At 35.2% G+C, this 72,089-nt stretch overlaps 1 protein-coding gene and 1 pseudogene across 1 annotated transcript; one reads left to right on the top strand and one right to left on the bottom strand.

Moving 5' to 3' along the window:
- Positions 1–8,076: 8,076 nt before the first annotated feature.
- LOC149801460 (putative ATP-dependent RNA helicase DDX49) lies at positions 8,077–51,793 on the bottom strand. The gene is made up of 12 exons (XM_089955611.1): positions 51,610–51,793; positions 44,935–45,058; positions 41,521–41,606; positions 40,701–40,822; positions 36,827–37,005; positions 32,403–32,543; positions 29,615–29,767; positions 27,977–28,074; positions 26,616–26,690; positions 16,006–16,094; positions 11,888–11,959; positions 8,077–8,223 (listed from the first exon to the last, which is right to left on the bottom strand). Exons 1-12 carry the CDS (start codon positions 51,761–51,763, stop codon positions 8,140–8,142), a joined length of 1,377 nt encoding a protein of 458 aa, XP_089811737.1. The 5' UTR covers positions 51,764–51,793; the 3' UTR covers positions 8,077–8,139.
- An 18,582-nt stretch (positions 51,794–70,375) lies between these two features.
- The window catches only part of LOC149801461 (uncharacterized), an 11,279-nt pseudogene continuing 9,565 nt past the window's right edge, over positions 70,376–72,089 (top strand).

A 72,089-nucleotide genomic window follows, 5' to 3' on the forward strand; every position in this document is an offset into this window, starting at 1 on the left:
GTCTTGCCTGAATATTGAATAGCGGGGTCAACGTCCGGATTTTGTGTTAAACGTTTGGATTGTAGTTTGTGCAAATCAGATACTGTTAGAAGGCCAAAATACTTTGTTTTTTTCAGAACTATTTTTCGTATTTATTCTTTGAATCAGGAATTGTTGCAGATTACTTTTTGAGAGAATATTTCATAAAAATAAATAATTGTGTTTGCTGTTTGCTGTTTGCGAAATTCTGTCAAAATCTCTGCGACATGTAGCTTTAGTTTTATACTTTCATGATCAACATGCTTGTGTTGACAAATTTGGAATATAGCGTAGACAAGATAGAACTTCTGTCCATTTACCGTAAGCTGAATTTAAAGAAAAACAAATTTTCCCGTAGTATATGAATTGAAAAAGAATTTAAACACGCTTTCGTTTTTTAATTTTTTCGTTTTATTTCATGACTTGCGCTTCATGAGACAATCAGGGAATACAAACATAACTGGATCCTCCTCAAGTTGATCATTCAACATAAAAAATTAATGAAACAAAAATGAAAGAGAGTTCATTTAAAGAATGACGGTTAGTTATTTGATGTTTGCATGGACTATATTAGGTCAACACTGAAGAAATAGATCTCAGTCAACGGTTAGCGTCTCAATACTTTTATTACACGATGCAGTCAAACGTCTTCTAAACAGCCATCCGTAGAAGGAAACCAAAACTCCAATATAGATTTAATTCGGTGATTACTAGGAAACTGTCTTTCAAGAGTCGTATCTAAATGTTGTACCATGTATCGTTCACTTTTTTGGTGCTGGTGGCGGCGTGGTCAAATGTTTGTTAGGTTTCGGTTGACGATGGCAAGCAATGCTTTGATTGAAGACTCAACATGCAGACTCTGTTCTTCTTCCGCTGATATTCAGCTGGAATTATACATACGGGAAAATAACTGACTAAGTACACACATACACGTGTGTGGCTTAAATTAGTTCCTTTTGGACTCGGACATTGTGGTAGTGGTCAAAATGGTTAGTGGTGGGATATGTTTTACAAATATATAACATTTCTGACAGGCAATAGCGGTAACCAGTATCGTTTGAATTTTCTCGAGCACACATTAGTGGAAAGCGAGACAGAGCAATAACTTTTCCAGTGACAATGTTGGCAGCATTGTCGTCAAGATTTATAATTTTTTTATTTCTCATTTCCATATATTTTCTAAGGTCTTTGATATATTAAGCATAATACTTGGCAGGAATAATTATCAAGCTAAGACAATTCATTCTACATCATGTTTTACCTTTCATTTTATCTTCGGGCCAAGATCAGAGTTATAGAATATATGCATTAAGAAGCTGGTGAACGTTGTTCCATTCGCTTTGTTATTTCAGGATGACAATATAGATTTTGTTGGACGGAACTCTCATGCGAAACAGAACACGTTCTATGCTCTAAGTTCTTTCCCATTGTGGTCTACATTTTGTTCAGATTATTTCAGGCAGACAGTATAGAACGAAAAGTGAACGATACATGGTACAACATCTAGATAGACTTTGGTGTCATGCACCGGCAGATCAGGGTATGCTCTATCCATTCTACTTATTATGGTTAAATTGTGTTCTACCTATTAAGGCATGTAGACAGAGTTCACTTCGATGATCAAACCTATCATGCGATACCAGATCTGGATCTCCGTTTTCTTTCTACTTACGATGATCAACATTTCTTATTTCAGGCTGATATTACAGTAATACCTCGTGCATTCGCGTTTCTGGATTCGCAAATTCACGGATTCGCGAAATTTTCATTGGTACATGTTTTCTTTATTTTATTGAATTGTACCTTCGTTATATGACTTCTGTGACATATGAAGTTTACCTAGTTTACTTTCCTGACAATGACAAAGAAAACGTCAGTCATTAAGTTTACAGTCCCATTCGTTACTTGGTTTTACCTTACTGTGAGTGCAAAAGAAAACGGCAGCCAATGAATTAGTATAGGGGTAATATTAGTATACATGTACCGTACTGTAAATGCGCTAGTGTGGCAAATACCCATTAGGCGATACTGTACTCTATTTTTACGTCAACCATTTATTTCTCTTTTTAAGGGTAATGTATTAAGCTAACTTTTAAATGAAATTAAAGTGCTTTGAGAGCATGATTTGGGTCATATTTAGGGTTTAAACCCTAGAAATAAGCATTTATTAGCATTTTTAGTGACTCGTACCAAACATTCACGATTCCTCCTGATCCGCGACTGGTTCTGGAACCTAACCTCGCGAATGTTCGAGGTATTACTGTATAGAGTTTGATGGGCAGGCCTATCACCAGACAGCAGATCTGTGTGTACTCTGTTCGTAGTTGAGTTGGCGATGTACACGTGTTATGTTAACAACAGTTACAATTGAAGAATCATAAATTACTAAAGTAATTTCGGCATTTATTGTTTTTAGATTGGCCATTTGTGAGGAGGATTCTGCATATTTGCGCAGTAATGTAAAGTTTCTCTTTAGTCTGTTCTGATTATGCCTATGGATTAGGTACATAGTACAGTGGTACCTCGGGTTACGAACGCCTCAGGTCACGAACAATTCGGGTTACGAACAACAACTTCGAAAATTTTTTGTCTCGGGTAACGAACAGTGCCTCGGGTTACGAACGAAGGCGAGAGAGAGAGAGAGCAAGGTTTAACGTTGGAGACAAACGATCGCGTACAGTACAAACGAAGGCCACGCAGTACTAACTCCCAACACCACTCCTCTGCTTCAACCCATCGACCAGCAAGTGATCTCCAACTTCAAGAAACTGTACACAAAGGAGCTCTTCTCAAGGTGTTTTCAGGTCACTAATGACACCGAATTGAATCTGAGAGATTACTGGAAAGACCACTTCAACATCCTCCACTGCATCAACCTCATTGACAAGGCCTGGAATGATGTCTCCACCCGTACCTTGAAGTCTGCCTGGAAGAAAGTTTGGCCATCGTGTGTACCAGAGAGAGAAGAGTTTGAAGGATTAGAGGCAGACGCAACAGCTTTAGCGGATGAGATTGTGTCTTTGGGCAAAAAAATGGGCCTGGAAGTCGATGGCAACGACTTGGAGGAGCTGATTGAGGACCACAGTGGAGAGCTCACTACAGATGAGCTTGTGGATCTTCAGAATGAACAGCTAAAGACATTAAAGGAGGAGCAGTCGTCCGATGATGAGGAGCCAGTGACCGTTTCAACTGCCAGGATTAAAGAAATTTGCAGCAAGTGGGCAGACGTCGAAGACTTCATTGTGAACCATCATCCAAACCAGCTTGTTGCTAACAGGGCAGTGAACCTGATGAATGATAACGCGATGGCCCACTTCAGAAAGATTCTCCAGCAAAGGAAGCGACAAATTTCCCTTGATAGTTTCTTGGTGCAGAAAGATTCCCAGTTGGCTGCCAAGAAACAGCGACAAGAAACTTCTGAAACTAATGATTCAGAATAGCAAACAAAGTGACAAATTTCCCATGATCGTTTTCTTGGTAAGAAAGATGGACTAAATCTTTTTTTTTATTTTACATTTAATTTATATGGTTGTTTTCTTTCTCTTTATTTAATACGTGAAGTACACGTACTCTTTGCGTTTTGTCAGGTAAACGACCGGATGTTAATAGAAAAGAACGATTCTTTCATTTTGAAGCGGATTGTCTTTATTTCATTGATTTCAATGTTTCGGGTTACGAACCGAGTACTGGAACGAATTAAGTTCGTAACCCGAGGTACCACTGTACTTGTAATGTCCGTCCTTGTCATGCAGTTGCTAAACATCACGTTACATCCAATGGCATAGCAACTGCTCAAGCCACTATTCCAACTGCAGGGCGGTGGTGGGAGCCCAGGCATAGCTGAGCCAAAAATGTTTTGTAACTATGTAATGGAAATGGGAGTAGTGAAAGAAGATAGTATAGGGAGAATGGACTTCACTATTAAACTAGGAGGGTTGTATCGTTGGGACATTGTGTATTTAACATGGGGAATTTTAACATTGTACCGTAGGGACAATGGAAATTTAACATGGGAAACGTTAAAATAGGTGGGACTAGAGAGAGACAAAAAATTATTGAGAATGTATAGGGACAATAGTAATGGAACAGGTGGTTGACCTCACTGTACTGTTTTTAGACAAGAAAGACAATCTTTTCGAGGCAATGAAGTGGCCCTGATAAGGGCCGTTGGTTTTTATGTTAACATCATTCCGTTAACACAGAGGCATTGCATAGTTTAAGTTTAAGCTAATCTATTGTACAATAGATTAAGTCATGCTTATTGAATGTACATGAAAACAGTATAGGGATGTTTCCTATTTGTATTAATAATCAAACAATTAAAATATATGAAATAATGTGCATTTATTACAGTACAAAGAAAACAAAGTAGCAAACAGAGAAGCAAACAAATCTTGGATTAAAGGGTCTCGGTCAATATATAGTATTATGCAAATGAGATTGGTGGATTTATTCATTGTGTGATCAAGGGAGTTCATCTGGTATAAGTCCATTGTTTAAAATAATAATTGTGCAGCTTTGTAACTCTATCGCAAGCTGTGCATTTTGAACTGGATACTCCCCATAATGTGTCAACTGTCTAGATAAAGGCATTATTCAGCACAAATGAATGACCTCTAAATTTCTGGTTGTTCCCCTTCCATGATGGCTGATTGATTCTTCATATTTATCCAGTGAATGCTTTTTCTCCCACTATACGACATTTTCAAATCTCTTAGACTGTTTTGCCACACACACAATATGAAATTCGATCTTTTCAGCGTGGTCTCTTGTTTGTTTTTCTAGACACTTCAATATGCATAATTGAGATCGACAAAATTCAACATTGTGTATACTTTATTATTCGCTTAAAGGGTTACAGTCGCTTTACGTTCAAATTTAAATGAGATGTTTAGTATTAATTACACACCTGGCGAATGGTCATCATGAGCAGTATTATCTTACATACCACAGTATACAAATAAGATAATCAGAAAACGATGAGATATCAAAGGAACTAAAACGTACGTATGTATGTATGTATGTATGTATTTCGAACAGGTTTGCATATATGAGAAAGAAAGTCTGGTTGTTTTTATACAGCATATATTTCCTTTAGTTTCTTTCGTTCACTTTCCTGACCGCTCCGGAAGCCTAAGTGGTAAGAGCGTCTGCCTCGGACGCGGGAGGTCGCGGGTTCGAACCCCGGCCGAATCATAAACTTATTAAAAAAATGGTGCTACCAGTTGCCAAGCGAGAAAACTGTTAGTACCATTTTTGTAAGTCTTTGGTATGACTCGGCCGGGGATCGAACCCACGACCTCCCGCATCGGAGCGGTCTCAGGTGATCTGAGATAAGACTTTCTCAAATTAAATGATGCAATAAGATTTCAGAGAATAAAGAAAACCTACCATGCTTTATAAAAAGATTAATAAAATATTTTTCAAACAAAAATAAACTGACATTTCGATACATTATAATTTTCTATATTATAATTAATACATAAGTTTCGAAAGAAAACGGCGCTTTTGTCTACTTAAAATTGAAATTTGTGTATGAATGTACATTGCAACAAGTTTTCCATTTGATCTAGAATGAATAGATTTTGGTATTTTTGTCGATTCTACGAAATTTCGTTGAGTATGGACTGGATTCATCTGGGCAAACGTTTATTTCATTTTGAGTGCAGAAGGGAGGATGTAATTGCACCTATAATATAGTCGATATTACAGTACAATTTCGAAATGATTAATCAAGCTTGGGAAATCATGACATGGCTCATGTAATTCGGATTTGCAGAACTAAGAAAGTACATTTTGAGGAAATTCAGAATGTAAAACTGTAAGTATATTTTTTGCCATTATTATTACCAGCTAAAGGAGACAGCTTATGCCTTTATAACTTGCAAATTATTTGTAGGTACCAAGAAATTTTATAAAATCTGGCGTATATCGCCATAATCCGAAACATTGAATCAAAAAAGTTAACATGGAATGTAGCAAAGCAGCTGGTATGTGGCAGCCTACGAAACATCTGCTTTAGTTCATTCAGAAACAAATGTAATCAACCAAAATGTAAAGCGTCTGCTACACGAGAGTACATGATTTGTTTACAAAGTAGTTTCGAATACACTATTGGTCACACGTGTCGTGCGCGTGAGTGCAATATGAAGGTGTGCAATATCGCAAAATACTGCACGATTCTGACAATATAAAGTGAACGAAGAAAGAAATGAGCATAAAACAATTAACTATTACTTGGGCAATGCATACCGTAGTCGCTGATCCAGAAATATCGTGTAGTCTAAACAGGTAGAGGAGTCTCTGTGACAGAATCCCTGGCAGGTGCCAAGAAGGATTTTTAGCAGATCTTTAGCATACTATGGAGCATCTAAACTGTAAAGAAAACGTTATGAAACATTCTGATTGTTTCATGCTCCTTTTCTTTGGGGTGTGGTGTGGTGTTGGAGCTTCTCTTGATGTCCTGACACCTTGCATCCCTGAGATAAACAGTGTCATATTATTTCATTTTGAATTGTATACAGAAAGGTTTTCTGTCCTTAAATAGTTTTAAACTGCTCAAGATACCTGGTAAATAATGAGAAATATAATATTTAAAAAAATCAAAATGTACATTTACATCTACGATGAAACAATAATACTTAGCATGGTTTACACCATCCCATAGTATGGTCCAAATGACTTTTTAATATGTTGCAAATTAGCCTTGTCTGAATTCACTTACACCTGATGTATATATCCTGTGGTATTTTCTCTCATATTTGGACTGGTGGTGAAGAACTAGCTCAGTGTGAAGAGGTACATGTCTCACTCTCTCTGTACATGCATACATACATGCATGTATGCATACATATATCCATGCATGCATACATACATGCATGTATGCATGCATACATACATACACTATACATACATACAATATACATGTACATACATATACACACACACAAACAGCTGTGATTGTGTCATATTTGGTGTAGGTCTTTCACTTCTGAACAGCTAACTCCAGCTGGAGAGCTAGCTGCCTCCTTACTATATATATACCAAAATATACAATATGGATATCTGGCAGGGAAAGTTTGATGAAATCCGTGAATGAAACCCTTTTCCACTAGAGTTCATGAATGATATATTTATACATATTATATAGTTAATATCTGTAATAGCAAAATAAACTCTATACTATACTATAAATAAAATGATAATGGTATTATGTGCATGGTTTTTGTTCAAGAACCAAATGTGAAAGGTGAACTTGCAGTTTGGCTATTTCCTATGCTTAAAACAGGTTCTGAGACATTGACTCTTGACTGAGATCCACTTCCTCAGTATTGCTTGATATAGTCAATTTAAAAGGATAAGTAACTAACCGTCAGTCTTGATCTGAACTCAGTTTCATTTATGTTTGTTTTTTAATTTTAGAAATAAGATTAAATTTAGGATGAATACATTTGCTCTATTATTTCCATATTTCTAAATCTGCAGGAGATAAATGTCTCTTTTTACTTATCAAGAGCCAGTCAGGGGTACCTTGTCAAGAGCCAGTCAGGGATACCTTGTCAAGAGCCAGTCAGGGGTACTTTGTCAAGAGCCAGTCAGGGATACTTTGTCAAGAGCCAGTCAGGGGTACTTTGTCAAGAGCCAGTCAGTAGTACCTTGTCAAGAGCCAGTCAGGGGTACTTTGTCAAGAGCCAGTCAGAGGTACTTTGTCAAGAGCTAGTCATGGGTACTTTGTCAAGAGCCAGTCAGGGGTACTTTGTCAAGAGCCAGTCATGGGTACTTTGTCAAGAGCCAGTCAGGGGTACTTTGTCAAGAGCTAGTCAGGGGTACTTTATCAAGAGCCAGTCAAGGGTACCTTGTCAAGAGGCAGTCAGGGGTACTTTGTCAAGAGCCAGTCAGGGTACTTTGTCAAGAGCTAGTCAGGGGTACTTTATCAAGAGCCAGTCAGGGGTAACAGACCAACAGTTTAAAATAGACAATATCAGCCAACATCACTGTAATGGTTGCTGTCAGAACTTTTAAGTGCTTTACAGCAACATAAATGACAAAAAGGATAGGTTTAAGTTTCCCAACTGGAATTTTATTGCACTTTTTTGTAACAAAATATTTGTAATAAAGATCTCAATTTTTCTTTTTGAAATGTTCTTTCCTCTTAAACTTTTCTTTTATTCTCTTCTTTTTGTTTTGTTCCTCTTGCTCAGGGTCCTGAAGAAACAAAGAAATCATGGCAACAATTAATATAAAAAGTTAAACTATTCATGTAGATCCATTTTAAATTCCAATACTGAGCAAAACTTTCATAAACCTTACAGAAAATGGAAAGACTTTCTTTCTTTCATTATGTCTTCATCCTGAGAGTATGAAATTAAAGCTACATGTCTCCAAAATTTGGAGAATAACATAATAGAGGTGCTGTCTAATGTTGCAAAGTGCCTAGAGCTTCTAAAGATTAGGCACTATACAAAGTCTTCATTATTATTATTATTAATCGGAACACCTCATTCACTTCAAACATGCTGACAGGAATATGCATAGATTGCATGCATGTGCAGATAGCTAACCACCCTCAGAGGTATTATGCACCCCGAGCATATATTACTAAGATCTGCATACGATAGTGAACACCAAAAGGATATTTTACACTGAAAGTCGTGAATTTTAAAGCAGTTAAACAAATATTAACTAATGCAAAGGTACTATAGCTCTGACATTAGAAATAATTACTCTTTTATCCAATGATGTTACGTGAAATATCTGCTGTATCATCTTAGTACAGCAGTTTGTCTGGCTTTTATATATGACCTTTATTCATCATAAACTACGTGAACTAATCTGAGTATACCATAGCAAAGGGCAGCTTTCTTTGTGTCACACCAAGGATATCGACAGGTCATTCTTGCAGATAGAATGGAATTATTACAGCTTTTCTATCATACTGGTTTTATATGGTCATATTAAACAGTTTGGTTTAAGGCAGAGTCAAGAATGAACCCTGTAACCTTTTTGAAGCCATCCAAAAACTACAAACCCATTAACATGGATCCATTTTTAAACCAAACAAAAACAGTAACATGAAAAAGCTAATCCATCTATGTTCATCTGCATGCAGTACATCATGTTTACTTTCCTGAAGACTTTTGTGCCATTCTTCACTTTTTAATGTTTGAACACTGGCAACTGGCACAATATAGGCATATTTTGTAATGCAGTCCCACTGATCACTAATGCATATGAATTGTAAACAATATTTACTCCAAGAAAAGCATGAAAAATAAAATACAAAGAACTAATCAAAATATTGATAAGGACTTAACAACAAGAAGAAAATTTAACATTATATAATGAAAGAAAATGTTTTTGAAGGGATCAAATAAGAGCAAAGGTTACATAAATAAATAACAGACATATTGGGTTGGCCTAGTTGTCCAGACAGTTTGTGTTGAACCAGAAACAAATGATCACATTCTAACTGATATGAAAGGACTGAAAGAATCACCAACCCATGAGACTATCACATTCTAACTATTGTGACAGGTAGTTCAGACTATCACATTCTAACTGATATGACAGGTAGCTCTGACTACCACATTCTAACTGATATGACAGGTAGTTCAGACTATCACATTCTAACTGATATGACAGGTAGTTCAGACTATCACATTCTAACTGTTATGACAGGTACTTCAGACTATCACATTCTAACTGATATGACAGGTAGTTCAGACTATCACATTCTAACTGTTATGACAGGTACTTCAGACTATCACATTCTAACTGATATGACAGGTAGTTCTGACTATCACATTCTAGGTAGTTCAGACTATCACATTCTGATATGACAGGTACTTCAGACTATCACATTCTAACTGATATGACAGGTACTTCAGACTATCACATTCTAGGTAGTTCAGACTATCACATTCTAACTGATATGACAGGTACTTCAGACTATCACATTCTAATTGATATGACAGGTAGTTCAGACTATCACATCCAAGGATGTTATTTCATCTGCACAAAAATCATAGGTGTTCCAAATGGGTATTTCAAGTGTTTTAACTCTCAAGTTCTAATTATGATATTCTGGCCTAACATTCCAAAATGATTTCCTGTTACAAAGATATTCAAGTACCTCAAACACTCATGTGATATATCATGCAAACACATCAAAATCTATGTGAATTTTGGAGACAAGAGTCCCACTAATTGTTTTATCTCTATTTGTTGTTGCTGTTATAGAGATTAATGCCATTTTTCAGCACAAGATAAGCGGTGTATAAACGGTGGAGGAATAATCCAAGAAAACCCTGGAAAAAACCACCAACCCATGAGAAGCTACAGGCAAGCTTTCTCACATACCCACATTGGCTGAGACTGAAACTCGAACCATTGCAGACAGAGATGAGCTAGCAGTGATCTGTAATGGTGAGCGCTTTAGACCACACTGGATGTCTGCTAGTTCATTATTGATATTACCAATTAGGCTGAAGTAATGAACATTTTAACCTCTGCATTCGTACACATCCAGCTAGGCATTTGTTGTTGTATTTGTAGGGTTTAATGCCATTTTTCAGAACATGATAGATTATACATGGCGACCAGTATTAATGGTGGTGGAAGAACCCGGGAAATCTCTGGAAAGAACCACCGACCCTCGAGAAGCTACTGGCAAGCTTTCTCACATACCCACATTGGCCGAATCCGAGACTCGAACCCATGCAGGCAGAGGGGAGATGGCAGTGATCCGTACCGGAGAGCGTTTTAGACCACTCAGCCACTTGAGGCACTCCAGCTAAGCATTTTTATATCACAAGGAAATGTTTTTAAAAAAAACATCCAATTTTTCTTACTGAAGCAATGAAGTAGTGGACAATAGTGTTAGATTAATTAATGGGTAAATCATGTATTTTATGCATATTCAAAAGAAAATGATACAACTGAAATGAGATTTTTGGTTATAACTGTAGCTTGAAAATAGATATGAATGTGGTCATCCTATATGGGGCCATCCATTTAGTACGTAGACAAAAATCTGGCAAAGCTTGACCCTTTCCCTGTACACATACATACTTTTTTACATACAGGTGGTCTCCTATATTGACAGATATGGTACAAACTGAAATGAGGCATGTCAAAATGTTGTTTGCTGTATGTACCAAATTAATTGCAACCTCTCCATTTTTTTTGACGGTATGCCTCACAAAGTAAAACTCCATCAATGAAGAGTTCTGTAATTTACTTCTGCTTGCTTTGGTTCCTAAATCACCTTCTTTTTACACCCCCTCACCAGCGTATGTATGCTTGATGCCCCCCCCCCCATTCTTTAGAATGGCTTATATTTAACCCATACAGAAACAATCAAGGATTAATAATATTAAACGTGTTTAATAAAAGATAGTCCACCGATGTTGAATGTCTGGCTGCATCAAAGAAATAAGCTGTGTAACTTTAAAAAGTTTGTCCAGTGTCCAATAAAATTCAAATGCTTTCAGTCGAACAGGTTACGTATTAGACAAATTATTATCGATTCCCACCCCCCCCCCCCGTTTCCTATGCATAGGTACGTTATCAGTAGACCACCCCCACGCAAGCGTATATATTTGGGTTAAGACCCCCTCCCACCTCGATGCAAATGTACTAAACGGATGGCTCCTATAGTGTCACATAAACATGATACATGTAGTAAATTAAAGAGAGGTCAAATATAGGTGAGTAGACTCTCTAAACAAAACTACAGATAACATGGCCATTGTAAGGCTGCTAGGAAAGGAACTTAAAATAAATATTTACTTGCATATATAAAACATAGTAAAACTGATTATATTGTAGTGTCAAATAACTGAAAGAATAGCATCTGATATGTTATTACCTTCCCTTCAAGAATAATTCTTTTTCTTTTGTTTATTTCTTTTTTCTCTCCAAAGTCTCCTTCATCAAGTCTCTGCAAAAAATATCAATTTTAAAATGTATTTTACTTTTCATGATTGCTTGATTGATGTCCAAATTACTATCATCAAAACAGGAGTCCTCAAAGAGACTGACAGTTTAATGGCCACTATGATATTCCAGGAGTCCAATTTAAAACCATTTATTTCCTTCTTCAAGTAAGTATTGAAAACTATCATTGATATTTATGAGCAATAACAAGATTTTGAAATCTGCCTGCTGTTATGGCCTTTTTGGATTCAAGATCTACACCATTTTAAATCAATTGGTAAAAACTCCATTTGAATACAACCATAAACTAAGTAACATTAACTTTAGTTTAATAATGGCTGCTAACGTGGCCTAGTGGTAAGAGCATCAGCCTCAGATGTGGGTGGTCATGGGTTCAATCCCCGGCAGAGTCATATCAAAGACTTACAAAAATGGTACTAACAGCTGCCTCGCTTGGTGCTCAACATTAAGAGGTTAGTGTTAGGACTGGTCAGCCTGGTGTCAGGATAATCTGACTGGGTGGGACATCATGCTACATGTCTGTGGCATGATGCCCCAGTGCTAGACATCACTATAAACTGCTACATTGCAGAAATTGTATGACTGAAAAATTGTTAAAGCTACATTAAAAATCCAAGTCACATACACACATACACATTGCTAAGGTGGCCATAATGGATGTCTGATAGGAAATGGTTTCATTTTGGACCAAGGAGACATCATTAAAATCTCTCAGTGAAAACCTCATATTTATATCAATTTCCATTCCAGAGCAGCAATAACATGGTTTTTTAATAGCTGCTAGAAATCATACAAAGTCTTCTGGTGAAAACCACATGTCAATATGACTTTTCAATCTAAAGTAGTGATAACAATATTTTCAAGATGACTGCCATGGTTTACAAAACCAATTTTATATTGGACTAATTATACCATGGAATAAATGTGTGAATAAAGTTTCATGGCAATTCTCCAAGTAATTTAGGAGGCATAGCATGAACAAACTTGTACTAATGGATAGACATCTGATGAATGACAGAAGATGGACAATAAGCCATTCCATAAACCTTTCTTGTCTATAACAAGTAGAGCTAACAATTAGAAATTGACAGCAATAACTGTGTATGAAACAGTTAATTCTAATTTAAAAACTTCCTAGATCTACTATCTCATAAATGGCAAGAACTAAATGGAAAGTCTCAGTGCAAAATGCAGGGGAAAAATATTTTCTTTGGTATGACATAACAAAAAGGATGACAACAAAAGTAACTTCAATGACTATTCTTAACCTCACAACAACATCAATGGCACACATTGCCCAATTTAAAAACAGTAGTATTTGACACCACCACCACCACCACATGACAAACATCTCCTACACCACCAGTGTCATATCTCATTATATATATTATTAGCCTTCCTACTATGACTGAATTGATATGGCAATGGACAAGCACATGGATAACTTAGATGATTAAAGAGCAATGGATAGGTATATGGGTGATTTAGAACAGAAAAGTGTCACAGGCAGGTGTATGAGTGATTTATATGACTAAAGAGAAATGGACAGATGTATGGGTAATTTAGGATAGAAAAGAGCAATGGAAAGGTATATGGGTGATTTAGAAGAGAAAAGAGACATGGACAGGTGTATGGGTGATTTATGTGACTAAAGAGTAATGGACTGGTGTATGGGTGATTTAGGACAGAAAAGAGAAATGGACAGATGTATGGGTGATTTAGGATAGAAAAGAATGGAAAGGTATATGGGTGATTTCTAGAGAAAAGAAACATAGGCAGGTGTATGGGTGATTTACATGACAAAAGAGCAATGGACAGGTGTATGGTAGATTTAGGTGAGAAAATAGCAATGGATAGGTGTATCAGGAGAGAAAAGAGCAATGGACAGGTGTATGGGTGATTTAGGGAAGAAAAGAGTAATGGACAGGTGTATTAGTGATTTGGATGACAAAAGAGAAATGGACAGGTGTATGGGTAATTTTTAGAAGAGAAAAGAATAATGGTCAGGTGTATTAGTGATTTAGGAGAAAAAATAGTAATGGACAGATTTATGGGTGAATTAGATGACAAAAGAGCAATGGGCAGGTGTATTGGTGGTTAGAGAGAGGATACAGCAATGGACAAGTGTATGGGTGATTTAGGAGGACATAGTAATAGACAGGTGTATTGATGGTTAGAAGACGATAGAGCAATGGATGATCTGACATAGGTTATCAAAATATCTCTGACATAACAGCAATGGAATAATTATATGTAAAATAAACAAATGATGACGAAAAGGTTCCAAGTTTACCTGATACCATATTAGTAACAAGTGTGAGGTTGATATGAAGTAAAATGCAATATCCCATACTCTGAACAATTTTATCTGTTACAGAAAAATGGACGGCAATTAGATACAAGTCATGCAGTGTTTGGCAGATTATGTTTTGCCAACAAACAGTGGTATGATCTCTTCAGAAAAAACCTTTAACATACTATGCAATTAAATTCATAACAGAAGACATGTGATGGCATTGGATATGACATCACAGTACATGAGATGAATAGAAGGAAAAACATAGGTAATACAATATGATCCATACAAAGATATCATGGAAGCATAATAACAAAAGGAAGAAAAGAATACTGAAAAAGGCATGTGATGCACCTCATAAGGTGTGAACCAGAGAAATATTTCATAAAACTATCTATAGCGGTTAAAACATGACATCTGGGATAAGGAAACAAGCCACTGACTTACAATATTTCATTTGTGACCTTCATCTTGTAGCAGGGGAACTTATTAAATTTCTTTGAGAATATTTATCCAGTAACATGACTATTATGAAATAAACTCTAATACCTTTGAATCCAGCCATATTCCTGATAGCTGAAAAAACGTCTTTCCATGTGTATGTATGTATGTATCTATATATATATATATAGGGGGGGGGGGAGAGAGAGAGAGAGAGAAGGGGGATGGGAAAGGGAAGTAACTCTTACAGGACTACTTCCCTTGCTCGCACAAGGTGACCAAATTTATCCAAGTTAGTTTAATCATGATAAAACTGAACACCAACATTAAATTCACACACTCAGTACAAAACCTAGGTGTTATTCTTGACAGCACTCCCACTGCACCAACATGTCATGAACATACGCAAGGCTGCATATCTTGTGCTGAGATGCAACAGCTACATTTGCAATTATCTTTCAGTTGATGCCACTAAAATACTTGTGTGTTCCTTAGTACTTTCAAAAGTGGACTATTGTAACTCAATTCTGTCTGATTCGTCTCAATATCTACTCCAGAAACTTCAAAAAAGTTCAAAATACAGCTGCTGGATCATAATTAGAGTACCATGATCAGAGCACACCTCCCACTGCTCTGTACCCTATACTGTTTATCCATTCAATCCAGAATCAAACACAAAATTTGTTCCATGTGCTATGTTTCACTGATGGGCTCCAGTCCAACATACCTATCCAACCTCACCAATGTTTACACACCAGCAAGATACTTATGCTCCTCTTCTGACACTCATATTCACATTATTCCCACTATGAAAATGAAGTCATTTGGACAACGTTCTTTTGCATACCAGGGCCCGAATTGCCCACTGAACTTAGACATAAAGACACAGTGATTTCATTCAAGATCACTTAAAACTCAAGCTTGCAATTTCACTTGTAGGAACAGATTTAAAGACCTAATAATGTTTCCTTACCTTAAAATGTTTCCTTACCTTAAATATTTCAGCATGTTTTCTGTTTTCTAATTTCATGGTGTTTGTTTTTGTAATCATGTCCTATTGAGCTGTCTAGTGTTGTAAAGTGGTTAGAGCTTCTAAAGATTAGGCACTATACAAAGTCCTCATTATATTATTATCATTAGATGAGCACCAAACCTCAACTCCAAATGTTAATGAGAGACAGACAATGTCCTAACATAAAACACCAATCTGAACATGGATGTATAAAACCTGACCATGAATGGATAGGAAAAGTGACTTTTGATGGAAAATGACCATTGTAAGTTGTTCTTACTATCTCCGCTTCTCTTCTGGCCACAGCAACCTCTGTCAAGATCTTTAACACCTCCTTCTCCTCTGTCTTGTATTCTGTCATTTTGGCATCTTTAAAAAAAAAATCAAAGTTAACGATGTGTACAATGACTATACTAGACCAGAAAATAAGCATTTGGACTAAATTGGTAGTCCCGATAATCAAGTAATATGCATTGATCTTCAATATGTAGAATCTATTGCAATTTACATTATACACAAAGTACACGCCTCAGACACTATAACAGGATTAATTACACAGGGTTTTATGACAAAAACTAAACTTTATTTTAAAGGTTATGATTTAAATACTAAAAATCTGATGTTGATTGATAGCTTAAATTTGGAAATCAGACTGTTTAAAAATAAAAGTATGAAAAAACTAAATTTTATAAAATAGACTGAATTTGAACTTTTAACATCTATTATTTGTGTTGGTATCAGAAATAATAAAAGACATTGTAAAAGGGGCAACAGATTTAACAGCAATAATATATACATCATTTATATATACATACAACATAGCAGAGATATCTTCCTTTCAGTTTTAACTAATTACATGATTTTTAACCATATGCCTTTTAAAAATTGAATATATATCACTGTCAGTTTACAATGGAAAGCAAATATTTAAGTAAATTGAGTTTCTCTGAGAATATTTACCCAATCATATTAACATTAGGAATACAAGCCTGCTACCTCACAAATCCAGCCCTACTAAAGAATGAAAAACATCTTTCCTTTCTAGCTTGTATAGACCAAGGGCAATAACTCTTATCCATCACTTTCCTTGGCCACCTCAAGGTGTTATTAGCTTTTAAGCTGAGCGATATACTAACAATGATGCTCGCATGGCAGGATGGTTGTAAGGGACCTAGTTACATAAGCAACACAGTTTAGGGTCACTTGATCTGTGACCCATACATATGGAAAATAATTACTGAAATCTTCATACCTACAAAATTTCAAAGACAAACCCAGTGAAGCTGCTAGGCTGAGTTGATTGTTTTAATTGGGCTGCCACCATCAGACCTACCAGATTCAAGACTTGCTTCTGTAATGCTAAATCTCTGAGATACAAGCTCCAGAAGGCTGACTCGGCATGCTGGCCAACAGCTTCGTTATCTTGGAACAAAATGATACATTCAGACACAGGGCTCACAGCGATAGCTCTAATCTCATGAGCGGTAATCTTTATCAGGCAACTCTGATCTTGCAAGACATCCAAGTCCACGGGACATATAACCATTTTCAGCCACGAAGCATGGGCTTGAGGGATGATATCCTGCTTCCCAGTTTTCGCTGGAAGAAAAGAGATGATTGTGTGTGCCACAACTAGTCTCTGTAAATTTTCGAGTAGTGTTTACATACACGATCAGGATCTTGCATGATCACTGCTCTCAACAGGTCTATGGGAGAGAGTGAATAAATGATGACACTGATTGTCAATAGATGGTAATCTATGTGTAGCTACAAAGCCTGGTTATTTCAAGAAGACCACTGAACCATCCAAACTGAAACAAAATTGTCTGGGTCAATGGAAAGGGCATGTAACTTGCTCACCCTGCATGCTGATCCAAATATTATCTCGAAACAGGTTTTGTATCATCATAGCTTTAGCAAAGTGTGGGCTAAAGGCTTAAATTTATTTTAACTCGGCCATGTTAAGACCCAGGACTAATTCCATTTTGGAAAAAGAGTGAAGGATTTTGGTCAGTTGAGATCAAAATTGGCTAAAAGATCAGTTGATCTTTATCATGTTGAATATCACATCTACTATGATGCCAGAATATCACTGAGCAGTAGCAATCAAGTGTAATTGGGGTAAACTGTTTCTTCTTGAAGAGCCAAAGAAAAATTTAACCAGTTGAAGGATTGAGGAACTAAGAGGGATGATATTATTGATAAGGCACCAGTCCCTGAAAACATGCCTTTCCCTCATAAGTGGATGGCCTTCTGTTGCTTGAGAAGATTTTGGTTGGCTGGAATCTTCCTGGGCAGGTCTGTTGCAAGATCGAGTAGATTGGTACTTCAGGACTTGTCCCCTCTGAGAGGGGCTATCAGAATCATCTTGCATTTCTGACTCTGAAACTTCTGGATTATTTGTGGTACCAAGACCATGGGAGTGTAGGCAAATCCCCACAACACCTCGCAACTAATTGACAGAGCATCCACATCCCAAGCTTCTGGATCAGGAACTGGATAGACAAAAGAAGACAACTTGTGGTTCCAACAAAAAAACTGACCATCAGATGTCCCCAAAGTACACAGATCTGAATAATTACTGATTGATGTAGAGACCATTCCATATGAATGACTTGAACTTTCATGGATAGAGTGTCAGCCAATATAATGAGTCTGCTGGGAATATGTCTGATTTGTATGTTGATAAGAAAGTTGTCACACCAATGCAGAAACTGCCAAATCAGAACACAGGTTGGGCTATCCGGTGCCCCCAACCCCACCCCCATCTAAGTAGGTAGGTCACCACCACAGAGTTGTCAGACAAAATGAGGGCCATTTTGCCTGATAGTCGATCCTTCCTGTAGTTTAAAGGCATTGATGACAGCCTTAATTTCTAAAAGATTGATGTGGAGAGGCCACTCCACTGACTCCCTTGTGCTGCTGGCAGTAGTGAAGTCCAGCAACAGAAGGGCATTGTTACATACCATTATTACTGCTTGGGGCTTCTCCAGCAGAATCCCCATGGCCAGCCAACATGGGATACACCTTTGATGCAGGAATCATCATATCTAGGGAGTAATCATGACTGGATGATTGAGGGGACTTGAAAAGGGGCGCCAATGTGCTAGCAACATCATCTGTATGGGCACATAAAATGATCAAGTCTGCCACCTCAATGAATAGTTTGAGGAGTTCCAAGAACTCTCTCACTTTAATCCAAGTCCTGCTGTACAATTTCCACTGTCCATTTTTTGATCAGTGAGGATATCTCCTTTTGTAGAAATGATTTTTCTGATCTGATGGTATGTCCATGAATGGGTATAGGAGGAAATGGGAGGGGGTTGTATAAATGAAATCTAAAGCCCCTCTGAAATGACCTGGATCCCCCACTCATTCTGAAGGAATAGGGTGATACTGTGAGCATGAAATTTTGAGGGGAAGTTCCTGAGCTGCCTGCCTCTGAACTTCTTCAATTTTTCCTCCAAAATGTAAATGATGAGGCTTGAGTGACATGGACTGCAGACATGCATCACATCATATTAGGTCGAAGTTGGCAAAAAGCAGTCAATGATTGGCCATCGAATAGTGAGCTGCCCATTAAATGACTCTAGCAATCCTAGCCATCACCTTCCAAGAGTGGTCACTACCGAATTTCTATGCAAGTCAGAAAATTGCCAATGAGGACAAACTGAATATTGAAGACATAGCAACTAAGTTTCAGACTAGCTTTGATATGGCATGGAAAACATTTATAAAACAAAGAAGCAGACATATGAGCTGCTGCTAGATTTTTGTCAAGGGTTGGGAGCTCAGTGCTGAAGGCGTTTGAGTGAGCTTTGTACCAGCACGATGAGAATGTCACTGGTACTTGGCTTTCCACAAAGAAAGCCTTAGAATTCCCTGGATCACCAATTCTACCTGATAGATGGTCATTGATCTCCTCAAGTTTTAGCAAAATGGGGAAAGAGCTGCAAGGATGGTGCTTTTCCTCCTCAATGATTCTTTAACGTAATAGTTTTCAGTGGCTGTAGGTGGTGGCAGGCATTTTGAAGTTGCCAACACCCTACACATTTCCTCAACCGTGGCCTTGAAGCTAATGCCAGTACATTCCATTATCGGATCTGAGTATAGCTGATGTGTAGAAACTTCGTCATACTATATACATGTTAAGTAATGTTCTGGTACTGCTTGCAGCTCTGGATAAACCATACCAGGTGGAATCGATGAATCAATTCTATCCTCTTTGCAAATGTCACTAAGTCTCCCATGTGGATAAGCAGTGAACATAACCAAGTCCAGTATTGCCAGAATGGCTGGCTGGTTTCCCTGGTGTATTTTCAGCCTGGATGCTGGAAGAATAGAAGACAGTCAGCCTCTCCAAGGGCCTAACTGGACAGACCAATTTCTCACTAAAATCTCCATCATAGTAAGGGTATGTCACAGATGGTACAGCTAAATGGATGGATCTGTCACTAAGATCTCAGTAAATTCTAACTGACTGGACTGTTTTATCAAAGAAATCCCCATGCTCAGATGGCTGAACAACAGTGACAGCGAGGCAATATTATGAAATGGGTCCAACGGACCCAGTACAAACCCCATGTGCCCGGACTTACAGGCCCAAAGGCCATGCTTGAACATGGGACACTCACTCAATGAGCCAGAAAACAATTGTGTCACTCTCTCCTGGACCAGATAACACATCTATTCGAAGGCGGACAGTTGTACCATCTCAACATTATTCTCCTCCACTGCCAATGATAGTACTGTGGCTGGCGGGGGGGGGGGGGGGGGGGAGGGGGCCATCGTACACAACAAGATTTGCAATGGAGGTCAACTTTGGATGTTGTTATGTGCATTTTATTTAATTGTTTCTCTGTTAGTTTTAATTTTTTTTCTATTACATGCTATTGTAAAATAACACTATGTACTGGACTTGACCTTGTCCAGAACTGAGTTCAGTTCTGTTTGACCTGATTGACTTAAAAAATTTTTTTGTTTATTTCATTGATGTAAACAACTAAAAATAGCTTCATTATCCTCTATGGATAAATGAAACTTTCTATCTAGTTACTGACCTTGTTTCAAAATCAGTGACAGTTTTGGTAAAAATTTTCTAAAAAATTATTTTTAATTCTTTCTCAGAGTAAGAATCATTGAGTCAAGGTAATACTTGGAGTACATGAGGTTTATCACATTCCATATGCTAACAATCTTCTATTTAATTCTAGAAATAAATACCTTTACCCTCATCCAGGGATGTATTTTGCATCATAATCAGTCATATAACTGATGCTCTGTTAAAGGGTTGTCAGTTTTGGCTCTAAATTTTGACACGTTAAGTTGTGCATTTTGAGTTGTATTGTGATCAGTTTTGGCTGAATTTTATTTTCTTCAACTTATTGAATTCAAGTGATTATTTTCCCTGGAAATACAAAAGTGGAATAATATTTGTGTGATTCAACAAGAGACTGGACACAGCAGCACTTTGTAGGTTATTCCAGACGTCAACACCTTCTATCTTGAATTTCATCAGGATTCGAACTGAGATTCGCTTAGAACTTTTCATTTATAGGACTTGTGTTTAATATTTCTTGGATTATTTTTGGACTTAATTTGCAATACCTTATTTTTCTCTTAGTATTTTAGGGAAATAAATTATTTGTTAAATTTTACAAAGTTTGTTGTCTTCACTCTTTTCTGTAACTTAAAGAGCATAAACTCATAACAATGTATAGTGAGGACATCAATGTTATCTTTTCTTGACTTATTCCATCTTTCCTTCCTTTTTGATGCTTTCTGGTCTACTGTAGCCCAGACTTGCTCTGTCCATGTATTATATACACTGCATGCCATGGATGATGTACACTTAGTACTTTAGATACAAGAGTCATCATTGTCTGCCTTTGCATTGAACTTTTTGCATTTATTTGATAATTCTACAGAAACAACAAAGAGAAAAAAGCATAAATGAGCAATTCAGCATGTTACTAACTCATTAATTCCACCCTCATTACTAATGGAGTAGGTGAAAATAGTGTTGTGCTAACTCATGAATGAAAACATGAGCACAACAATTGAATGTTGTAATGTAGTCTTAAGTAGACAAAGTCTGTAAAGGTCACAAAGTCACTAAAATTAGGAAAAAATTGTAAAAATACAGTGGAACCCTGCTATAATGTGATCATTGGGGTTAAAAATAATTGGATCATGTTAATAGCAGGGTCACATTAATGCAGGGTTTTACAGTATTTTACTTTATTCAGAGAACAACGCATTGGCACATATATATTTATTCATGTCTAATGTATATCATGAATAGGGTATCAACACCATTTACTATCATGCCATCGTGGCATGCAATTCATCCATAATCCATGTAATTCCATTGAAAAATTGCACAGATTTAAAATATTAAATAATTTTGTCACAGATCACTGTGTCTGAATTCAGCGTCTAATACAAACACCGTTTACTTACCAATTGATGTTGAAACCGTCGTGGCTTGCAGTTAATCAATAATACATGTAATTCCATTGCAAAATTTGTATACATATTTAAACTATTCAGTAATTTTGTCATAGATCATTATGTATCTGAATTCAATGGGAAAAATTAACAGCAAAATTAGGTTAAGAAAGATGAAGCACACATGTGGTTCATTACGTTCCAGGGTCTATGAACAGTAGCTGTACAAATTTCATACTGCTAAAATTGTATCATATGTATTTCAGCGTACCTTTATCCATTGTAAATTTCCAATAATTAACAGTTGTATGCCTATTCATTTGAACGACTACAGCAATAATAATTAACAAACAACACATGCTTTCAGTATGCATATAACGTTTACTTCAGATTTTGTGAATATCAAAAAAAGCGTGAAAAATACTTTTATAAAGATTTTTAAGCTGAATGAACATACAATTTCATACCCTTTCAATTTCCAGCTAATGAACTGGACATTATTTAGTGTCTAATAACACCGCACGGCCCACCAAACATGTTGGCAGTTTTCATGTTTTTTAAATTGTGAGAATCTTTAATCAACCACTGCATTGTCTGCTGCTTGGTTGTGTATGCAGTTAAAGAAGGAACACATGCTGGCTATTGTTTGAGCAACAATTGTATACAGAATTAATTAAAGGCAATTAAAGATGACTTACTGGCTTTACTCATGGATCAGTTCCAATAATGTTTATTTAGGCATAACACTTCAAAAACCTGGTGAAATTGTTATGTTTCAGAAGCAACACCACGATCGCATTATATTGGAATTTATAAGTGAACTCTTCCCCCAAATGATAATAAACATTTTACACACTATTTCTCGTACTTTAAAAAAAATTAATTCTGGATACAGAAAAATACACATACATGTATTTAAAATTTCAGGAACCATGCCACAATCATATTATATTCGCATTCAAACACAATCTCCTATCCAAAATGACAATAATTTTTTTATGCACTATTTCACATACTTTAAAAAAGTATTTATTTTTCCAGGCATGAGAAAAATACACGTACATGTATTTAAAATTTCAGGAACCACGCCACAATTGTATATTCGAATTCATACACGATCTCTTCCCCAAAATGATAATATATTTTTTATACACTGTTTCATGTACTTTGAAGAAAAAAATTCATGTCCGAATGAATATGTGAAATTTCGGGAACCATGCCACAACTATGTTATATCCTTATTCGCAGGGTTGTACTGTACCTGTAGAAGAATGATTGTCAGACACGATAAATACCAATTTAAAGTTGGATGGTCCAATCCTAACACTAAGATAGCTTGGATCTTTTGAGGTATAATGTATATGTTATCCGTTAAGCAGTGAGCTTAAAAACTAGCAACACCTGGTGGTGGTAGGGGAGGTAATGGGCAAGAGTTATTGCCCTTTGTCTAGATACACCTAAACAGGAAAAGATATTCTCGTCTTTAGTAGATCTGGATTCACAAAGCAGCAGGCTTATATCCGTATGATACATTAAAGTGATTGGGGAATGTATGTGAAGGAGAAACACAGATTTCTTTCAGTCATCAAAATTTTTTCAAGATGAACAAAGATTTTTTTCCTGTGGTTTAAGTTACCCAAAGACAAAGCAGAAGTTAAATTCAAAATGTATGTAATTTTTATAATACTTTCCAATTTATCTTGTTTAAACGACTGTGAATGTATTTATTTTATTGTAAAAGATACAATCATTCACATACCATGGAAAGAGTCAAAAACATTTAATGTTACAATACATCCTTGCTTACAAGTTGAATTTTTTTGGCGAACTACTTAGACCCTGACCTGCCAATGCATACATGCCAACCTTGAGAGAAGTATATGCATAATTTTTGCTATTATAAGTGGCAAAAAAGTGTAATCTGTGTATAAAAAGTATAATCTATATATTATATGGCATAACTGAAGTACACTGCATGAAAAATGTACATTGAATTTTGCTACTAACATGGATATACAACATGGCAAAACTGGGCAAAATCCATGTGGATTAGAACCAGAATTCAAACACAAAACATACTCATACATTATTTATATTCAACACTCACTTTAACTAGTCTAAATGTCTAACTTTTGCTCAATGATTGTGAGGTCCACAAATTTTGCAATTAGGCCCATCTGCTCATAGAATTTTCATACACAAGTCATACCGTAAAAGATCTGGCATCATTTTCTTTAAAAATACACACTGGTCTGCTAACCAACTTGATTATCAATACAAGACTTTGCCAGACAGAGTTTCAAAGCAAAGTAACACATCTGTATTTCTGTATCTGAATTTAATTTTTAATGTACCAGAAAAGCATAATCCATAAGGTCATACTGAAGTTAGACTTTTGCAAAAACACTCCCATCAGTGTGAAGTAGTACTATATTTGTTTACAGAGTTACTGATGACAGAATAACCCCAAATTCCTACTAGATAATTTTGAAGCAATGTTCAATGCAATGCTGACATTTGAGGTTTAACAGCCTGTGGAAATTGCAAAGAACACGATTACCAATGAAGGAACTCTCCCAGTTTCAATTATGCTTAAAAAAAAAAAAATTCTGGATGATTTTTGGAAATGGTATTTGGAAGAACATGAAATTTGCTACTTGAAAAAAAAATCATGTTTAAATGTGGTGCAAGAAACCTAGTTAGTAACAAAATTAAACACAAAAACTGAACCAAAGGCAGTAAAATGCAAACTGTACATCACAGTGATCTACTTCTGTGGAATGGGTGTGGTATTAATAGAGATGCATAAGATTATATAGTTTAATGATTCTAACATGAATAGAGATTGAGAAATAATCTTAAAAACATAACACTGACCAGACACTGAAGCATGGAAGGTAGGTCACAGTGTACACACACACATGTACACAGAGGGTAATAAAGCCTATCTGATCTGGAGCTAAATGCAAAATGTTACCCAATCTAGTAAAATGTGAAATGCTAATCACTGTAACATTTTTTGTGGTAACAGTATGATACTAACAGAGGCGCATAGAAAAACAGTTTGATGATTTTAGCATAAACAAAAGGTTATCAAACAGACTTAAAACTCGAAATCTACCCAACTGAATGAAGCAAGACATACAGCTCACTGTGACTTACATTTGTGATGATGGTGAAGTACACATTAAGATGTATCCCCACATTTATGAATGTAAGTATCATGGGATATATACATATACAGGATGCAATAAACCCAGCTAGTCATGAACTAAATGCAGAAAACTTAACCCTAGCCAGTAAAATGTGAAATTGAGTTCACTGTGACCTTTATGTGTGGTCTGGGTGTGATTGTAATAAAGGTACATAAAACCAAATAGTTTCATGATTATCTCTTGAAGACAGTTTGCAAGATTGACAAATAAATTTAATTTGGGTAGGTATTATATGGCATTATTTTGACCAAAATATTTACAAATTTTCAAAAATTATTTAATCTGAGAAAACCACGACAAAAAAATTGATTAACATTGGAAAAACTTAAAATAGCAATTGATCTTTGAAAATTATTTTGATATGATGTCAAATGCACAGGCTGATGACATCACCTCTGACAATAAAATTGCCATTTAGGGTTGGAGTATTTTTAGAAAATTCAGGTGGTCTACATGCAACAACCAATTTCATATTTTTACAGAATATTAAGACATGTATTAATAATCTATACTAGAATATCACTTTAGTTGTCACATGTGGACCATGGTACAAAATGAAATAATCTAATTATATCATCATTTGTTGAGATCTTGCTTCGCTATGATGATAGAAGTAATGACTACATTTAAACTGACATTTCTGATACAAAGAACATATAAAATAATTCTGACACAGAAAAGAGTTATTTTAATGAAATATAGATGAAGAATATTTATTTTTTATCTATGTAAGTTTCATCCTGAACTGATCATGGACCAAAATTGATTATTAGTGTACCTACCCCTTTAATAAAAGTCTGTGAAATATGAAATATGGGTCACAGTGACCTTCATCTATTATGATGTAGTAATCATCAAGATGCATCTCTTCACCAAGTTTCATGATTCCATGTATAACTGTTACAGTATTTGTATAGCATATAAAAACTAAGCACAAAACTTCACAAATAATATAGAAATTATTTACATGTTTGTACCCATGCAACATCTCAGTCCCCCCCCCCTCCAGGGGGTAAGTACAGCAAAACCCATTCAAGACTCTTGCTTAGGATTTTGGAAGATAAATTGACATTCAGTGAGGAAGTACAAAAAAACATGCGTACATATGAACAATAATGCTGGGATAGTACAACAACTTACCTCTACTTTGTAGATATAAGCTAAATTTGTTTCTTTAAAAATAAAATAAAAATCACATTTTTAACAAGTGTAACAGCATACTCACTGATAAATGCTTCGATTGCGTGTACCAGCTTGATGTCAAACTGTGTGACCAGTGTGATTGCCATACCAACACGCCCTGAAATATTTCAGTTGACATTTTCTCATTTATAGATGCCTCATACAAGTAAAATATTTTGCCTTGAAAGACCTTCATGATATCTTCAACATTTTAATATCTATGACAAAACATCAAAAAAAGTAAACCCTTTAATAACAATACGGACTTGTTATCTTTGTAACTAATAGAATTCTTCAAACAAACAAATTAATTAATAGTTTTACATTCAGAAGCAGACTTTATTTACTGACTCCATATCTTCTTAAATCTGAATGTTCATAAATATCCAAACTTCTTAACTGCATCAACTGTAACTCTAGGAAACAGTTATTCTTAGAGGAGTAAATTTCAAACACTTTTTAGTATGTTTGTTAAAAGAAAGGTTAAACCACAAACATTTTTAAATCAGATACATTTTTAAAGTTTGTGTTACATATAACACAATCCTACTTATTTCAAAATATTTTCAGAATGGTTTTCAAAATTTGGGCTGCTTTACCAGTAAAGCATACTTGCAAATGAGATCTCGGGAAGGCACTTGTAAATTTGGGTTATATCTCAGTTTGGAATTCTGCATAATTTTCCTAAGAACTAAGGGTAATCTGAGTACCCAAATTTATACTTTTAAAAAAGTGCCTTTCCACGGTATTTCTGTTGACTTGTATCTTTGTTACAGACCCATCAATAGTTCATTTAGATTAGGTACAACAATCCAACTGTGAAAATTTGATGGACAGTAATTAGATTGAAATATTATCTTTACAACTGAGTTAATGATGCTACGAAACCATTCACAAGTTATTTTTGGTCAAAACATCAATGGCAAAACATGCTGCCAGACTGAATCAGCATGCAAGGATCTCTGACTGGCTGTTTGTCAAAGCTCTGGATTGAGTGAATTTCATGTCTGGTAAGTTTTCACTAAACAACACACCAACTTACTATTATGACTAGACCATTTTTCAATCAGTTTTGGAACAATGTTTAGTTTATACTTGTAACTATTGTTGTCTTCGATTCATAGAGTTTTAAAAGCTTTAGGGTGGCCTTACAAGCCACAAGATATTAAAAGGATTCATATATCAATCAGAAACTGGATTTGTAAATAGTTCTAATGTCTGATAAGTCTATCATAAAGAAAAAGTTTTTATTTTTAAATCTAACAAACCAAGTCCAAAACCAAGTGAAGATAGAAGTCCAATTCCATAACCTATATATCACAGTTACGTGGAAGGTATTCTAGGTCAAAAAATGGACAAAGGTGAGGTGTAAGTATGAGATACATACTGATGACATTAAATTACCTGCCCTAGCTGTTCTGCCAACCCTGTGTACATAGTTCTTTGGCTTATTTGGTACATTGTGGTTTATGATCAGATCTACTGTTGGAATGTCAAGACCACTGAAAAACAAAAGCATGTGAGAGACATACAATATTTTTCTATCTGTAAGATGTCCCTTCACAACCTGTGACTAATAAACTGATATGAGTAACTTCTTGATTTTGCAACACCAATTCCAGTTTAAGTACTCAGTTGATAATGGATATAATAATTTGCACTACTTTTTTAAAAATAATATGACAAGTCCCTCAAATATAAACTCTGCAAACTACCAGAACTGATGAAAAGCAAACCAAAACAACAAAACTAATTACAAAGTCTAATGCTGAATATAGGCAGGGATGATGTATTTTTGACCATGAATGCATTATGTTCCCTGATCAAAACAGAGACACAAAACCTGTGGATAAATATTGAGCATGGTTAGTTAATATGCAGAAGAGTTCCTAGATTTTATCCACCACTAGAAACAAGCTTGGGGGTGGTCATGGTGAGTCAAAGCTGTGGGTATAAAGTTAGGATTCAATGACAAAATGAGGAGGATGAGGTTCAATCGTATGATCCAAGATTTTAATAACGGCTGATATTACTTAATTTATCAATTTTTAAAAATTACTATATTCATTTACATGTTGACAAGAGCAAATCACTCATTTCAATACCCAGTTTAAGTTTGCATCTAAAACGTTTCAAAGTTCTTCACTAAAATAAAATCACTTCAGACAACTGCATTAAATAGAAATGCCAACCCGTAAGCATGCTTATCAAGAATCCAAGCATAAATTATGGGGAATCAAGGCAGTTTGTCTTCAAGTCATTCAAAATCACAAACTTTTATACACTCTTCTTGTGAGCCTATATGTACTTGACATGTCAGTAATATTTATGATCCAGCGAGAATAAATGGTGTAACCATTGCTCCAGTTCCAGAACCCTAAATTCCTACATTCTGTACCAAAGCAATAACTATAAACATTATTTTTCATCATTGGTTAAATGCATATTTCTTTTCTCATCTGTGCTGCTATTTCTCATCTAATTTCAGCAACTGGATTCCAGTCACGTTCAGTGCTTTACATTTAGAAACTCCACTCTGTGTGCAAGTTGCACATATTGGTGCTTAAGGATTTTTCCTCATGTGTCCACAAAGAAAACTCCCACTGAAAATGTATCCCTAAATTTCATTAATATAATTAAGACTGTAGAACTGAAAAAATATGTATTCACTCTGGTAAATCTGGAGTGGTTGGCATCTCTGGGCCATGTTTTAACATTTAATAGGTAGTACAAGCATTCTGAACAATGCAGTGTCTCAGCTGTGAACAGTGTTATGAAGACACTGTACTTTCTGCTATAAAGACAGAAATCTTCACATACTAGGATACAAACTTTGGGCATGTATTGAAATTACACAAAATACTCAGTTTAATATTTTGACAAATATAGAATAAACTTATATGACTTTTGAAATTTTTAATACAGAACCTTCACATTGTTGTCACAGATGCCACTGATGTTGCTGCCAAAAAAGTAATACCTATATATTCACATTTACAGGTAAATAAAAATGCTACATAATTTACAAAACCGGAGACTTACCGACTGGCTACATCTGTGGCTATGAGAATTCTGGCTTGGTTTGACTTGAACTTGGCCAGAGCAGCCAGTCTCTGTTTCTGTGTTATCATGGAGTGGAGAACAACACAGTCAAATCCAAGCTCCTCACAGACCATCCCCAAGATCTGGGTGTACCTGCAGACAGAAAGATCTAAGTCAAAACTGTACCAACCAACACGTGACAACCCATATATGGTTGCTATGAATAAGTGGCCTTCAAATGTAGGTATATAAGTCAACCTCAGTTAAAACATACTACCATATAATGTAGCCTTAAAACATACTCCCATATAATGTAGCCTTGTGTATCAAATAAAAAAGCCCTGTCTAGAGTCATGCAATTTTTATCTATTTCTATTGCAATGCATTTAAACCCGTAATTCCCAGAACTACGTATAAAAGCTGACTGTATGGTTAATATACAAGGAGTGGGATTGCATGTCAAGCTCATTATTATTGCATTGCTGTAAAATGTGACCATGACCCCAAGGTCAAAAGGTTGAGAGAGCATGTCATACAATAAATTGTCTCAGCCTCATAATAATGCATTCAAAATATGAAGACAATTCATCAAAGGGTTTAGGAAATGTATTCAAATAAAAAAACTTTATCCAAGACCTTAATACACATTTTCCATGAGTGTGACCTTGACCTAAGGCCACACAGCTTCATAATGATTCATCCCAAGTATGGAAAACACCATCAATTGCTTTTGGAAACAAACAAATTAATTTTTAAAAAAAACTTAAACATCAACACAAATTTATGACTGACTTTGATCCCAAGCTCATATGGAGTGAAGGAGCACATTGCAGAATGAAATGTCTATGCTTCTAAATGATCCCTTCCAGGTATGAATAAATTATATTAAGTAGTTTAAGAAAAATTAGCTAACGAAAACAGTTTATGAAAACCATAATGCAAGTTTTCTATGACAATGACCTTGACCTGAGATTAAAAAAGTCAAGAAGCAGCCATGTAGTAGAATGAATTGTCTTAGCTTTGCAATGATGTATGTCAAGTGTAAAGAAAATCCATCAAGAAGTTAAGGAAATATAAGTAAATGAAAAACTGTTCAAATGAAAACCATAAGACAAGTATTCTATGTCTGTGACACTTAACCCAAGGTAAAGCGGCATGTTACAGAATGCATCATCTTAGCTTTAAAACGATTCATGCTAAGTATGATGACAATCTGTCAAAAAGTTTTAGAAAATATAGGCAAATTTAAAAACTTTAACCAGAACCTTCATGGAATTTTTCTGACCATGATATTGATTCCAAAGTCATTGGGTCATGGATGTTTGCAAGCATGTCACAGAATGCATTGTCTTAGCTTCATTAGTATTTATTCAAAATAAAATGAATATCAATCAAGGGGTTAGGTAACATAACAAGTTTAAACACTTCAACCAAAACATCAAATGATAGTTTCTATGACTGGGACTTTGTCATAGAATGATTTGTGTTAGCTTCATATTGATTCCAGCAAAGTATGATAAGAATATATCAGAAGGTTTAGGAAATATATGCAAATGAAAAACCTGAATCAAAATCCTTAACAAACTGTTCATGTCCCACCTACTAGAAAAGTGACGACCATGTCTTGCATCCCAGTAACAAGGGGTTGACAGTAAATTTGTCTTACTCAACAGGACCTGATTACACAGGCAGCTGTTACTTGCAGGTGGTCGTTATTATGGATTAGACTGCACACTAAAGGCCTGAAAATTGCTGGTTACTGTAGATTTTAAAATTACATTAAATTGGTACTGATATTAAACCTCCAGCTGTTCTTTAAAATCAATATGGTTCTCGTAGATAAAATGGTCACAATGTATCTGTTTTAAAAGAGTATTAAACAAACATTTTAAAAAAATCAATGAGTTTTACCTTCATTCTATTCCTTATTTGCATTTAGTTCTGCTATTTGTATTGAAGAGAACAAATAGTTCTGACCATGGCATTGTTCTTTGACATCAGTTGTTATTTAGTTTATATCAGCCATGAGCTCATTAAAACCTTGTTTCATGGAATAACTTAATTACTGTAAAATGTGATTTCAAGGGGCCTTGATTAAATAGTGCATTGGCTTTACTGTTTTCTAGTTTTGGATTTCATATATCGCTCCATTAGGTGCAATTGTTTGTGGTCAATTACTAAACCCATCCCAATATTTTGGTTTTCTTCACCTAACACACTATGCCCTATAACACATCGTTTGCTGTGCTTGCTCATTTAAATTATACAAATTTCATCATAACAAGAAGAGGAGGAAGACAAAAAAGACAACAACAGAAACTGGCTGTATACTATAATACATACTGACACAATAATACACTCCCTCGCTATAAGGCCCTTCATTTAAAATAGTTTCTGTTATAAGTCATGTATGGTCACATGACCAATTTCATTAGGTGGTAGTAAATTCAAATTTATAATAATGAACTTTAATTCTAAGGCAGTCTCACTATAAGGCTGTATACTCTGTAGCTCCTATGGACAGTATTATAATGAAGGAGTACTGTATAATGTATTTCATTATTAGGCAATCCCACTATAAGGCACTATACTCTATGGCTCCAATAAAGTGTTATAACAAGTGAGCACTGTACAAAGAATTTATGCTTCAATATCATTGAACAAAATAATCTATTATTTGGCCTGAAAATTAGTCGCAGGATTACAATCTCATGTATACCAGTATAACTGAGACCAAAATATATACCGATTTCTCATCTCTTTTCAAAAGATGTTAATTGTGACCTACTTGCATGTGCTTGTAAATATCATAATGGAACTTTTGGGATGAGCCTCTGAGTATTTGTCCAGGATGTGCATCATGTAGGCATCCTTTACATCAGCTGGTATAAGAACATAATGCTGCTCCAGGCTCTCCACTGTTGCTACCCTAAGCAAAATGAAGAGGAATTCAATCTAGATTCACAAAACATAGACCCTGCTTTTAAAAGTAACATTTCAAATGGATGACATGATGACTTCACGCTTCAAAGACACTTTTCTTTTGTAGACTTAGTAAACATTATCTCTTTGCAGTTTTCAGTTGCAACTGACTGAAACAGTCAATGCATTAAACTAGAATGAAATTTCACATACATTACACATTATGTCCCAATCGCATTTGTAAGGGGACCTGCTATGTACATTGTTTGAAAAACTGATGTGGGTCTTGGCTTATCAATGATGATAACATTACCCAAGTACACATAAAGACATCATAATATCCTTATTCAATTATTGATGATAAGACTAATCAAGTACACATAAAGATAAGGTAATGGCCAGATCCTGATAACATAATAAAAAACACGAGGCCCAACTGGGCCTGATATCACTCACCTGTCTTGCATATCTAACAAGTTGACCATGTCACTAAGAAAGCTTATGTAGTATTGTAGAAACATAAACTGTAAACTATCTCTCAAACTTTACAAAATGCCAATTTTACCTATTTTACAACAGTCTCATTAAAATTATTCCAAAGATAAAGGTATAACAATACGATTATCTCTTGCACACAATCAAAGTCATCCAAAAATATTTAAAAGCTACATTTACTGATAGAGTTTAATTTGCAGTCTTCAGAGTTACATAGTTTTCACACAAGCTGAAATTAAACCTAACAGGTTGAATTTCATATGGCCATATTTCTTTAATATTAGTAATTAAATCTGGAATTGTTTCAGGGAAAAAGCATATTGGGGTATTTATTATTAAAAGCTAACATCACAAACTATATAAATTTAAAGTAATTTGCAATTAATGTCATTAATATTTGAATGCCATAAAATAATTCAAAATACATAAAAGATATGGATGAAAAATGTTTCAAGCGACAGTCAAACTCTATTTTAACAAACATATCAAACTTGTTTCAAATATTTTGGAAATTAACCCTGTAGTGGTGTTGTTTTGGGATGACCTTGAAATCAGTGCTGATTTGTTTCTAACTGCCCTCTCTGTGTATGCTGAATTGTTTCAGAACAATACAGACTTTTTGGGCCAAATCCATATAACAACTACAAAACTAGTATTTATAATCAGATTGCTGTGAAATTGTGCATATATGCATGGAGATTGCAAACACCAAAAAATGTCGGTGAAACTGATTTCATTACTTTTAGGCCTCTGCTAGATAATTAAAACTTTACTTTCAAACATATCTCTACATTTCAGTATGGTACAATATTTCGATGGTGCAATATTTATGTAGTTATTATTCACAAATTTTCTCCAAATAAAACACAATTCAATTTACTTATATAGTTCACTGATAAGGAACAAATACTAATCATACTGAAAATGGTAAATAACTATAAATTTACTTTGGTTGCCATAGTAACCAAAAAGTAATGTTAGTGTTTGAAAGGTTTAAAAGACTGTTTAAAATAATATTGTTGGCAGATTCTGTTATCCAACTAAATACAGCATTCATTGTTCAAAGAACTCAATGTTATCAATTTGTTTTAATTATGAAGGTAAAATAATAATTATCATAATGTAGAACAATTATATTTGTCATGTTTTAGGGTGAAGAGAATACTGTTTATGCAATGAAGTCAAACTAACAGAAAACAAGTTTTCTCATTTGAAAAATGTTGAAAGGCAGATGTCTTACAGATTTTTATGTAAACATCTCTATAAGCAATTACTGTTGGTTGCAAGAATAAATCTGATGAATACAGGTATCTCTATATATCTGACAAATGTAATAACTGACACAAAATCCATCTGCAGGTTTGTCATCGACTGCAATGGACTGTTATTTTATCACATCATGTAAATGAAAGAAATATAAATTTTTCTTTCAAAATAAAAATTACTGTTAAAAAGGATAGGATTTCACACATGGAATTTATGACTTTTAGGGTTATTTCTGGACTCGTACTACATAAACTTTTCATTTTGCCAGCATCATTACTAAATCTTATGTACATCATAACTTTCCTTTACTATCTATTAACATTCAGATTGAATTTGATTGCTGTTATAGCTTTTATATTCGATGTATTATTTAATGTATGACAGCCAATGAGCTGCAAGATAATGCCATTAATACGGATGGACCTATCTCACTGTTAAAGCTGTCCTAGATCTCCATGATATAAGCATATATTCCAAGTTTAATCAAAATCAGAAATACAGCCTCCAGAATGGTAAGAAGCCCAAATATAGGAAACAAGAAAACCTCGTTTTTATGCAGTGATCTTGACAATGCTCAAACTTATCAAACTTATACTGATGCTATAAAACCTATGTTCCAAGTTTGATCAAAATCAGTTTAAAAACATAATAAGCAAATGTTAACAGGCAGACGAAGGAAAAATGGCCACATCATTAACTCACTAGACCTTATAGCCAGCTGATGAGCTAAAAGAAAACCAATACTTCTGCTGAACATTAGGCCTCACCATTGAACAGTATCTTACTGTAGTTATATTTGATACAAGGACCTACTATTGTTGTCAACAATGCCAATGCATGCATATATGGAAAAATGACACCTACATCTTCCTAGTGGGATTGCACCTATTGCTGCCTGGAATCAGTTACCACATGACTGTTTTTTTAAATAAAAATTCTTGACCTGATGCAGTCATGTATTTTTTAACTAATGAAGGACAAGTTTAACACTTAATCTAAGGCTAATCTGGTCCATGTAATAACAAAAAATGCTGCACAGAGCCAAGAAGGAGTATCAATTGTGTTATAAAGCAACTGAGGCAGATCAGTTATCTAGTAATACAGATGGTAAAAACATGAGTCCCTTGAATTTCTAGGAATTTGCACTGCTTAGTGCTGAAACCATCTCTGCTATTTTTAAGCAATATCAAGAGTATCAAATCAGTTGCTGTGGGAGCAGTATTGGCACCATTTTGATTTAGGACCAACCAGATATTATTAGAAATATTTCTAGTAAAAGTCATATCTCATATGACCAGCCATTCAGGAGGAGTAGTGGTAAAAAGAATTTCAAATTTTTTGGCTGCTCCGAGTGGCAGAGTGGTCTAAAGTGCTCACTGTTCCAGATCACTGCTGTATCACCTATGTATGTGTGGGTTCGAGTCTCAGGTACAGCTAACATGGGTACGTGAGAAAATTTACCATTAGCTTCTCTTGGGTTGGTGGTTCTTCCCAGGGTGTCCAGGGTTCTTCCTCCACCATTCATACTGGGTACCATGTATAGCCTATCATGTGCTCAAAAATGGCATTAAACCCTATAATAACAACAAATTTTCAAGCTAGTCACCATGCAGCCATATTGGAAGTTGACCATTTAATTTACATGAAACTAGATATATAAGTTTTCTGGTGGAGCCCATGTCAATAAGACTTCTCGCCTAGGTGTATAACAAGATTTTTAAGATAGTGACCATACTGAATGTCAGAATGGCAGCAATTCCATTTCGGTCCAACTCATTCTCACAAAGTCATTTGGTGAAATCCATGTTGGAATGACCATCCACCTGGGTGAAGTAGTAATAAAATGATTTTCAAAATGGCCACTGTGGTTGCCATATTAGAGGACAGATCAGCACCCTTTTCAAATGGGGTCAACTAGAGATCGTAAGAAGTCTTCGTGTGATTGCTACATATTGATATGACCATCCCTCCAGGAGAAGAAGCAATAACAACATTTTCAAGATGTCCACTTTGTTGGCCATATTGGATGTCCAAGTGGCAAAATATTAATTTAGGACCAACTAGGTATCATAAAAACCCTTTTGGTGAAAACCACATGTCAATATGGCTTCCATTCAGGAAGAGTAGCAAGAAGATTTTTTAAATTGCTGCTTTGGTTCCATATTGGGTGTAAAATCAGAACCATTTTGATTTAGGACCAACCAGACATCATAAGAAGTCTTTTAGTGAAAATCCCATGTTGATATGACCATTAAATCGGGGGAGTAGTGATAATAAGATTTTCAATATGGCAACTAAGGTGACCATATTGGCTTTCCAAACATCACAGTTTTCATTTAAATCCAACTCAATCTTTGGATAAATATGCATGGCAATCCTCTAATTAATTTATCAGAAGTGGTAATTACAAGCTTGTGTTAATGGATTGGTTAGAGAGACAATGACAACAGACAACAGGCCATCTCCTAAGTTCTTCTGGTCTGTGATCAGTAGAGCTAAACAAAAAACAACAGTTTCTATGCTACTTACTCTGATTGTTGCTGCCAGAAAAAAGGTTTGGTGAGGGCCACTTCTTGAAGTTCCTGTAGGGTTTTTGTCATTGTTGCACTGAACAGCAGAGTCTGGCGCTTCTTTGGCAAAACTTTGAATACTGTCTCCAGCTGTGCTCCAAAGTCATCCTCTATTAATCTGTCTGCTTCATCAAGGACCTGTGTCACAAAAATTGCAAACATTATCCCACCAGTGAAACAAATTTCAAGGAAAGTGATTAATTAAACATTACATATCACATATCCTTGCAGAGAAATCCTGCCGAGTCAATGTGGAGTGGACTCTGCCAACTACGGCAAATCAGTATACATGCTCTAAATAAGGACAAATATTGCAAAATAAATGTTCAGTACAAACAAACCAGAATCACTTATAATACAAATTAACACAACAAGGTATGTTTTAATTTGTAAAGAAAAACATTTGATTATATTTAAGTTTTTAAAAGGATTTTAGCACCCTAGTATGTTCTTTATCCCTAAAAAGTAATTTTTTTTAAATGCAGTTCTTGATTTATAAAATCTAATTGATGATAAATGGCAGCATTGGTGCTTACACAAAACCCCTTGTCAACATGATGAAAATCCAATGATAGTGACAGTGGAATGATGCACAGGGAGGCCCTGAGTGGCCAGGTGGTCTAAAGTGCTCACCGTTACGGATCACTGCCATCTCACCTGTCTGCGTGTATTAGAGTCTCGGATTTAGCTGATGTGGTTATGTGACAAAGCTTGCCAGTAGCTTCTCATGGGTCGGTGGTTCTTTCCGGGGTTTTCCCAGGTTTTTATTCCACCATTTATATTGGCTGCCAAGTATAGCTTATCTTGTGCTGAAAAATGGCATTAAACCCTGCAACAACAACAACAACTGATGCACAAGTAGTAAATTGTGTTAACAGTCATGAGTGATAATCATTTTAAAAGACCCTGCTAATTGGAAGGAAAGGAAGTTTTACCTTGGGGTTTATATTTAAAAGGATGTCCAAGGGTGTACAGATGAAATCAATGAAAATCTGAAGGACTTCTCTCCTCAGAAAAGCGAGTTGTCCCTTCTGGGAAATTTGGTCTTAGAGTACAGCAGGATGCCTGTTAGCAGAATTTCTGATATAAGTGAGCAAATCTACTGCTATGGAGATCAACTTCATGTTATCTGCACAGAAATTACTTTTTATTTATTCTTGTTCCTGTTTCTTGATGTGTCCCTCTCAAGATGGGTCCTTGATGAGAGGCCACCAAACCAGCATCAAAGGGGTACTCCACTTTTCACCACTTTGTCTCCCTCATGATAGGCCTCTCTCATGAGGCAACCTATTTACTACAATGTGATGGCCTCCTATTTCTGTCAACTTGGCTATAATGACATTTTATATTTAAGGTAAGATTCTATTTCCAATTAAATGTTCATGGGAAAAATGTACATCAAAGTACATTTGATCTTGAAAGTAGAATATTCACTGCTTGCTATGAATATGATTTGTACAGGTCAGGCTGATGGGCAAATCAGGTAAATAAGTGCCCTCATCCAAGAATATTTTTCTTTGATGCCATGAGACCAAAGTCGACTCTGCCTGGCCACGAATCAGCAAAACAAACCCCTTGATATTTTGTCTAAAATAGTGAATTTTACATGGGTTTTAGTTTCAAACCAAGTACACAGGTGCACAACAGAACTTTTAACACATTAACCTCTGACGAAGAGTTAACATGGCAGGAGGTAATAGCCTACTGCCGAGCTCTGTAGTGTCATGGTCATGCATGATACACTAAAGTGGGCGGTATTATAGAAAGGTAGACAGATGTAGCTCTACAATGATACCAAATAATCTGGAATTTCTAGTTGCAATACAAAATACAGAGGGAAAAACCTCATTTTTTGGACCCGATTTATTTCTACCCAAAATTTGCTAGTGGTCGGAATCTGAATTTGTGTCTGGATTTTAGACTTTTTGGTCTCAGATCTAAGGCAAACTGATATGAACTGCAAACAGACAGATGCGCCTTTGCAAAAAGTAGGATAAGATGGGCATTTGGAATAAAGAGTGGTCTTGATACAAAAATAATGGGTCCGTTTACCAAAGAAAAAAAATTCCAACTTTTACCCTTCTGCTCATGCACCAGCCAATGAATAGTGATGTTTCTAATACAACTAGGCAGTATGTTATTGAATGATCACCTGGAAGCTGGTGGTTTTGGATGTATTCAGAAATAGCTGTCACAACGTGTTTCCTACTTGAATTTCAGGTGAAAATGACAAAAACCTCCAGGGGTTAATGTGTTAAATCAACTCAAGTGCAAATTGTTTTAGCTGTTTCTGGTACATTCAAATATACAGTGAGTTAAAATTTCACCATGAATCATTCTAGTGTAAAATTATGTGAGGGAAATCCTTGGCTTTTTCAATCCCAAAGACACTTGTGTATCATGCAAGAAGTTGAGACTAAAACTGGAGTTTCTTTTGTAATGCAGTTGCCATATTTGCAGTCGAGTCTATGAATCAGGCAAGAAATTTTGAAGTAGTTCACTAAAACCTACTAAGAGAACAATGAAGCCATCAAAAATTTGAGCTGAAAACACGACAGAATGAAGTGATTTGCCTAATGCTTTAATTACCAGTAAGTGATTCTGGTCCATTAGTGCAAGTGTATAAAGATAATAGAGGGGTATATTGTAAAATAGATCTGCAATAAAATGTTAATTATATCAAAGTCAAAACAGAACAAGCACTTAAAAGATAGTATATGTATATATACGAATAGATTTAACAGAGTCTGTGACTTTCAAATTTACCATAGAAAATGACAAGGTCTTTATATTTTATGTTTATATGACTATAACGAAACAATAAGACTAGTTGACCAATGGTCTGTGGTCTTCACTTTAGCAAGTGCTGAGATGTAATTTTTGTTGGATACGAAAACATCAAAGGGCTTCCAAACTCATATTACAATGCACTTTGTGTTTTGTTATGGTGACGGACTTAATAATGATAACTGATTAATGATAATATTTAAAGGTATGGTCTGTGAAGTCTTTTGAACATTTGTTTATAAACACTAGTAGAGATTGTAATGACAATAAGAGAGCTTATGTATCAATCACTGTATTTTCTCACCAACAATTATTAAATTTTGAAAAGAACAAAATGGCAAGATGATATTTTCGATCTTTTTTGCAAAGGTAAATCTTCTTAGTAGAAATTTTATCTCTGATAATTTAATGGATTTTTTGAAAAATACAAAGCGATATGTACAAACAATTATGATACATTTAAATAATTTTTATTTTGATAACTGGATTGTTAATACAAAAAAATACATGAAATACAGTAACAACATCAACTAATTTAAATTATAAAAATTACCTGAAACCAAGTTTTGTTATTATAACGAGTGTTGACTGTATCATTTATCATCAAGATATCTAATTATGATGCTACTCATGTACAGTATACACAAAATGCATTGATTATATTTTACTCATGCTGGTGGATGATGCTGGTGGAGGGTTCTATTGAGTGTAACTCAGTGAAATCTCCTGTATCTAGCTATATATTTTTTACCAGATGTATCTTCCAACCAGCTCTAGTTCTGGAGTGGTTTCTACCTTGCCAGTCTGAGGATCAGCCCTATATCCTTAAAAGAGTTATTGCAGTTGCTGCATCATGGACCATAAATCAATTAAGCTTAGTACCCAAGAGCACCATGTAACTAAAGCCTGACCCACATATAAATTTCGGAGATTCCAGAGTGAAGAAGGGTATACTTCAGTGAATTCAACACAAAGATATGATTGGAAAGTGATTATACAAGTTATAATGAATAATCTGCAGATTAGGATTAGACTGGTATACTAACAAGGAATCGTATTTTGCTCAAGTTGAAGGTATCGCAGCTGTCCAGATGATCTGCAAGACGGCCAGGTGTGGAGATCACTATGTGTGGCTTCACTGACAAGTTGAGACCCTGCTGCATCATATCTGGAAATAAAGAATACAAGTTTGTCAAGAACAGGAAAGAAGCAAATTAAGCATTATAATGAAAAAAATATATATGAGACAACAAGTTATTTCTGTGCACTATTTGCTTCCTTTTCACTCATTCTGGTATGTGGCACTTCTCTAAGAAAAATATTTGAACATGTACATCATTATGTACATCATTATTACATATTTGGTATTTATAGAAACATGTACATTCATGATTACATATTTGGAATTTATAGAAACATGTATATTATTACATATTTGTTATTTATAGAATGATGACATTGTATTCAAACAGGGCTAAAAACAAAGATACATTCCCAGCTTGTCCAGAATGGAGTTTCATACAAATGAACAAATTCACAGCAAGTGGTTCAATTTTTGTTCTCTCCAAGCAGATTTTATAACTTGTCCTTGACTTTCAGGCAAGAAAATAACAACCAGAATTTTGTTTAACTTTAAACTAATTCTCTCTTGACTCCAACAAAAAGAGTCTGATGAAAGCAAGTAAAATAAGAAAAAGCCATGCAGCATTTAATATAAAATGTTCAAAATATCTTAGTTTTGTATGTGATAAACTTTTCATTGTTCTGAGAACAATTATCAGAAATAATAAAAACTCATGCCTATATGAGCTAATCCAAATGAGAATTAGGTCACAATGATGTCATGAATCAAAGCTATCTACCTACCTAAACCTCCTGTAATGACTGTCACCCTCACATTAATTGGCTTTCCAAGGACATTAAACTGTTCTGCTATTTGAAAGGCAAGTTCCCTGAAAGTTTAACAGCAATTAAACTTTAATCAAGAAGACAAATAATAAATGTCAAAAAATCTAAAAGGTGGTTCTTCCTAATGATGTCTGCACTATCAATCAATATCATTAGTATGTATATCATGTCTGCACTATCAGTCAATACCATTAGTACATCTAATTAATATCATTAATATGTCTATCATGTCTGCATTATCAATCAATATCATTAGTATGTATATCATGTATGCACTATCAATTAATATCATTAGTATGTCTATCATGTCTGCATTATCAATCAATATCATTAGTATCTCTATCATGTTTGCACTATCAATCAATATCATTAGTATGTATATCATGTATGCACTATCAATTAATATCATTAGTATGTCTATCATGTCTGCGTTATCAATTAATATCATTAGTATGTCTATCATGTCTGCATTATCAATCAATATCATTAGTATCTCTATCATGTTTGCACTATCAATCAATATCATAAGTATGTCTATCATGTATGCACTATCAATTAATATCATTAGTATGTCTATCATGTCTGCATTATCAATCAATACCATTAGTATCTCTATCATGTTTGCACTATCAATTAATATCATTAGTATGTATATCATGTTTGCACTATCAATTAATATCATTAGTATGTCTATCATGTCTGCATTATCAATCAATATCATTAGTATCTCTATCATGTTTGCACTATCAATCAATATCATAAGTATGTCTATCATGTCTGCACTATCAATTCATATCATTAGTATGTCTATCATGTCTGCACTAACAATTAATATCATTAATATTAAGTCTATCATGTTTGCACTATCAATCAATATCATTAGTATATCTATCATGTTTGCACTATCAATCAATATCATAAGTATGTCTATCATGTCTGCACTAACAATTAATATCATTAGTATGTCTATCATGTCTGCACTAACAATTAATATCATTAATATTAAGTCTATCATGTTTGCACTATCAATCAATATCATTAGTATATCTATCATGTCTGTGATACCAATCAACATCATTAGTATGTCTATCATGTCTGCACAATCAATCAATACCATCAGGATGTTTATCATGTCTGCACTATCCATTAATATCATTAATAGTAAGTCAATCATTTTTGCACATTCAATTAATATCATTAGTATCTCTATCATGTTTGCACTATCAATCAATATCATAAGTATGTCTATCATGTCTGCACAATCCATTAATATCATTAGTATGTCTATCATGTCTGCACTATGAGTTAACGTCATTATTAATGACTAATCACAATGTTCCAAAACTCAGCTACCAGTCGACTGTTCCGAAGCTGAAATTGCAAGCAACTGCTATGTGTGGATAATTCCATCTGGGCAGTTGAGCTTCCCCATTTTGGGCCAGCATGCTAAGACACCTAGACAATTTTCAGTGTTATGCATATAAATCTAAAGGTTGATAAAATATATATAAACTTCCTGTAGAAACAGCCATGTAAAGTTTCGCAAACATAACCGTTTTTCTGTTTTATTTGTTTGTCTTGTCTATGTTTTGTATTTGCCTTTGAAAAAGACCCAATAAAGAGTTGAAAGTGCTCAGGCTAGCTAGATACTAGTTTTGTAATGTTCATTGTCAGTTTATTGCATTTATTTTAATGAATCTCTGACACACGTGATCCGTTGCTGGATCCAGTGACTTGAAAGGATTGTTATTCGCCATATGATTCTTTATATATAAGTGAAAAGAAGAGGAATTTTACTTATCAACCACATACAAATGTCAGTCTATGTAAATATATTAATTACTAGTAGGCGACCAAAAATCCAATGAAAGAGAGATAAGGAGATAATGCCTTGTCCGGTTGATCTCTGCTACCAGAAATGTCAACAACAAAAAGAGCAGATATCTCACAACATACAGTACTCATGCTTGATGTCAACATAATGGATTATGATATAACAATGTACCATAAATGGTTTGTCAATATGGACAAAGAAACTGTTTATGTAACAACAGATAAATTTCAGTGCATTTTATATCAAGTGTGCAGCTTCCTTTCATGGGGCCTGTGAATTTCTCCACTCCAAACCAACAGTTGTATATGCAAGTTTAAACAGCCAACAATGTTGCCAATTCCTAAAAAATCGCCAAATGGTATATCTTACTGCCAACAAGGAAAAAACAATGGCAATTTGTGACATTGGCAAAGCATTACGCGATTCCAGAATACACTTTTTACATGTTATTTTTTTTGTACTTTTAAGAAAAGAAACTATTTTTTCATGTACAAGAAAAATACATTAAAAAAATTCAGGAGCCATGCCATAATTGTTTTGTATTATTCATGTCTGATCTTTTCCCCAAAATGATAAAAAAAACTTTTTACATTCTTTTTCGTATATATGAAGAAAGACTTTTTTCATGTACGAGAAAAATATATGTATATACAATTTCAGGAGCTATGCCATGACCATATTGTAGCAGAATTCGTGTTATAACGGAGCATGCTATAGCAGAGTTACACGGTACTTGACACGGGCAATCAACCTCAACGGAAAATTATGGACATGCAGACAACAACAAAAATAGTCAAATAATTACTTTCAGCTGAAATACCATAAATAAAGATAAGGCTAGGGCTTTATTAATGTAAAATATTGTCATATGAAAATGAAGGTTTACACCCTTTATCGGTGGATGCTGAAGGCGGGCAATCTGCAAAGAGATGTTTTAGAGAACTCCAATTAGTGAACAATTACAGCTGGCTGGTGATTCAAGCAGATAATAACTGTTGGCAGTTATGTAAGATCAAATTTGGTGCTTACTTAATTTTGTGCTTACCTAATTTTGTGTTTAATTAATTAATTATTGGTACATGTACCCTTCAATTCACTTGAACTAAAACTCTCACCTGTACTCATCTTCTATGAACAATTTTCCACTTGAAAGATATCTTCTCTAAGGACTAAGGCAATCAAATTGTTGGGATTTGGCAGCCTAAAATCTGAAATGGCCACTAAAATTTTCAAGTAGGTCATCCAATGGATACTAACCTCTGAAACTTTTAAGTAGACCACCCAACTGATACTTAAGTTTTATAGGTACCTGGCATGCTGTGTTACATGCCATATCTTTCTTTTATTGATGGTTTTAACAACACTATTAAAACATTACATGCTATGAAAATAGGAGATAATTACATATCCCAAAGATAAACCAAGACAGCTAACAAAGGCTGGCCAAGGTACATACAGAACCCACAACGGTTAGATTACAAGTTTTGATGTTCTACCAACTAAGCTACCACAGCTGCCCATATTTCATGCAAGTTTACCTTGTTGGGGTGAGTACAAGTGCAAATATTCCATATGGATCCTCTGACAGCTTCTGCAGTATGGGGAGAGCAAAAGCTGCTGTCTTGCCACTGCCTGTTTTTGCACAACCAATGCAGTCTTTTCCTGCAAACAAGAAAAGCTTTATATAAAAAATATCAATTAATTAAAGCTGATAATATGTAATTTCAATAGTATACCATTGATAAAAAAAACCAAAGGAAATATGAATCCTTCCTGCAGATGAATGGGAGAGAGTACATGGATGAAGGTAAAGCTGGGTAAAAGTGAAGTAAAAAAACAATTTTCATTTGCATAATTGTACCACTTTAAATTACAATGTCTTTACTGCAGAAGACTGAGAAAAATTATTTTTGCATGATCGATATCAAAATGCACTACCCATGTTTTGAAATTAAAGGTTAGAATGGTATTATTGCATAATATCTGGTGAAAAAATTAATCTCACCATTGATCGGTAAAACCCAGTTCTAAATAATGGACTGTGAAAAAATGAAAAAATGAAAGAAATATATGCACATAACCTGTGAAGAACTTTTAAACGGGCATTTTTAAGAGTTAAAAAAGAAAAAAATCAAAATGACTTATTGTTTTTTTTATTTCCTTGTAAGCTCCTCACTCAACAATTTCTCTGTGCAAAATTCCAAACATGAATTACAAATGACTGATAACATGGTCTCTGTGTGCTTTGTGGACCCCAACTACCAGAATGCTGTTGAACGTTTATTCACATTTAAAACCTAGATAACGTGCTTCTGGAACCAGGGATCTCTGGTCAAAGAGAAACTGTGTTAAGGAGTAAGAGTGGTACGACTCGGATCCATGTTTTACTGTGGGTCATCTCCAATCGACAGGTTTAGTTTAAATCATTAATATGCATTTGAAAAATTAGTTCTCCGCCTAACAGGTGTTTATAACAAAAATTAAGAATAATAATAACAATAATAATAATAATAACAACAACAACAACAGTATCATTTATTTATCCAGGGTGACATAATTAGCAAAAGTCTACAAAGATAAAACCTACTGCATAAAGAAAAACAAATATAACTTAATGCAAAGTATACAAGACAGCTTACTATTATCACATAAATATATCATAGCCACCATTTACAAATGTTAAGCCATCATAAAATAAGGATTGTTCATCCATATTTCTACAGAGGTATAGTTTTTAAATGATGAAATATTAGGTGCTTGTATAATATCATGTTATAAACAGTTCTTAAAATACTCTGGCATAACACTTTGACATATAAATCATTGTTTGCACTTGACAATGTTGTCCTTGTGCTAATGTTCCTTATAAACAGGGGCCCCGAGTGGTATAAAGCGCCCACCATTCCGGATCACTGCCATCTCACCTCTGTCTGCATGGGTTCGAGTCAAAGGCTCGGCTTCCGTGGGTACGTGGGAAAGCCTGCCAATAGCTTCTCATGGGTCGGTGGTTCTTCCCTGGGTTTTCCAGGGTTCTTCCTCCACCAGTTATACTGGCCGCCATGTATAGACTATCTTGTGCTGAAAAATGGCATTAAACCCTAGAACAACAACAACAACCTTATAAACATAAAAACACTCTGGTGCTAAATTAATTTAGACCTGGAAAGTAAGGACACCTTTTCTGTAGATCTTAAAATATTCTTGAAATTAAATTAAAACTGGATGTTCTTTTCTGTAAGATGCATATTCTTTGCATCTAAATGAATTTCCAGATTATCCCAACATAATAAAGCAGATAATACAATTTGAAAAACAACAGCATTGTGCACTTTTTAAACATGATGATGACCATACATGGAAAGACCAAAATATCATGCTTGATTTACAATCAGATACCATTTCAAGAATCATGTGATCCTAATTTCCATATAAAAATAAAATAAAAATGTCTTGTCTATTCAGTACATTTAGAGAAGGTTGATCGACTTTTATTGCAATTGGTTTATACTTTTACTTTGTTCAAAGAAATTTGAACCAACTTATGCACCCTATGGTTTAGACAATTAAAGTCCAGTTGACAGTCACTTTCGTTTAAAAATAACCAATGAAATTGAGCATATTCTGAATTTACAAATCATGTAATGACCCAGTCACAAGGCTGAATATGCATATATGTTCAATTTTAGCTACATGTGTACTACAAGGGACTGGCCATTTAAGGTGGCACTCTATAGTTTCGTATTTTGCATGGGGTTAGAATTTTAAAGAAAAAGAAGAGCCACTCATTATGATCTAGATTCAGTAAACTCATTGCAACAAAACCGCTTATAACACTGCTAACTGATCATACTGGCTTTCCTTTGTTTGACGTGTTTTGATTTGCTGATAATTTGGTTGCTTAGCCCAATATGCAGTCAAGCTGTAAAAGGATGTAAATGTATACATGAACAGGGGTAGAATCAAGTAGTCAGTACGCCCAAAGGGCATGATTGGCCAAATAAAGGCAGATATAGTGAATAAAGCATGAAAATAGGACTAGCCCGACCTTTTTAAAAAGCACTTGTCCCGGACTAGAGACTTGGAAAATTTTACTTGTCCGACATCAAAAATGACTAGTCCGGGACGTCGGGCTATGGGATTTGCTCAGCCCTGCCCGGGTTTATTCACTGGTTATACTGGCTATTTAAAAATGACCTTGTATATCCTAGGTATTGTTCCAAGAACCTTTAATTCCCTTCATTTTGGTGTATGATTGATGGGTGTAATATGGGTTATAGAGTATACAGCTTGGCTTAACTCCAAATGTGCACCTTTCAAAAAACTGCTAGCTCCAGTTGGTCATTTTCATTTCCTGGACTTCAGAAGTAAATTGTTTTTTAAAAAAAGCCCATAACTTTTTTTTTACATTTTATATATTTGGTAATTCATCCATTTCATTTCAGAAGCTGATATTGTCTAGTTGGGCAAATTTCATTTTCCCAATTTTAATAGGTGCTAAAGATGGTGTACTTTAGATTAATTCAGGGTGATTTTTTAGCACAAGGAAGCAGTCATTTTAGTTAGCTGTGTTGTTTAGATCATGTACAATTTCCATAAGTACAATATCCAATGAAACGTCAGCTACATTACATCAAGGTAGCAGAGAGGTATGCCAACATTTTCTCCACTGTGCATGTTTCAAATGCAAACAATTTCACTGTAGATATGTCACTCTCTCAAAAGTACATAAAAACTGGTGAGCGCCTCCTTAATGTATGGGGCAAGTCTTTTCTTTCCAACTGGATATTTTTTTAATAGCATTCATCACAAGCTAAATTTACTTCAAATTCAAATAAAAAATGAGATGGTTCCTTTTTGTAATACAAATCTCAAGTTTAAACCACACCTCTATAATCTTGAGATTGGACTTAAGAAGAAATAGTAAAAGATAATACTGAGAACTCATCATGACTGGATCAGGGTCTTTCCCACATACCCCCCTCCCCCGCCAAACAGTAGTCAAATGTCACTTGAAATTTGACTATCATTTTATTCTTATGCATGCTTAATGGGTATTATGTGCACTTCGAGTAAACAGAAAATTAGATTTTTGCTTTAGTGCACTTGTGAGAAGAGTTGGAGCCTTTATGAATTTTTGGCCGCACCCCCAACTTGGCTTGATCCAGTCATACTCATAAATAGGCTAAATATCACAACTTGTGCAATATTGTTTCACATCTTTCAAATATGAATGCAGTTTTATTGTAAATTCTTTGATATCTATAGTTTATTATTGTCCACTTCACTGCAGAGAGCAATAATAATGAATTTCATATGATACAAAGCATATTGCACGAACTACAACAAAAAAAAGAAATGAATGCATCTGTGCATTCCAAAAACATAGTACTAAAAGACTATATTTTTTTTTTTAGATTCAATGTACCTGAAAAAGGTCTGTTAGCACTTTCTGAAATTTTTGTTTTTCGTGGTAAGTAGCAGTAGAAAGCACTAATCCAATTAGAGATACACATAAAGACCAAACTTGGTATTACTAATTCTAAAAGATCTTTTATTTCCATAACGCCATGTTAGAGAAATGTAACTTTTATACCTATCATTTTACCAATCGATCAATCGCGAGAGAGAGAGAGAGAGAGAGAGAGAGAGATCAGGAATCAATCCAATGTCTTCCACTGAAACCATATTAGCTGCAAAGCAGTACACCAAATATAGAAATCTTCTAAAGACTAACGAAAGAAATTGGTTCGCATGGGATTTTTGGGAGTTTTTTTCCCCAACAGCTGAACACTCCTGAAGTCACAAACAGGAACCTACATTAAAATAATTAAATGTCTTAGATTTATATCACAATTAGGTTATAGACACATCATTTCCATGATTTATTAGTTTTTTGTTGATCATGATACAAATTTTGTTTTTATATTTTCCTTACTAGAACGATCAAATAATAGGACACATGCCGATACAACCAGGCAGAATGCCTCCCATTTCTTGAACATTTAAGATTTAACAATTTTCCATATTATTATTCATTTCAACAATATGCTGAGGTCATATTAATCTGAAATAATCACGAAACTAATGCCATTATTGATGGAACCATTATTTGAGCTGTAAACTGCCATGCATAAAGTCAAACAGCTTCTTGTTAAAAATGTGCCTTTCCCACAATGACATCATCTTCTGAAGCTAGTTTTATAACAGTGTTTACAATGGTCACTGTCTTTATTTCTGTAGAAGATCTACTCAAGCTAATTCTTTATTAGGGAGAGACCATTTAAGTTTCCAAAGGGTTACCTCATTAGAAACAATTTTATCTTGTGAAGCAAGAAAGAATTAAAAAATGCCCCAGTTGGAAAGAACCATAAAGTAACTGACCAGTCCCATACAGCATAAATGCCGCCAGAATTTAAATAAAGTTTGTGTGTGTGTGTGTGTGATTTATATTTTTAACGTAGAATTAACCATTTTTCAGTCATATCACTATGATGTCTGCAGTGTGACAATTTATAGTGATGTTCAGCAATGGGGCATCCTGCCACAGACACATAGCATGATGTCCCACCCAGTCACATTTTCCTGACACCAGGCTGATCAGTCCAAACACTAACTTCTTAATGCTGATCACCAAGTGAGGCAGCTGTTAGTACCATTTTTAAAAGTCTCTGGTATGACTTGACCAAGGTTCGAACCAGCGACCTCCTGCATCTGAGGCAGACACTCTACCACTGGCCACCAGAGTGGTAAATCAAGTTTGTAGCTGAACACATGCATATTCAGCCTCATCATCATGACTGGGTCATTACTGTTCACGGACTAAACATGTAAACACATAGTTCGCATTTAAGTGTAAATTCAGTGGGTTTCTTTATTTTGAAATTAATAAAAATGGCCGTCATCAAGAATTCAAATGTACACACCTCAGAGGATTACTTTTTATGTTAAACAGTAGTATAACTTTGTACTTTTCAAGAGAAGATCAACAACGTCTTGTCAAGTCTGTGTACAAGTTGGTTAAGATTTCTTTGAATAAGTAAAAGCAACAACTTCTTGCAAAACATGTTAATCAGCCTTTTGAGATTGAAAAAAGTACAGTAGATTTAGCACAGTTTTTGAGACACTGTGACTAGGTTAATATTATCTAAGATTTGATTTGGCATCATATCTATTACAGTCTTCATTAGAATTAGTACATTGTAGAACTAACCCGCCCTTAGTCTTACCACGTAAGACACATCACCTGATATTTTTTTTCTGGGGGGTGATGGGTCTTACTGCCTATTTAACGGCACTGTGTAGCATGTTTTGATGTCGACTAACACTGTAACGAAAGCCAACTTTTCAGGAATATGACACACAACTGGCAACCAGATAACAATGCTTTCTACAAAGTAAAGTTATAATGTTTTTGTCAGACTTTACTTACCCTGATGTCTTATCTCTAATAAATTCAAATTCTCACAAAAAAAATGGGCCTGTGTTCAAGTTTTGTTGGTCTTCATTTCAGTCAGCTGGAAAGCGACAAAAGCCAGGATTGCCAAAATTGTATTAAGTTGAAATTTTATTCTTGAATGAAATGAATAAAAATATAATAAGCCTATTGAAACTGTAAGCAACGTTTCGTTTTGGTCAAGAAACATATCCCCCACTTGAACCTACTTAAACATACTTTTGCATGCTTAGACTACTGTCACATTGCAACAAATTCAAATATATGTCAACTGAACATGAAAATGCATCCATTTGCTAATGTCATATTTTCATTCTGCCAGGATAAAGACAGCACAGTAAGTATATTAATTACACATAAATTAGTGAAAGAGTATCAGTATAGGCTGCCATGTGTGTGAGATACTCCTGACTCTTTGAATACTCATTCTTATGTCAACCGACATCGGAACACGCTATACGAGGCCGTTATTTGGGTAGTAAGACATAACACTAATACAAAATCAACATGTGTTATGTCTTACATTGTAGGACTAACCCGTCCTATGAAGTCTGTAAGAATTACCAACAGCTCTTAAATTTCTGGGAAATATGTGAATCTATTAGGCTACAGCCAAATTTTATTTAACATTTTTTGATGACACTCATTCCGTTAAATGGTTCTTTTCCGTTATTAGAGACATTATATGGGGAATTTTCATTTAAGAGGGTTCTGCCACGAAAATGCGTAACCAATTTTAATCTGGACACGCCAAGCCCACCTGCAAGTATCGGATGGATACAGTTCAGTTGAATTGGTGTTGGCTTCAGTAATCCCATTGCACCACATTGATTTGCAAGCCATTCGTCAAGTCCAAGGTCTTTAAATGACTTTATCGTCGAGTTAATATCTTGACGTGAGCTCATGCTCGCCATGTCTGTGTAGAAAAGAATTGATGACAAGTTAGACGCTTAATAATCAATGATTAAGATGCGAGATGCGTTTCGCCGATTTCGATGTAGGAATATAGGTGTTTCATGCTACCGCATCCGAACTATTGATGTTCGTCCGTCCAGTCGACGAGGACCACTCTAGTCATCCGCGGGTTTGAGGGACAGGTTCTCTTCTGTGCGTGCGCAGGTAGCTGATAAGGCCTATCCATTCACGGAATATTCGTTTGCATACTCCGAACTATATTCATGAGGGAAATGTATGTCTTCCTTTACCGACCCACACCAAACCCCGACGAGTTAAAATGTCATGGTTTGCTTTTAAAATTGTGTCTAGGACTCTCTTGTGCACTTAGGATTATGTAATTTTCCCGTTCTAAAACTGCGAGTCTTTCGGCATATGGGTTGCTATTTATGTGTTAGAAAATGAGATGAATAATCTACGCGTGTGGTAAAATCTAGAGTGATACTTGCTGGTGAGATTAACGCGCAAGTGACCTCGTCCCAGTTATGAGATTTACTCTAGTTTAAGCGTTTGATATATACGTATAATAAAAGCACAATATAAAAAATATTCAGTTCCCACTATAGCCTATAAATAAATAAATAAATCGATAATAATGTGTACGCAGTCTCGGAATTATTATTAGAACCTTTCTTGTAGTTTTTGTCTCGTAAACACGAACTTTAACAACTACAAAGAAATATAAATACCCATGTACATCTATATCTCCAGTGAGTAAATTTACATTATAATAAAATATAATAGAATAAAAAATGTAAAACTGACAAACAATTAAATTTTTAAAAAAAATGAATTAAATCAGATATGCGTAACACCTTCCCCATAAAAAAAGAAAGATTGATATGATTAAGGTTTCTTTTTGCCATATATTAATTATACACAAGTTTTAAGAAAAACATAAGAAGCACTCTTATGAATTATAAACAATGTACATGAAATAATACATTTCTATACACGGGAAATTCAGAGATAGCCTCGAGCTTAGCATCTATAGGTTTAACTTGTCCATGTCCCACAATATGTCCTTGAAAAGATACATTAGCAAGGCAGAACTCACTTTTAGATACATTAATTGTCAAACATACATATGTGAGTCTGTCAAAGAATTTCCGAATTGTTGCTAAATGTTCTCTCCAGGTGTCGTTGTAGATGATGACATCATCGATGTAAGCATCAGAATTGTCATGACCAGAGGTAATCCTATTCATGAGGCGTTGAAATGTACTTGGTGACCCTTTTATCCCAAACGGCATTACTTTACATTGGTAAAGTCCATCTGGAGTTAACGAATGCCGATATTTCCTTTACTCTTTCTGTTAGTGGAATCTGCCAAAATCCCGTCAGAAGGTTAAATTTGGTGACATACTTGGCATTCCCAATCTTATCAATACAGTCATCGATTCTTGGTAATGGGAATGAATCTGTTTTTGTCACACTATTCACCTTCCTATAATCAGTACACATACGAAAAGTTTTACCTGGTTTTAGAACAAGTATGCATGGTAAAATCCAGCCACTTTTATTGGGCTCTATAAAATCATTCTCCAGCAAATACTGAATTTCCTTTTTCAAGTATTCCTGTTTTGGAGGGTTCATCCTGTATGGGTATTGTTTGACAGGTTTAGAATTTACAATTTCAACGTCATGGAAAATTTTGTTTGTTCTTGTAGGAACATCTGGAAATAAGTGTTTATATTAAAATACTAACTGTTTGAGTTCATTTCTTTCTTGCACTTGCAAATGTGAAAATTTCTGGTCTAGATCTTTCATAATTTCTGAATTCCAAAGATTTGTCATTCCAATGTCAGTAGAATCCAATGATATTCCTTCACTTAAATCTTCAATGAGTGGGACAGGTACAACTAAATTAATTGCATGTTTAACCTGGCTATATCTTTCAATATAATGGTACTCCTATAATTTATTTAGATCCCAGGAGCACTAATTTCATAATTTAAATCATTCATGTTCTTCTTAACCTTGTAAGGGCCGTAATATCTAAACTGAAGAAAAAATTGAAGAATGAGCAAGAGAGACAGAACTCCATTATTACAAAACTCAAAAATTCTCTCCATTTTAGTTCTGTTAAACCATAAATGCACTTCTGACTTAAATTGCTGAATGCCAGATTCAAGCAATAGAGGCTGGAAAGTTTCAGATCTAACATTTGACCCTTGACTCGATTGGTTAGAGTTAGAAAGGCCAAATTGAGTAAAAGACTTTATCAAAGCTTTTACTATTTTAGATTTTATATTCCTCAAGGGAATTGCCTCTGGAAACCTTGTTGACGCACACATAATGGTCAGCATGTACTGGTTACCTGACTTGGTCTTTGGTAAGGAACCAACACAATCTACCATAATTCTACTGAATGGTTCGTCAAAGGCAGGACTAGGTTGTAGATAAGCCTTGGGAATATTCTGATTTGGTTTTCCTACCATTTAACAGGTATTACAAGATCTACAGTATTTACCAACATCACCCTTGATTTTTGGAAAATAGAAGTGAGTTAAGATCTTGTGATAAGTTTTATTGATCCCTAAATGACCAGCCAATGGTGTTTCATGGGCCAGACTAAGTATTTCCTGTCTGTAAGGGTTTGGAACAATAATTTGATAGTTCACTGACAATTCGTCATCAGCAGGTACCTCGGGGGGGGGTCTCCTTTTTCTCATAAGAATACCATTTTTAATGAAATAACAAACATGAACTTCAGTAGCTTCAGTTTCACTTATGAACTTCTGAAACAAACAGGAGATCTCAGGATCATTTCCTGTTCGACGACATGTGATTGTCGTTTATCACACTGATTATAATAAAGAGAATTAGTCGTTAGAGGATCACTGTGATCAATACCTTCTGATTGATTCAAACAAGGAGTGAAAGTGACCTCATCAAAAGCCTGACCAATACATGTGTCAGCTACAGGAATACTTTCATTATCAACATCATTCTCAAGAGCTTTCTTTGTCATAGCTCTGGTAACTGCACAAGCTGTAAATACACCAGGGATATTTTTCTCACAACTGGATTGAGATTCTGACCCAAGTAAGGCTTGCCAGTTACAAGTGGATTAACCACAACCTTGTCTTCAGCTAGGGCATTTCCTAGTAATAAATTAATGCCCTCAACGGGTAAAACAGAGACCATTCCGACTGTCACGGGCCCATAAACTAAGTCTGATGACAAATTTACACAATGGAGAGGAACAATAACAAAGCTGCACTCTACTCCCTGAATAAGAACACTCTCATTAGAAGAAGACTTCTCAGAAAAAGGCAAAGTACCCGCCAATAAAAGATTCTTAGAAGCTCCCGTGTCACTTAACATTTTAATAGGGATAGGATTGGCCGAATCGCCGAAGAGTGAATTAGAACCCTTCGATATGAATGGTTCATAATTCTCATTAATCAGATCAGACTGGGGTTTGTTAGACCCAACAAATGTATTGTTTTCAATACATGACCGTGACCTTGACCTCTTAGAAATAAGATCATTTGGAAAAGGTCTGTCTTGATTCTGATGCCTATTTTTCAATTTGTAGCAATCAGAAATAACGTGTCCTTTTTTTCTTGCAATAGGTACAGGTAGGAAGAGACAAGGACCTTGAATCAAGCTTCTCCGAAGTTTGATTTTTAGAAGTTGTGCCAGTTTGAGTTTTAGAAGGGCTTGTATTAGGCTGAAATACTTTTCTGCCAACAAACTGTTGAGTTGAAGTCTTATTTGCAAAAGAAATATTATGAGTTAAAGAATACTCATTAGCAGCACGAGCAGCATTTTTCAAGGTTTCAATCTGATGCTCATCAAAATAAGACTTACTGTCTTTATGGCCACAGTTTTTGAAATCTTTAACTTAAAGTTTAAGTAATACAAGTTGTTTGAGACTTTCATAATCTCGCTTAACTTTTTTGGCTAAGCACCATCTATCAAATAATTTCTCTTTTTCTCTAGCAAATTCGACATGAGTTGGTCCAGTTTCTTTTCTATAGTTTCTGAGTTTTTGTCGATAAGCTTCAGGGACTTACTCATAACCCCTTAGGATGTATTCTTTAACCACGCCATAGTCACCACTTTGGTGAACTGACAGTTAATTGTAAATATCACTAGCCTTACCAGTGAGTACACATTGTAATAACTGAATCCAATGCTCCCTTGGCCATTTCAAATTTGCAGCAACTTTTTCAAACAGAACAAAAGATTTGTCTACTTCTCTTTCTCTGAAAGGGGGCACTAAACTAATGTTCTTTGTAAGATCAAAACTTAAATTTAAATTTGAAGTACGAATGCGTTTTTCACTTGCCAGTTCCATTTCTTTCATTTTACATTAATATTCCCTTTCTTCATTCTCTCTCCTTATCTATTTGTTTTTCTTGTAACTGTATTTCCATATGTTCTTTTTGTAATCACATTTGTCTTTCTTTCTCTCTTTCCTGTCTCTCTCTCCTCTTCCTCATATTGTAACTGCATCTGTTTTTCTTGTACTAACATTTGTTCTTTTTCATTTTATTTCTTCAATTTCATTTGTTCTTCCTCTTTCTTCAATTTCATTTGTTCTCTCTCTTTCTCCAATTTCATTTGTTCCTTCTCTTTCTCCAATTTCATTTGTTCTTTCTCTTTCTCCAACTGTAACTGCATTTGCATTTGTTTTTCTCTTTCTTCTTTTTGAAGTTCCAGCTTCCTCAACTCCAATTCCATTTTGTATTTTAATTCTAATTCCTTCATTTTTGTGTCAGAGTCTGATACAGACTTACTGACTGAAACCAAAGCACTTATATCCAAAAACATTCTTTTCTACCAAATAATGAACCAAAATATTTCTTATTTCCTGTTTCGTTAAGGAAGCCTTTACTTCAGAAAGATAGTACTTTCTGGCAAGTTGAATCAAATCATCTTTTTTGAAAAGATCTAATTGTTCCTGGGTAGGATTTGAACGAAAGATTTCTACTTTTGATGCCACTTTAGAAAAAGCTTGTCGATCTCACTAAATATTTCAAAAGCTAGGGGAATTAAAATTTAAAAAAACCCCAATGTTTTCTGAAATGTTTTAGCCAAAATACAAAAATCCTTAGGAAGAGAGCACAATTTCTATATTACGTGTTTAGGATCGAATAAACAGTAACACAGAAAGAGTGAAAACAACAAGCCTTTTAAAATTTAACAAATAATTTATTTTCCTGGAAAATTCTGTAAAAATGAAAAAGGAGAAGAACTTACAGTTTCAAGAATCAAATCCAAAAATAATCTAAGGATAATCCACAAATTATTTTGCAGAAGTCTTAGTAACAAATGTTTTAATAATTTCAAATTCGAATCGTGATGTAAATTCGAAGATGGATGACGATGTCGTATACTGCAGTTAGTACTGTGCTTATCTACAGTTCCTTGTAGAAATATAAGTAATGGCACTCCGGTGTTGGAAATCCAAATTAAATTTGTAAACAATGTCTTTCCAAAATTTATGTGTGAGCACTCCTCAGAATAGTTCCAGAGAAAAAATAATTAACTCTTTTGAAATCCAACTGATCGGAAGAAAATTATAACTATACATTTGGCTACAACAAAATAACTTGACATCTGTGTTAAAAGCCCAAAACCGAGAAATTTCTCTCAAAGCATCTCTATTAAAATTAACAAATGCGCCTAATGGAAAAACCGGAATTGCGAAATCGAAAAGGTGGGGGGTTTGACGTGATCGTGTTTATGTCACGTACACCAAAAATGACCCTGACGACAACCAATCATTTTACTCCAAGAAATGAAAATAAAATTGACATCTTAAATCATGTGGTTCCATCATGACCATGGAAACAACCAATCATTTTAAAACAAAATAGAACTTGTTTATGAAAGTAGCTACAAGTTCTAAAACAAGGTCAGAGTTTAGATCAACACCTGGCATTTATAAACTAACAGTCAAGGTCAAACAACTTTCTGGAAAAGTATCATCTCTTGTGAATAAATTTGCATTATACTAGAATAAAAAATTAAAACTAACAAACAATTAAATTAAAATAAATATGAATTAAATCAGATATACGTAACACTACCACGTCTACTACATGTGTTTACATGGTTTGTTTACAAAATAGTTCATAATACACTATATTATTTTTAAGGACACGTTTTGTGCACGTGCGTGCAATATCATGGTGTTCAGTATCGTAAAATACTGCACCATTCTGTAAAAGTAAAGGAAACGGAGAAAAATTGAGCATAAATTACATCAAGTATAATAAGTATCAAGTCAGGCAAATGCTCATTCATCAATATCTTGCGAATGTTACAACTCTGCCAGATATACCACTGACTCGACCGTTTTAACTTGCGCAGTTTGCAGTGTAAACGTACTGTTTCCCAAACGGTGTATCTAGTATATGCCAGTCTGCAGAGCAATGACAATGCAAAAAACAAGCTAGTATCTTATTGTGCACCAGTGTAGGACAAACGGAGGTGGTCCAGAGGCATACATACCAGACGGAGCAATTATTTTCGAAAATGAAATAGATCATAGAACAGCTGCAAATAAATGTTTACTAAAGGCTGTAAGAGCTCAAGTAAAAGTTTTTATGCAATAACAGTAATAATCTGTGTGACAAACTCACAATTAAACCATTGTTGCGAGAAGGATCCTCTGATGCAAACTTAGCAGTCTTCCTCAGTTACTCAGACCAATTTTTAAATAGCAATTGGAGGTAGACATCAATGCGCAGTCTGTTTTTTCACCTTAAATTCCATTTCTGGTACAATAAAGTTTACAATACCTTAAGAAATGGCAATAATGTATTCATCGGTCAAAAAGAAACAATTCAGAAATCTACTTGGATTACTCTTTGAAACTATGTAGATAAATCAACATTTGCCGTGATATACATTGATCGTAAAAATGACATTTGCCGTGATACACATTGATCGTAAATATGACATTATACGATGTTAAAATGCAGTGACGGCTTATAAAGTTTTTTGGGTCTCTTATTGACACGTACGAAGAGAATCGCCTTGAGCAAACAAGAATTATATTAACAAAGCCCAATGTGAACACGTATAAACATTTAATCGGTATATAGAAACACTTTTTTCCCTTAGGAGAGGGTTAACGATAAAATAAGTGTTCTCAGGGAACTTCCATGGCAGCACTCTTAATGTCATCCACTACAGAAATAGTAGACCGGTCGAGTGCATTGTTAAGCTGTGTAGTGTGATAAGTTCCACAAAAGTTGGCCAATAAAACTTGAAAACAGGCCCATTTGCTTGTGTAAAAATTTGAACGTAGTAAAAAAAAAATACATCAGGGTTAGTAACGTCTGACTAAAATATTATTGGCTTTAATATGTAGAGAAGTCTCGTTATGGGCTGCCAAGTGTGTGAGATATTCCTGAAAATTTGACTTTCGGTGCGATGTCAGTCGATATCAAAACACGCTACACAGCAGTAGGGTCGAGGGCTTACGTTGTGGGACTAGGACTTGCATTGTTTTCAGTTAAGGTCATGTAGTTTAGAAATTATACAAAGACTCGACCACCTGGACTCATAAAAAGACTAAAAATACACATATCCTTATTTACCACGCACTTTAAACAAGATTAAATTATTATACGTTGACTGAAATTTGATTGTAGGGGACGAGAGGTCAAGCGTGGTGCATACGTCAATTCCTAACCGCGAGGTTTCACACTCACCATTTCTAAAACATGCTATTGTATGTTACGTTAACAGTAGTTGAATTTAGTGGAAAAGAATTACTAATGTTTATAATTATGTATTTTTATTATTAAAAGTGAAAAAGAAGTACAATTTCAAAACTGTTTAAAGTACAATGAAATAATATAATCAGAAAAATATATAACGAGTCTGAAATGGCTCTTAAAGTAACAGTTTGTGTATTTATGTGTTATGGTATTTTAAATCATAAAAATACGTTTATAAAGAGTGTTTACGGAACGTTTGAATAGAACAGAACAGCCGTACCTACGGGTTGTTTTGCACAAGATACAAAGTGATTAGTCAGATTACCTACTGCTTCATCAGACTGGTTAAACATTAATTTTCTCTAAGTAAGGTACTTTATATTTTCAACAATGGTACCAATCCGCCCTATTGCAATCTGTTTGTTCGAAAATTATACTTTTCCATAAGAGCTAAACAACGCTGTGGTCCAAATTGTAACGTAATACTACCAAAAAGCCAGGTGCAGATATCACCTTCGTAAAAATATAATAAACAAGATCAAATGTATATACAATGTATGCACGTATGTATCTATATATATATATATATATATATATATATATATATATATATATATATATATATATATATATATATGCAAATTGGCATATGCGATACTAAATTGACCTTCAAATTTATAGTGGTCTCACTATTTCTTTAAGGACGGAACTTTGCTCAAAAGTTGTATATGGACAGGATTGTTACGCTGTTTATTATGACAAAGTTGCAGAGTGTTATGAATTCCATTACTAGCGTTAAATATGTGCGTTTTCGTAGGAGCTGGTCTGAAATGACCTAGAAAATGTATTTTTTCTAACACTAAATTTCATTTTCAATTTGCTATATGCATAGTAGCGAGGGAATCAAGTTGATTAAGTACATTCAATACTGTTATTTAATTGTATTGGTTTACTCTCTGATACTAGTGTAAGCATATTCCAGAACTCATCCATGACTGTACATTTGCGATAAGTTCGCGCGTGATGCTGGGATGATTCCCATGAAAGCTGGCGAAGTCCTGTATTATCATACGGGTGTAAAATAAAATCACCCTCGGGGGAAACCCCCTCACACAAATTGAACTGTAGGACATAATCTCCTCCTCTTGTCTAAGGTTGTTTTTTATATTTAGAAAAACAAGTTTTGAAGCGTTTGAAACCGTCACAAATATACATCTGTAATGGTAACTTGTTTTCGGCATGTTTTTATTATATACTCGGTTAAATGATCTGGTACTGGCCATTTTTGAAACGGGATATGAGAGACAATAATAATCGTGACAGTATACCTCATATTTAGTTTCATTATGGAATTTCATTTTTATCGATCAAAACTATGGCTTAGCTTTTAAGTGCTTCACAAAATATAACAATAAAAGTCAAAGACAGTAAACTCAGTAATTATTCCATCTGTATGGTAGTAATGCTCTATTTCCAGAGGATGTAATGGGTTTATGACGATTTACATCGGAGTTCGTATTTCTCCAATAAACAAAATAAGTCCCAAAATCTTGGCGCTATGGTTTTCTTAATACGACATAGAAAAAAAAAAAAAAAAACCAAGGCATTAAAAACATTACAGACGAATCTAGTGCGATGGATAAGCAGCATGTGAATGATTCTTTTGAAAGTGATGTGACAAAAAGCACATGTGCGTGCATTTATTCTTTTGATCACAATGATCATTAGGCATCTTATTCTCCTTACCTGTTAATCTTACATTTAATCCGCACACTATACTTATTCTCCTTACCTGTTAATCTTACATTTAATCCGCACGTCTTTTATATGCTAAAGGAAAGTCGATACAAAACTGGAAAAGGCCCATGCCAGCATATACAAATGTATATTTCCGATGATTTAAAATGTTCTAAATGGCTTAACTTGGACATATGAGAGAATTATGGCCTTTCTTTTAGTTTTCCTCAGGGGATTAGTGTGTGTGTGTGTGTGTGTGTGTGTGTGTGTGTGTAGCAGTTCAAATACACCTCAATGGTAATGTTTCTTAAATAAATATATTATCCGACTGAATTTGTCAGCAACAAAACAAGCTGGTAATACTTTGGGCATAGAGTCACCTATTGAGATTATAATAATTATTATTAATAACAAAACTGAACATAAGTCAAGGAATTAACTTCGTAGTAATAGTTGCCATTTTAGTTTTAGAGAAAATTTCGTATGCGTGACGTTATATTTTTCACCAATAACATTTGTTTTTTACCTTGACATGTATCATAAAAAGCTGACTGGTCCTAGATCTCATATATAATTAGTTACTTGAGGCAATATATATATATATATATATATATATATATATATATATATATATATATATATATATATATATATATATATATATATATATATATATAACATCTCAGACTTATTGAATATCTCTTATTTCTGTAAATTACGTCATTTAAAAGTGATTCAAAATACATTATGTTGTTATCAAAGTTGTTTTTTTTTAAAAAAACAAACAATAAAGTCGTTATTTCCATGGACACTTGTGTCTGGAGATTTACGTTTATGCATGCAATACAATCGATTCATTTGTAATTGAGAAATATTGTTTACACCCATTTTAATTTCTATCCAAACGAATTCTTAAATCGTTATACTTACCATGATTTAAGAGCAGGACAAACAAAATCAAACATCAACGACGATTTGAATGGATTTTGTTTAATGACATTGCTGTGATTGGATATTACATCTGAGCTTGAATGCTTTCGCTTTACATATTTGTAAAGTAATTCAAATGTATTGCGTGTTTTTTGGGGGTTAATAAAACAAATGTCAGTGTCATACCAATACCTCATGTATATCCACTCTTTAATGTTGTCTTCCCACCTCTTTTTCTGTATGCCTCTTCTTCTGCACCCTCGCATTGTGCCTTGCAAAATTGCTTTTGCCAGTCCAGATAATCTTGAGATATGACCGTTTCACTTCAGTTTTTTTAATGGTGGTCCAGAGGTCTTCGTAGGTTCCGATGGCTCGTTGGATCCTTTCTGCGGGCCTCTTTGTTAGTTACATGGTCAATCAATGATATGCCAATGATCTTGTGGTAGCATCTCTTTTCGAAGGTTGGAATCCTTCATTGTAGATATGATATAAGTGACCATGTCTCACACGCATACAAACAAAACATGGATCTGACAATCGAACGCATCAGCTTTATTTTGAAACCAAGAGCAATGTTGGTGTCCTTCCATATTGGTCTCGACATTGTTATTGCTGCTTTTGTCAGGACAATCCTGCAAAGTAGTTCTGGTTTGGAGCCCTCATCTGTGATAATGACCCCAAGTACTGTAAGCTTATGACTGCTTCCAACGTCTGTTAACTGACCTTTATTTCCGCACTGATGCCATTATTGCTGTTTGTCATCTGTTGTTGTTCCGGCGCTAATCTCCTTACTGTATGCTTTGGAGATTTTCTTTAGGCGCTCAACCAAGCCAGCTAGTTCTTTTTCATCTCCTTCATAGCCATCAATATCATCCACGAAGCAAAGGTTGGTGATAGTCCTTCCTCCAATGTTGACATTGCCCTCGTGGTCTTGCAAGGCATCTTTTACAGTAAAGTGTTAAAGAGTTTATGACAGTATTCATCCCAATTCTTGTTCGGTACCAATCTCATCTGCTGCCATGGATGAAGACACCACTGGTGGCTTAGCCAAAGAGGTGCTCAACAACCCGCAGCAGGTTTGAGTTGATGTGGTACTTCCTCATAGTTGCCCATAATGTCGCATACCATATCCTCTAAAATGCTTCTTGAAATCGATAAAGACATGGTATACATTTTTCTGATGCAGAATGTATATCTCTGAAAGGAGTCTGAGACTGATCATTTGTTCTGTGGTGCTCCTTCCTGCTCGAAAGTCTAGTTGATCTTGAGGGGTAATTTTCTCTGCTTGAGGATGTAGTCTGCTGAGAATTATCTTCATCATGACTTTGCTTAGGTGGCTGATAAGACTGATTATTTTGTGGTTTCGGTACGGCTGTATGTTTCCATTCTTTGGGTGCACGATGACAAAAGACTGAATACATCTGGTGGGCTATTCTCCTGGTTGCAATATCTTGCTGCACATTGTTGTTAGGACCATTACCATCTCTTCTTCACCTGCTCGAATGAGCTCTGTTGGTATGTTATTATGTTATCAGCGTCAGGTGACTTTAATTTTTTGTGTGATATAACTGCAGTTTCTACTTCCTAAAGAAGAATTGATTTTTTTGTATCAGTTTCTTCTTTCGGCTTCGATTTCAGAGCAGAGACTCTCTATCCACGACTGTGTTGTTTGTCATGCTTTTCTTGATCATGTTGTTTATCACCCTGTATTTTCTAGCTTCTTCATGATATATGTTTTTCCTTTAGCAGCTCTCTTCTGCTAGTGATGTTGTCCATCTTCCCTGTGGCTGAAATATCGTATGGGTGCTTTGTGGGCCAGAACGAGTTGGCTAACAAAAGATTGCTGTAGGCGACGAAATCCAAGAGCCCAGTTCTCATTCATTTTGTTTCTTTATTGCTGAAGGGTCCACATGTGCTATGTCAGTTTGTCTGCGAATCAACACACACACACACACACACACAAGTAATTATATATATATATATATCAAGTGCAGGCAATAACAGGGAAACATGGAGAGAATTGGTTGTGAAATCATATGTGGTGCCTTAATGACGTCTTTGGTTACAGGATTCATGATGGTGATGCCGATGATGAGAAAATGACAAACATTCCGTTTCATAAACAGACAGCAACTGAGTGTCAACATTGGTAGGTTACAATCACAAATATGTTCCCCCAGACCATCCTTAAACGGCCTGGAAATGATGTAACTTTTAGGTATGACACTGACTTCTAACGTTTTTGACCTAAGGAAAACAACGCAATAGATGCTAATTTGTTTAAAATATGTAAATCGGAAGTATTCAAGCTCAGATATAGTTTCCAACAACTGCTATATCCTAATAAAATCCATTATAATTATATTTCGTCTTGAATACTATTCTCTTAAATCGGGATACATATAACAATTTAAAACTTATTTAGCCCGGTAACTATAAAGGGGGAATATCAACTTTCTCAATTACAAATCAGTCGACTGTGGTACATGCATCAGCTTAAATCTCCAGACGTTGCGTCAATATGAAATGTCCAAATCTTTAAAGTGCAGGGGGAAGGGTCAAATAAATCGGATTAAAATCAGATCTCCTCTATCCTAGGTGAAGACCTGATCGAGACTGCTTAGTGGACATGTTCTAGTGACCTATGGTAATATCATGGCGCTAATTTTATTAATCAATAAGACGAAATTTATATCTTCTCATTTAGGAGACTGATCAGTATGGCGGAAAAGCATAATGTGTGACAAACGATTTTATTCACTTTTAGATTTCTGAAAGCTGCATTTCCATTGGCTAATTCAAAGGTCACTAGAATATGACCCCAAAGCGATCTCTGTCAGATTTTTACGTATGACGGTGGAGATCTTATTTTAATCAGATTGTGGCCAGAGGAAACTCGGACTACATGGAGTTCATACATAAGAATTTTTTATACAATGACGTGTTCGTCTACCCGGTGGAGCGCACTCACACACACATGCACACATAAAAAGTCCAGGATCGAGACTTTTTGAAAGATGATATTTACGCAAGGATAAAGAGAATTTTTTACCCGTATTGAGGGCCGCAGGCAAACTATTCGTTTGAATTTGATTAGAAAAAATAGAGCAACTATGGTAGAACGTCTTCCCCGATTTTGTCGATCCATAAGCACATAATAAGAAAAGACGTACCGGTATTTGGTGAGGAATGTTCATTACAGCCAAAGACCGCATTGCGATAGATAGTTAGGTCCAGGTTATGATTATATAATGATTTCTAAACTACCGGGCCAGAGGATTGCTGTACCGTCTAACTGTAGTTACAAATCAACGAAAATAAAAGGAAGTTAAATGATACCGATTGCTAGATGATATATCATTGCTAAGAGCACTTCTGAGTGCGTGTTATTTTTTATTATTTTTACCTGGATAAAGAAGCGGATGTCGAAGGTTGAGAGATTACATTTTGGGTTAAGTGTGAACTTCGTGCATATGCGTTTAAATTAACTGTCTTAAAATATCTTGAGAAAAGAGACGTCTGATAATACCATGGCAGAAAGTGAATCAACATGTGAGAAAGTTCATATTGTCATTGATTTGTTTAGCATTTTATGATATGACGTCATTGTAACATGTGCAGATATGGTATCGTGTGAACACTATGAAATAAAATTTAATTTGGTATTAATTTTGACAATTAATGTGTGTGTGTGTGTGTTGAGTGAGAGAGAGAGAGAGAGAGAGAGAGAGAGAGAGAGAATACGAATGGCCATATCTTGGAAATAAGGGAGGGGACGTGACTTTTTGGGGTCTATCTTTCGCATCTTGCCCGTCTTCAATGTTTGGATTTCGAATGTTATATACCGGTACGTGTTTTCTTTTTATGTGCTTATGGTTCGTCAAATTCGGGCTAGACGGTCTACAATAGTTGCTCCATTTTTTTAAATCAAATTTTAAAGATTAGTTCGTTTGCGGGCCTCACCACTGGTAAAAGATTCCACTTATCCTTGAGTAAATATGATCTTTCAAAAAGTCTCGATGTACCTGGACTCATTGTTTGTGCGTACGTGTGTGAATATTTGTGCGCTCCACAAGGGTACACGAACGAGTCAATGTATAAGAAAAAAATCTTTTTATACATGAACTCCTTATAGTCCGAGTTTCCGCTGAGCAGATTCTGTTTAAAATCAGATCTCCACTGTCATACATAAAAATCTGACAGCGATCGCATTGGGGTCATATTCTAGTGACCTTTGAATTAGCCAATGGAAATGCAGCTTTCAGAAATTTGATAGTGAATAACATCGATTGTCACACATTATGCTCTTCAGATATACTGATCAGTCTCCTAAACGAGAAGATATAAACTTCATCTTAAAGTCATGGTAATAACATAGGTCACTAGAACATGTTCACTAAGCGGTCGCGGTATGGTCTTCACGTAGGATAGTTGAAATCTGATTTGAATTGGATGGCTAAGAACCTTCCCCCTGCTCTTTAAATATTTGGACATTTATGTCACGGTGGAAGAAATACAACAATATAGCATAATGTTATACAAAAAAACCAAATCTAAAGCCCATTCCTGATTATGTTAACCACTGAAGATACATGAGCTAAAGGGAGATATACCATGTATTTAAAAGACAAATGAAGATATAATGTTGATTTCTAATTGGATATTCCTCAGAAATGATTTCGATCACAAAGCCATGGGTAAGGGGAGAATTGCGCACTGGAACAAATACATCATTGTTATTAATCTATCTCGCTGTAATGTTTGTTTATTCATACCATCCATTCTGGAGACTCATTTGATCTGTAATACGCAACCAGTGCCTAAGTGGCTAGAGTGTCCGCCTCGGATGCGGGATTTCGCGGGTTCGAACCTTGGCCTAGTCATACCAAAGAGTTGTCAAAAAATGGTACTTGCAGCTGCCTCACTTGGCGCTCAGCATTAAGAGGTTAGTGTTAGGATTGGTCGGCCTGGTGTCAGGATAATGTCAGGATAATGTGACTGGGTTGGACATGATATCACATGTCTGCGGAATGATGCATCAGTGCCAGACATCAATATAAACTGTCAGACTGCAGACTATGTAGCGATATGACTGGAAAATTGTATAAGATACGTTAAAAATCGCCCCCCCCCCTCCAATTTACTCATCGTCTTCTCAATAAATGAATCAGAAATTGATTAGCTTGGTCGGTGAAATAATAACGCCGTGCTTTATATATTGAACGAGTGCCTTACACTCTATATAGTTTACAGCTAGTGTACTAATATTTTCCACCGAACCAAAACAGTTTTCGTCGCTGGCGTTTTAAAAATGTTTAATTCGTCTCTATACGAGTATCAAGATTCGGCGATTATTTACGCACAGTGTGTATATACAACAATTTTTGGTGAACAAAGTGATCAACAATACGTATCCTTGAATTGCGTTGTAATAAAATCGAACCTAAATCAAGCAATTAACCTGGTAATAATAGTTGGTGTATTATTTTTAGAGACAATTGTTTAGGCGTAACAATATATTTTTCACAAATATCATTTAGGATTTTTTTATGTTACATCAATTATGCCATAAAAATCTAACTGATTCTAGATCTTATAAATTATTAGTTACTTTAGACCATATATGCAACATCTTATATATATTTCTTATCTCTGTAACTTGCATCATTTAAAAGTGGATACAAATACATTATACTGTTATTGAAGCTGATTCTTAAAAAATTAATTCGCTATTCACATTGATGCAGCGTCTGGAGCTTTAAGTTGATGCATGCACCACAGTCGATTGATTTGTAATTGAGAAAAATGATCTTTATCCATTTTAGTTACTGGGCTAAAGAATTTTTAAATAGTTTTATATATCCTGATTTAAGAGCAAACAATCCAACATGAAATTCAATTTGAATGGATTTTAATAAGATATATATGGGAAATTATATCTGACCTTGAATGATTCCACTTTACGTATTTTAAAATAATTTGCGTGGTTTTCTTTAGGTTAAAAAAGTTAAAAGCCAGTGTCATACCCAAAATTTTCATGATCTCCTGGCCGTTTAAGGATGGTCGCTGAATCGCCTTAGAGTTATTTTTTCTACTCCAAACACCAAACTAGTGATGTATTTGTTTCGTTATAACATCCAAGCTATTGCGACAGCAAATGGCCAGGCCTTGATTTCAACAGTAGAATATAAGTCTTAAGACTTAAGCTCTGGTCTAAACTTCAGTGACCTGATTGGCGGAAATTTAAGTCTGACTTAAAAGTATCTAAGTTGATGCAAATGGTCAAGCCTTCTAGACTTACAGTTAAGGCTAAACTCCATTGACTTAAAATTAATTGAATGTTTTAAGTCCAGACTTAACATTAAGATCTAAGTTAGTGACGGTTGGACCAGATGTGCTGCTGCATAATGTGCCAATAGATCAGAGTCGTCTTTGTTCGTTAGTAGTAAAGGAAGGAACCATAGCCTAAAATGGGAATAAGTTCGTGGAATTAAATGTGTGTATTAATATAGTCTCAGTAAGATTTCGTATTAATTTTGTGTTTTACGGCGTAGCAGAACAAATAGATTTCTGTTACCGAGGCTATTTGAGAAATGTGTCTAGCTGACCCAGGCAAGTCCTAAGGTAGGATTCAAACCCGCCATTCGCGATTGTTTGTATGGTACGCTAACAACTGTGTCATCACTGCAGTGCCTCGGTGGGATATCTAATGTTAAAATATGTCCATTGGATCAACATAAAGGGGATGCTGATGAAACAATTTTGACCTCTAATGCGAATAGTAATGTTAAAATCGTCTATAGGTATGAAAATACATCTACAATGCAACACCCACACTTACTGACCAACACATGGAATAACATGCACGTACACTTACTAATATCCACATCTACTGATCAAGATGCTGTAATACTGACCAGCAACACGCCTCCTGACAATTACCCACGCCTACTGACAAATATATGGTTTTACTGACCATATTTCACATCTGATGACCAATGTTCTATCTTAGTGTCCAGCACACATGCTTTCTAAACAATACGCAGTGTTACAGACTTGCACACACATCTATTGTCCAGCGCATACACCCACTAACACATATGCACGTACTGACTATCAGACAGTGCTTACATCTACTAAACAACGCCCACATTTACTAACAAATGCACAATGTTAATGACAAGCACACGCGCCTTCTTGCCAACACCTAGAAACATATGTTTTAGTGCAGGATGTAAAGTTAGATGGTAAAATAATTAAGATTAACCTTTTTTTTTTAATTTTAGGCATTGAATCACTAACTATTATCAACCAACTCTCAGACTTGTAGAAATCGAATAGAGTGCCTTGGACAGAAGGCTGCCCGTGGATATATCGGGGATTTAGGTATACAACATTACCTATCCTGTACCTGTAATTTTGCATATACTGTGCTATAATAGATATAGTCAACTCATAACTCTTAATGACACGAAAACTGGCTTGACTGCAGTGATGCAAAAATTAGATAACTATTACGGAAATTAACAGATACAAGAGAAAACGTACCCAGAATATTATATTAAAACAGCCTAAACTAAAAGTAGTATTAAAATTTCGAAAATAGTAATGACTTTAGCAGAGATTTCGCAAAATTCCATGATATGTTTAAGAAAGATTGTAGTTAGTAAAATACTGAAACAGTTACCAAAATGCAACGGATTTTAGCGGAAAGTTTAAAAGAACAAAAATGTATATATTATGGTGAGGCTAAAGAAGTACTAATGTATGAAACTGTCTTAGACTTTAGCGAAAACTGAAAACAAAATCTGGGGAAAAATGTAAAAGTATGGCTTAGACTGAAAGTGCTAGTCTGATTGGTAAGCGTGGGTGTTGGTTAGTTGATGTGATTAGATATGTGATCTTGTTCATAACACAATTTATTGGGCGATGGTTTCTGGTCAGTAATACAGCTTTGGTATGTAATCATAGGTGCTGGTTAGAAAAACCGTATGTTGGTTTGTAACCTTGGGGTTCAGAATGTGTGGATGCTGGCCTGTAGGACTGACATTTGGCCAGTAGGCCTGGGTGATGGTCAGTAGATGTGATTACTGGTTAGTAACAATGTCTTGATTATTAAGCATGGGTGTTGGTAAGTAGATACAGATACTGGCCATTAAGATGGTGTGTTGGGCAGTAGACAAGGCTTAGTCAGTATGCATGAATGCTGGTTAGAAGATGTGGCCGATGGTCAGCACGTGTGGTCAGTGGCACTGTAACACCATACGGCCTGAAAATCGCGAGGTTCGGTCAGTATGTGCCTTGGTAATATTACCTTTCCGTTAGAGGCCATAATGTTTCTCTTTACCATTAGAGCCGTTCCATCTTAATTCAATGGAAATTTATAACATTACATTTCCCCTTGAAGCTATAACACCCCATTATATTAATCCTTTGAACTAATGTTATATTCCTATCGAGGCCATAACATTTCATTTCAAACTATGGTAACCACCGTTACTAGTTTATAATTGACCCCACCAATGTTGACCGTCATTGCTATCAGTTTATGAGACGGAAGATCTGGGTCTATGCTGCAAGTCGTTTTGTATATAAATTAATACTTTGCAAATTTGAATTTTGCCTTTCATTACTAGCAAGACCGTTTCTCCAGACAAAGTGGAGAAGTCGGTCTTACAACATTCGAGCACTCATTTAGATAGGATAATATTTCCATAAAGCAACTATATGATAATTTGTAACTACAGGTTTGGTTAACGTCGGACTGTAGTCATGATTCAATGAAAATTAAAGCTAAATTATGTCGATTGCTAGATCATATATCATTCATAAGAGCGTTTCTGGGTATAAAAGCAGATGTCGCAGGTTCAGAGATCACAATTTGAGTCCAGTATCAACTTCGTATATATGCATTTAAATTAAGACACATTACATTAACTGTTGAAAAATTATTTTGAAAAATGTGGCGTAAATGGTTTAAATTGTTAAGCATTTTGATTCTGTCGTTCATACCAGCTCACTTTGGATGCAGCGTAAATCGGAATACAAATCATCTCAGTGATCTCTATTTGTAATATACCAATTTTAATAGAGCAACAGTTGTCCTAACATTCAAAAGCAGCTTTCAGTCGGAACAATAATTTCATCAGGTTCATGAAAATGGTGTCACAGGATATTTTCTGACCAATATTTGTAACGTTCTGAATATAATAAGAATACATCTTTCACAAAATCGGATAAGTGTGGTGGGTAACATTTCGTGCGTACAAATTCTTGAGGAACTCGACCTGAGCAAGAATCGTTTGACGACAATGTATAGCAATAGGTTCACTCAGCTTCATAAAACTTGCGTTTCTTGACATCTCGGAAAACAGAATCAAACATATCGATCCGTTTTCTCTGGCTGGGCCCAATTTAAACATCCAGTACCTGAATTCGAGTTACAACGAGCTAACATCATTAGACATCACAAACATTGTTAGGAGTGGGCCATTCTGTGAAAGAGACTTCAGTCATAATAAAATAACAGATCTAACAAATGTATTGGACCAACTATTGGATCCCGGCTATACCTACGGCCCTGGTATGATTTATATGTCCGATAATCCATTTCAAACGTGACGGATTTCGCAAAACTACGTGTCAAAACCTTAAAACATGCTAGGGACACTGTTAGAATTCGGATTCGATTTTCAAGGTGCTAATTTTTCCCGTGATTGTTACATGCAACCATTTTTAGAAATTGCTGAGGAAGTCATTAATAAAACTTGAAGAGATTATTTCGAAGTTAGGTGTGCAAATCTAAAGTGAGAACTTATCATAGATTTTGTGAAAACGGGAAAATTGGAACTGTTTTTTTTTACCAGAGACGCAGAAGAGACATGTCCAGTTGAGTGCAAATGTACCGAGCAACAGAGCAAATTGAGGTTCT

This window comes from Sinohyriopsis cumingii, chromosome 4 (genome assembly GCF_028554795.1).
Source record: "Sinohyriopsis cumingii isolate HCF-2022 chromosome 4, ASM2855479v2, whole genome shotgun sequence".
Lineage (NCBI taxonomy): Eukaryota > Metazoa > Mollusca > Bivalvia > Unionida > Unionidae > Sinohyriopsis > Sinohyriopsis cumingii.

Coding starts and splice junctions, on each gene's coding strand:
- LOC149801460 (XM_089955611.1), bottom strand. CDS start 51,763: ATGGCGAGCATGAGCTCACGTCAAGATATTAACTCGACGATAAAGTCA. Junction 41,607..44,934: donor CTTGTACTCACCCCAACAAG/GTAAACTTGCAT, acceptor TTAAACTTTCAG/GGAACTTGCCTTTCAAATAG. Junction 28,075..29,614: donor GCCACAGATGTAGCCAGTCG/GTAAGTCTCCGG, acceptor TTTGTTTTTCAG/TGGTCTTGACATTCCAACAG.